The 68,118-nt window shown below is 33.1% G+C and overlaps 7 protein-coding genes and 1 long non-coding RNA gene across 11 annotated transcripts; 6 read left to right on the forward strand and 2 right to left on the reverse strand.

Annotated features, from left to right (window-relative positions):
• The first annotated feature begins 4,093 nt into the window (after positions 1-4,093).
• Positions 4,094-4,921, forward strand: LOC112804052 (uncharacterized). The gene has a single exon (XM_025847486.1). The coding sequence runs from the start codon at positions 4,094-4,096 to the stop codon at positions 4,919-4,921; it is 828 nt and encodes a 275-aa protein (XP_025703271.1).
• An 8,170-nt stretch (positions 4,922-13,091) lies between these two features.
• LOC140173288 (uncharacterized) lies at positions 13,092-13,655 on the reverse strand. The gene has a single exon (XM_072196140.1). It carries the CDS (start codon positions 13,653-13,655, stop codon positions 13,092-13,094), a length of 564 nt encoding a protein of 187 aa, XP_072052241.1.
• Positions 13,656-14,961: 1,306 nt separating this feature from the next.
• On the reverse strand, positions 14,962-18,180 carry LOC140173289 (uncharacterized). Its single transcript, XM_072196141.1, has one exon. It carries the CDS (start codon positions 18,178-18,180, stop codon positions 14,962-14,964), a length of 3,219 nt encoding a protein of 1,072 aa, XP_072052242.1.
• Positions 18,181-20,839: 2,659 nt separating this feature from the next.
• Positions 20,840-26,155, forward strand: LOC112803008 (uncharacterized). 3 transcript variants are annotated; one of them, XM_072236475.1, is made up of 5 exons: positions 20,840-21,157; positions 21,305-21,485; positions 23,443-24,922; positions 25,031-25,427; positions 25,531-26,155. In XM_072236475.1, the coding sequence occupies exons 4-5, from the start codon at positions 25,182-25,184 to the stop codon at positions 25,930-25,932; spliced, it is 648 nt and encodes a 215-aa protein (XP_072092576.1). In that variant the 5' UTR covers positions 20,840-21,157; positions 21,305-21,485; positions 23,443-24,922; positions 25,031-25,181; the 3' UTR covers positions 25,933-26,155. The 3 variants fall into 3 exon arrangements, 2 of the variants coding, with proteins under 2 accessions (XP_072092576.1, XP_072092575.1); XR_011881595.1 differs by having other exon boundaries at positions 20,855-21,157; XM_072236474.1 differs by lacking the exon at positions 25,531-26,155 and having other exon boundaries at positions 20,855-21,157; positions 23,443-25,130.
• Positions 26,156-26,896: 741 nt separating this feature from the next.
• Positions 26,897-29,608, forward strand: LOC140184774 (uncharacterized). The gene is made up of 6 exons (XR_011882464.1): positions 26,897-27,190; positions 27,573-28,071; positions 28,195-28,554; positions 28,652-28,789; positions 28,877-29,007; positions 29,337-29,608. It is a non-coding gene; the product is annotated as an uncharacterized lncRNA (long non-coding RNA).
• A 15,749-nt stretch (positions 29,609-45,357) lies between these two features.
• LOC112803010 (protein S-acyltransferase 8) lies at positions 45,358-49,925 on the forward strand. 2 transcript variants are annotated; one of them, XM_025846455.3, is made up of 5 exons: positions 45,358-45,921; positions 47,497-47,682; positions 48,204-48,503; positions 48,622-48,855; positions 49,065-49,925. In XM_025846455.3, the coding sequence occupies exons 1-5, from the start codon at positions 45,880-45,882 to the stop codon at positions 49,560-49,562; spliced, it is 1,260 nt and encodes a 419-aa protein (XP_025702240.1). In that variant the 5' UTR covers positions 45,358-45,879; the 3' UTR covers positions 49,563-49,925. The 2 variants fall into 2 exon arrangements, with proteins under 2 accessions (XP_025702240.1, XP_025702239.1); XM_025846454.2 differs by lacking the exon at positions 45,358-45,921 and having other exon boundaries at positions 47,425-47,682.
• An 833-nt stretch (positions 49,926-50,758) lies between these two features.
• LOC112803011 (uncharacterized) lies at positions 50,759-51,280 on the forward strand. The gene has a single exon (XM_025846456.3). It carries the CDS (start codon positions 50,759-50,761, stop codon positions 51,278-51,280), a length of 522 nt encoding a protein of 173 aa, XP_025702241.1.
• A 1,299-nt stretch (positions 51,281-52,579) lies between these two features.
• On the forward strand, positions 52,580-55,447 carry LOC112803012 (mitochondrial import inner membrane translocase subunit PAM16 like 2). Its single transcript, XM_025846457.2, has 4 exons — positions 52,580-52,916; positions 53,510-53,597; positions 54,792-54,925; positions 55,016-55,447. Exons 1-4 carry the CDS (start codon positions 52,914-52,916, stop codon positions 55,163-55,165), a joined length of 375 nt encoding a protein of 124 aa, XP_025702242.1. The 5' UTR covers positions 52,580-52,913; the 3' UTR covers positions 55,166-55,447.
• Positions 55,448-68,118: the final 12,671 nt, after the last annotated feature.

The raw sequence follows: 68,118 nt of genomic DNA on the forward strand, positions 1-68,118 counted from the left end.
GAGGGGAGGAATGGTATAACGTTAGTGAAATAGGAAGTGGTGCAGGCCTATAAGAAGCTTGGGGGGTTGGGAGTGGGAGATGCTATGATTCGTAACACTGCACTTCTGTTCAAGTGGTAGTGGCGGTTTGCAAAGGAAGAGTGCCCGTTGTGGAAAAAAGTGGTCTGCTCCTGTAATAACATGAATCTGAATGAGCTGATATCCACTCAAGTGCTACCTAATAGAGGAGGCCCATGGAAGGACATTTGCCAGATCCTTATTAAGGAGCAACATGTAAGGGATAAGATGATTACAGGATTGTCCATGGAAGTTGGCAATGGGAGGCGGACTCGGTTTTGGGAGGACGTATGGTTACATTGTGGACCTTTGAAAGATCGGTTCTCCAGGCTGTTCTCTGTTTCAAACCAGTGTGGATCGGTTATAGGAGATTGTAGGTTTTGGGATGGGATACAATGGATTTGGAACTTCCAATGGAGGAGAGAACTTTTTCAGTGGGAGATGGACCTTCTGGGTCAGTTACATGAGGCTCTGCGACCCGTGAAACTCGTAAATAACATAGAGGACAGAGTAGTGTGAAAATATGATAGGCAAGAAGTTTTTTCGACTAACTCTTTTGTGCAAGTCTTGTAGATGAAATTACTGCCGGAGGATATATCCAGTTATAACTTTACCAGGACCATCTGAAAAGGTGTAGTGCCCCCCAAGAGTGGAGCTTTTTACATGGTTTGCCTTTGTAGGGAGGGTGAATACTAAGGATCGACTGAGCCGCTTCGGGATTATTAGGCAGGAAGATACTGTGTGCGTTCTATGTAACAATGATGTGGAAAGGGTCCATCACTTGTTTCAGGGTTGTGAGTTCTCTTGGCAGGTGTAGTGTGCGTGGATAGCTGCGTTTGGCCGCCAGTGGTCGTTTCCGGGTTCAATGAAGGATTATTTTCTGAGCTGGACAGAAGAACCGTGTAGAAAAGAGATCGTGAACAGTGTATTGAGGTGTTTCTGTGCAATAGTTTGGCACATTTGGCTGGAAAGAAATAGAAGGCTTTTTCGGAATCAAAGCAAAGGTGTACAATAAATTATCAACAAGACCTCGCTTAGCTGTAACGAGTGGAAAGGTATGGATCCCTTCTGTTGTTAATGGCGCTGCAGCAATGACTTGGGATTTGTCTTGTGTTATTTGATGGTTTGTTTTTTATTGTGTTTCATTCTGTTTGCTTCACTTTAGTGTGTTGAGCTCCTTTGTTTCAAAAAAAAAAAACTTTCTTTTACTGATGCCTTTAATAGACGAAATTCAAACTTTACTTTTAGTAATAGATCAGATTCGATCTTTTTATATTCCCTTAAAATAAATATAAGATTTAGTTTTCATGTATAATTGATCAATAAAAAAATATTTTGTACCTAATTGATTACGTATTTTTAGATTATTAAAAATAGTTATTTTTAATCATGCAATGATTGTTTAAAATAGGAGATATAATTGAACGGGTAAAATATTTTATACAAAAATTAATACTATCAATTTTGTTATCCTGAAAAATAAATTAAAAATTTTTTGAACTAGATTCAATCTTATATTGCCTCAGAATGAGCATAAGTTTTAAGATCAACAATCTAACAGTATTTTATAAATATGTTAATAAAAGTAATTATTATTTTAAATTTATTATATAAATAAAATTTTTGGTAACACGTGTCTTTAAGTTACTATTAAATATTAATAGAAGCTTTTGATGCTAATGAGTTATAATTCAAATGGCATAATCTCTCTATACTCAATTAAGAGGTTGCGGATTTAAATCTCGTATTTTTTGCCAAAAAATAAAAGTTTTTTTATTTTTTTTAATAAATACAAAATAAATATATTTAAAATTTAATTTTTTTTGTATTTTTAATAACAAAATTTTCAATTTATAATCTTAACATATATTTTTTTATATAAGATAAATAAATCCTATAAATAATCATCTAAACTAGCGAATATTATTTAATGAATATATTAAATATTTATATAGTCGATATATTAAAAATAACCTAAAAATAATTACTATCTTTGTTATCTAAAACATTAACTAATTTGAACAACAAACACTTAATGATGTAAATCCTAATATTATCATGTGAGGTATTCATTATCGATTATAGATTAGATAGAATCTAAACTCATCTCAATATCATCCCTAAGAAAAATTAGTTTTCCTCTTCAATTTATTTTATTTTCAATAAATTTTAAAATTTAAAGACAAATAAACGGGATAGAATATGCTAATGAATTATAGCTCAAATGACATAATCTCCCCATACTCAATTAAGAGATTGTGAATTCGAGTTTTTTATCTTTGGTTAAAAAAAAAAGGATAGAATATACCCAAAATAAAAAGAAACAGAGATATGTAAAAAACACAACAAAATAAAAATAAAAAACCAAAGGGAGATTAATAAAATTATGAAAAAATAAGAAAAAAAAAGATAAAAAATTTTTATTGTTATGTTGTTGTACGGAGAACAATATTATTTATTTATATAATTACTAAACTAATTTTAAATTTTAAAATAAGCTAAAATATAAAATAACTAGAATCTCTAGATGATTTGTTAAAAAAAATAAGTATAACAAACTTTCTTTTTAAAAGAAAAAGATAAAATAACAAATAAAAATAACACAAAAATTTAATAGAAATAGCTAATATGTGTATTTATTTAGGTACTATTAAGTTTATAAAAAATAACGTATTTGATAAATTTTTAAAAATAAAAATAAAAGTACTAAAAAAACAAAATATTTTTTTTGAAAAGTTATAATTTAATTTATTTTAAAAGATTTATTTTCTTTAAAAAAATTTACATAATAAATAAATAAATAAATATTTTTATATTATTATATCCAAACATAATTAATAAATAAAAAAACATAAAATATCAAAATATAAAATTATTTTTGATTTTTTATAACTAAAATAAACTAAAAAAAATTTACCCAAACAAACCCTCTATATATATTTATATAAAGGTTAGGCATCCAAATGTTTTTTACCAATCAAGTCCTAAGCTTGCTTCTGCAGTTTGCGTCTCTTTTAAAGTTATTAATTTATTATGTAAATGATCATTCAAACTAATAAATATAACTAAATAAATATATAAAATATTTTATACAAAATACAATCAGTGAAATAAAATTAACTACAATTAATTTTGTTACCCTAAAAGTTAAATAAAAATTTTGAACAATAAATAATGATACAGATTCCAAATTTCCAATATGACCATGTGAGGTATTACTGTATTAAATAGATAGATTCTAAAGTCAATTAGTCATATTTGACTTTATAGTATTCTCAAGAAAGATTAGTTATCTATCAATAAGTTATAATTCAAATGACATAGTTTTTCTATATTCAATTAAGAAGTTGTGAGTTTGAGTCTCCTATTTTTAATTAAAAAAAAAAACTAATTATCCTCTTCAATTTAATTTTAAATTTTCAATAAAATTTGAAATTTAAAGTCAAATAAAACGGGGCAGATCTACCCAAAACAAAAAAAGAAACAGAAATATGTGGATATGTATCAAAATCACAACAAAATAAAAATAAAAGAGTAAAGCTAGAGAACCAAAAGCATATCAGCCATTCAACCAAATACCTTTGGATGAATTCAAAATTTTTATGAGTTAATATATATGGATGTTTCTTCTACTAAGTATTAGAATGTTTCTTTTTCATATTAAATAGATGTTCTTTTATATATTTTTCGAATTTGTGATTGTTAGAAGTGGATAGATTAATGTGAGAAAAAAGAGAAAAGTTTTTATAGGTTTTAATTAGGTTTACTTAATCAATTTAAAATTTTTTAAATTTTAAATTTAAAAAATTTAAAATTAATTAATTATTGATATAAATTAATATAGTTTTGTTTAGTTTTTGTCTCATAAACTTTTGGTTCCTTGTACTTTTCCAAAATAAAAAACCAAACGGAGATAGACTTTCTCTATATATAATGTTAAGCCGTGCAAGTTTTTTTTATCAATCCAAGTCCTTAAGCTTCTGTGCAGTTTGCGTCTCTCTTGATATCTGAGAATAACATAGCTTGAGTCTTAGATATGGGTGACATTGATGGATGGGCAAACATTCACCATGACATCTTTTTGGAAATTTCGAAGCACTTCTATTCATACGATGATTTCATCCAACTACGTTTGGTTTGCAAGCAATGGAGCTTGAAACTTCCAGAGATCTCCAGCAAGATTTTGTGGCTGCTGGTACCTGAATCTTTCAGTGATTATTTTTGTGAGGACAAGAAGGAAGGCTACCATTCCAGGCAACCTATTGCTGATGAAGTACCAGTTGATATTCAGTCTCTTGATGAAGACAAGATCCACCATCTCAAGCTACCAGAGATGCAGACCAAATTGATCCGTGGTTCTTTTGGTGGATGGTTGATCGTCGTAGATATATACCAAGGTTCGATGTATATGTTAGATGCATTTACAAAGGTCCGTTTAGATCTTCCTCCAATATCAACTTTTCCGGATATAATTGACTACAATCCTAACAATCGTGGCTTTGAATATACTATTCGGGATTTCGGTGATGTCTATTTAGATGATTACGGGCCGCAGGAATCGAGCGGTTTCGTAAATTGTACCCATGTTTGGAAGGTTATTATAAATTCATGTCCTAGTAATGACAATGAAGATTTTATGGCAGTGGCTATATATGGACCTTGTCTTACATTAGCCTTTTACAAACCAAATGATAAGAGATGGTTAGATCTTTCAACTAGAAAACCATTGTTTCATGATGTCATATTTTTTGGAGAGAAGATATATGCAGTGGACGATCGTGGCCAGCTATACGAATTTGATACAAACACAAAGTCAGGGCCTGTAGGTGGTTTAGGGTTGGGTGTGCTAATGGAAGTTTATTGATGTTGGTGAGACATTCTACCTTTCATCGTGGATTTCCTCGTGTTTACAAATTTGATATCTATGAATTGAAGAAGAATGCAAAAGAATGGTGCAGACTAGATAGTTTGAAAAATTGCGTAGCGATCGTTGGACTCAACTCTTCTGTTCAAATGCTGCCTCCGAGTATTCAAACCAAAGGAAATCAAATCTACTTTACTGATGAAAACCTACTAGATTGTAAAACATGGAACTGGGCCGAACATCAAGATATTGGCATCTTCGACTTGGACGATGGAAGTTGTCAAAGACTATTATCCGATGTAAAGTTCATGTGTTCTCCTGTCTGGTGTTATTCTAGCTCATTACTTTAGTTTTTTTTTTTTTTTAAAGATTATTTGCAAAGTGTTTGTTCGTGTTTATCTCCATTTTGTTATTATTCAGTACTGCTATTTGGATGAATATTATTCAAATCAACAATGCTAGACTCTATATAAGCCAAGAATCAGACTGGTAAACCAGAGTCACGGGTGACTTTAACTGGATGTTACTACTAATAGGCATATCGGATGTTTTTTTTCTTGTAAATTAGATAGTTTTAGATATGATTTCTATGTTTCATCATTAATAAAACATAATTAATTACTAATCAATTATCAAAACATCTGTTCCGTGATTCTCTCTTATCACTAGCGTATCTTTCCTCATGTTTTGAATGTGATCAACAATAATTTAAAAAATAAATTAAATTATAAATTAATAAAACTAATTATAATTAATTATATTGTTCTATTTTTGACTGATTATTAGTTGGTTCCATATATTTTTCCTATTCAAATTTATTTATAGATGAATATTCAAATTTATTTATAATAAAATATTAAAATTTTTTTTGGTCAGATATCAAATGCATATTTCTCTCCGTGACGGGCGGTTTATAAAATTTGTGTCTACGTAATATAATTCATACTATTTTATTAGTGAAGTCCATGGTAAAATTTGGGAATTGAAATCACTAATAATAACACAATAGATTCACATATAAATTAATCAAACTATTGAAAAAATTCAAGAAATTACTACTATATATACAAATAATATATTATAAATAGCAATGTTAAAAACTTTATTCATAACGATAATGGAGAATTAAGGAATATGAGCACACAAATTTTTAAATAGGGTCTTGCATGATGTAAATAATCATTTAAAAGAAATAATATAGTAGAATAAATATATAATGTAGCTCATGATAGATTATAAATTATAAATAGATGGATAGTGAATAGATAGTTGTTTTCTCGTGAATTTAATTTAAATTTTTTATCAAAAATTGAAATTTAAAATAAAATAAAACTAAAGTAATCTACTCATAAGATAAAATAAAACATAAGATAATTTTAATTGGATTAGATTTTTTATATTTTTAATAAACTAATTTAAAGTATTTTAAGTTTTTTTGAATCAAATTTATCGTATAAAATTAACTATGTCTGATATCAGTCTTTTATTTTTCTTTTAATTGATCTAATGTAATTTTAAATGATTCTAAACTATTATTTAACTTAAATACCAATTCTCTAGCTACTATTTTTAAATGTAACAGCTAAAATCTCAACATATTCTTATTTTAAATGAATTTTATCAACATAATATCACCAAAAAATGGTAATTTACCTTAGGTAGTTAACCATGACAATGATAATGCTACTCATGTGAAGTGCTTTAGTTGTTGTTGTAACATGTAGGTTTGATACAATCTAATTCAGGTGAGACTTGTTATCTTACATGTTTGACTTAGAGGCCGTTTAGGAAGTAGCAGAAACTAATTTTTTTTAATTTATAAATTATGAAGTCATAATTTATGTGTTTGGTACTATTTTAAAAAAAAACTTTTAATTTCTCGAAAAGTTAATTTATAGTTTTTTGAAGAAGTAAAAATATATGACTTCTTGTTTTTCGAGAAGTCATTCTACCAATTACTTAAAAAAAATTAATTTTAAAACAAAAAAATCTACTTTCCTTATTGACTCTATGAAAAATAATGACCCTTCATCACCATTTTCACACAAGGTCGGCTAGAAGCATTGGCCTTCCACCATCATTCTCACGCAATGTTCCAAGTCTCATCATTTTTACGTAATGAAACATCTGATGGAAGTATTGGTCCTCCACCACATTTTCAGACAATATTACATCTGAACAACTTATTGCATATATTTCTTATAAATAATTTTTTTTATCATTTTATCACTATTTTTTATTATTAAATTTGTATTCAAGTGTGGTATGAAATTTCAGTTTTAATTTTTTTTTCATATGTAATTTTATAGCTTATTATTATTTTCATAGTTAAATTATAACAAGTTCTTGATCTCAATAAAGGAGAAGAGAGTTCTAATAGGAGTAAAAATAAAAAATAAAAAACAGCAATAAAATATATATTGACACACATTTTATATTTATTTTTTATTTTTACTTACCATATCATACACAATATTAGTGATTAGGTTATGTAAAATCAACATTCAATATTGGAAAGTATTTGTTATCATCGTTATTTTAATATTCATTCTTTTTTGTAAAAAAAAAATTATCTTTTGAGTTATTTATCCAAACGCTACAACTTTAAAATAAGTACTTTTATAACTAAAAATTCAAATACAAAATAACTTATTTATAAACTGCTATTAATAAAAATTCTTATATTTTAAGTTTCTTTTTCAAAAAAATTTATTTAAGTTATTTACCCAAACCGGACCTTAATCCATCAATTAGTTAGTTATACTCTGTTGTTGGTAATTTGGTAGTTAGTTTCCTTTTTCTTTCCTTCTCTTCATTACATGTATATATATCTAAACTGTACTTGATAGATGATGAATGAGAATTATTTTTCACCTCTTCTCTCTAATCTAATAAGAGTTTGCTTAACTCCAGTAAAATATACTTTGATAATGGATGTCATTTTTCAAGAATTTTGTAAAATAATATTAATGTTTAAAAATTACACAAGGCAGAAAAATAAAATTAAAAGTTTTATTTTTTATTAATGATCATTATAAAAATGTCTAAGATATCCACCATGTTGACATTACATGTTGTTTTATCTTCTATCATTTCATCATTTAATTTTATTTGCAACTATATATTCTTCTTCCTTTCTCTTCCTTTCAATTTTTAATAATCTATTATATATCTCTAATTTTAAGGCTAAAATGTGTCACATGTCACTCTTTCGTTACAATTGAAATCAAATATTTCCTTCCAAAATTAAAGAACTCTCCCATCTTCTCTCTTTCTTTCTCTATCTCTTTCATTCCTTCACCCACTCTATCTTACTTAAATATCATTATCAATGACTAATTATGAATTTGACAATCAAAATATACAATATAACATTCTCTAATTGTATTTAAATTAAATTAAAATTAAAATTGAAATATAACTATATTATATATTATATTTATATATTACTAACTAATTTAATAACTAAAATGTGTCACATGACACTCTCTTATTAAAATTTAGAGAAAATATTTTCCTCTAAAATTAGTAAACATCCTTCTTATATTTTTGTATCTATCTCTCTCTTTTTTTTCTATTTCTCTTTATTCTTCCTACTCTATGTATAATTTATAATTCATATTTTATATTAGTAATTTGACAAATCAAAATATGTTACAAGATATTTTTATTATAATTAAAATAAAAAATTTTCTTGCTTTCAAAATTAACAAACTCCATATCTCATTCTTCTTCTTTATCTTTGTCTCTCTTTTCTCTCATTCTTTGTTTTTCTATACATTTATGTTCTACAAAAAATAAAATTAACAACATAATATAATTTAAATAAAAAAAATTATATACATATTTTTATTTAATTTTAAATTTTTACTGCTTATCTCTTTAATATATATTTTCATTTCTTTTCTTTTAAATATTTATTACATAAAATTTTAAAAATACTAATATTTGTTTTAAATATTTATTACATAAAATTTAAAAAAATACTAATATTGTGATTAAAAGTTAAAATTAAGATTCAATTGTTTAAAAAAAATGAGTTAACTTTATAACTATCAATATAAATTTTTTTATGTTAATATCTAATTATATTTTTATATATATAAAAAATATTATTTTTAAATAGCAAATATAAAAATTAATTATTTTTATTTGTACAACAAACTTAATATCTAATCAAATATAAAAATATACACGTTAAATTCTTTTAAACTTTAGATAAGGAATGTTAAAATTAAGTAAAAAAATTAAACTCTTTTATTTGAAAATAATAACTAAAAAATTTATTATTTGATTTTGTTTAAGACTTTGGTCTTTTTAGTCGATGAAGACTTTTGTCCCTTATGACCATTTGATAAAAGTAGTTTAATGTTATAAATTTTTTGTGTCATAATTTATAATACCAAGATCGACGTAATTTTAAAAGATTTATATTCCCGTAAAAGTATTACGGGTAAAAATACTAATTTCAGGGCATAATAATATATATGAATTCAAGTTTGCTATATATATTGAATGATGAATTAATATATAGTAAGCAATTCATTTATATATAGTATTATTTGCATCATTTTATATGTTTATGAAATATATGTTGAAATAATATAAATACACGTAAAAAAAAAACATCACATATTTATATATAAATACATGAATAGTTAGTTTTAATATACAAATAACGTTTTTATTATAAATATATACGAATAATCTCATAGTGCATGAAATCATCTTGATCTGTTTATTTATATTTTTTAATTTATCCAATACCTAAATCAGATTTAATCTCAATGCTTCAAATATATCGAACTCGATGCATAATAATAAATTCGTGCATGATCGTCTAATTCATTATATTTTTTAGGTCCAATAATATTGGATCATCGCTCATGCTTACAGTTCAGTCTGTATAATACTGTTCGGTTGTCGGTTACCGGACGGTTCGAGTAGGTGTTTAAGGTGGTGAGAACGCTTCAATCGTGACCGTGCTGGGTTTGGATCTGTCAGGTAGTCGAGCTCTCGTTACAGGAAGAGAGGGGGTGCCACCTGCAAAAACACTCCGACGCTCTAGTCAGCTAGTGTGCAGGCGGGGAAATGGTTAGGTGGAAAAGTGTGACATACCTCGAGGGAAGGGCGAATCCTTCCCTATTTATACCGTGTCAGAGGTGGACCCTGGGGGGACAGGCCCATTTTCCCCGAAGCTTCCTTGACTGTGTTGGTGGGATGATGAGGACGCGTGTCCTGGCACCGTGGCGAGCGCTGAGGACTCGATTGCTTGGGTCGGGTTCTCGACGGGTCGGACCGACCCAATGTTCGTGGTCTAGGCCGGACCGTAACAGTGCCCCCACGCGCCGACAATCAGCCGTATAGGCTGTTGGCTGCGAGTTCTTTCCGTCCTTGTCGTCGCTAGGTCGGTCGTTCGTGTGGGAGACGCGCTACCCGCATGCGTGCCCGTTCGCGATTCGGGGTGTTCATTTGTCGCCTCGTTTCTCGCGCGGGACATTAAATGCTCATAAAAAGATTGAAAAAATCCGGTGTGTAAAGACTATTTTGCCCCCAGGCCTTTCGCGCTTCCCTTTAAGCAGTTTTAAACAGTTTCGCACTTTTCTCTTCCCTACTTGCTTCTTCTGATCATATTGCTTTTCCTTCAACTTGCATTCCCCATCGTCCAGAAGTTCTTTCTATCGCTCCAGCGTGTTTCGTTCCTGCTCGAATTTTCCTGATAATCCAGGTAACCACTGTTTTCTTTCTGCCTCAATGGTTCTTTTGCATGTTCACTGTAGGCATTTTTCGTGCTTGTTTTTGCTTATTGTGTATAGACGCACTTTCTTTTCATCGATTATGGTGTGCCATGGGGGGGTTACTGTTATTGTTCTGGCCTTGGTTTTGTTTAGTCCCCCTTTTAGCTATGGCGTGTGGGTTTTTGGGTTTTTCCTGGCTTCCGACCTCATGGACTAACCGCGTGGTGCCCCCACTGTAGGTATGCCTCGTGTTGTTAGCCGGGCTTCTAGTTCCGCCGTGGGTTACGACCCATATGCTTGGGTTGTTTCCGACCTCAGGCACTCCCCCAATCAGATGGGTGATGAGGAGCTCACGGAATTTCGTCAGGCTGAGTACCTTTGTGGGGGTACCGACGAGGAGGCTAATTACGACGTTTATGTCCCTGCCCCTCACGAGCGGCTGTATGAGATTAATTTCAACGCCCACCGGGTTGCCGATTGGATATGGTTTTACAAAGCCATGTTCATCCAGGTTGGGGTTCACATCCCTTTTTCCCCCTTTCAAATGAGCCTCCTTAATCGGATATCGGTAGCGCCATCTCAGTTGCATCCGAACAGTTGGGCTTCCATCCGCTGCTTCGAGATGGTATGCGAGTACCTAGAGTTGTCGGTGTCTGTTGATGTTTTCCTCTACTTTTTTAATCTAACAAACCCTTCGAAGGAGGGGAAACACAAGAAAGGGTTCATGTCCTTCCGGTCTGCCCAAGGCGGGAGGATTTTCGGCTTGTTCGAGGACTCCTACCATGGGTTTAAGGACAAGTATTTTAAGGTTCTTCCAGTTAAAGGTCGTCACCCTTTTTGGTTGTCCTTAGAAAAGGAGCGCCTCATCCCGACATATTGGAGCTTCGGGGCGGGGTCTAACCCTTTTATCAAGGTTACCTATAAGGGGATGTCGGCTGTGGATCGGCGGATAGCCGACATATTGTGGGCAGTTCTTGGGAGAAATAATGTGAATCCTCATCTCCTAATGGGTAACCGGGAGGCCGCCCGAGATTATATTCGTGAGTTTCTCTTGTCGTGTAGCCGTTCGTCTGACTGTTTACTCTTGCTTTCACTAACTTGTTCATTTTCCATTTTTGTTTGTAGTGAGACTTTCTGCCGAAGTAATCGGCATGGATAACTTGTTCCACACCTTCCTTCAAGAGGACGATGGTGGGGAGACTGGAGGACAGACGGCAGCGGTTTCTGCTGGCGGAGCGGCCCAGACGGCACCCCATCCTCCCGACGATGTCGTGACCACGAATGTCGCCACTCCGACGTCTGCGTCCCCAATTCCTCCGGAAGTGCCTATTCCTGGACACTCGTCTTCTTCACGTCGGGAGGAGGAGGAAGAGCTGTCTGTTATCCCTACTCCCAAAAGACAGAGATCGCAGTCTAGTCCCGAGGGGGTCCTGACTGTTATCGAAAGAAACTTTGATGCCGGGGCGTTCATAGATGCCCAGTTGCTTCCGGGCACAGAGGAGCATTTCCATGGCACTGACCTTTCGGGGCAGGCTCGGTGGATGTACCGCACCCTCCTTCGCGGTGCGGCCATAGCCCGGAAGGTTGAGTTTGAGCTTTCGGGTATGGCCTCGCTTCGTCGGAAGCTTGAGTCTGCAGTTGCTGCCAATAATAAGTACAAAACCCAAGTTGAAACGCTTCAAGGGCGGTTGGTCGAGGCGGAGAATAAACTCGAGGCCGCCGAGAAAAAGACTGCTTCGGCAGAGGAGAAGTTAAAAACCGCCGACGCATCTGTGTCTCGTCTGACGGAGCAAGAGATGACATTGAAGAGCCAGCTGAGTGCCGCGCAAGGTCGGGTGTCCGCTTTGGAGAGAGAGCGGGATAAAGCGGTTGCGACCACTAAGGCTGCTCGGGATGGGGCTGAGATATTCAAGCAGAGGCATAAGGAGGTCAAAGAGCAGGGCAAGAATGCGATTTTCATGACTGAAGATGCCCTCAAAGCTCAAGTGAAGATTGTTGCTCCGGACTTCGATGTGTCGGCAATTGGCGTTTTCAAAACCATCAAGGATGGGAAGATTGTCGACATACCGAAGAAATGATATTTGTAATGCCGAATTCTTCTTTTTTTGTTGAACCGTTGTATCGCAACTTTTGGTACTCGTAAATGGGTTTGTTGGATCGTTTGCATGCTTGTTTAATTGCTTGTTTTATTTGTCTGTTGGTTTACTTGCTTTTGCCGTCATGGCGTTTTTTCTTGTTATGGCCGTTTATTGTGCTTTTGGCCTGAAGGGCTCCCGGGGTGATCAGTCCCGGGGCCGTGTATCCTCGTTTGCATAGTGGTCGTTCAAAAAGTTAAATACATCAAGAAAACATAGGCAAATATGGCATGTGACAATTGAACAGGTCTAATTACTGTAACAAGGACATCGAGGTGCTATTACAAAGTAAGTAGCTTAGGAATAAAACCTTCTTAAGTTATCTGCGTTCCATGTCCTCGGGATTTCCTTACCGTTGAGTCTTTCTAGCTTGTATGCGCCTTTACCAATCACCTCTTTGACTCGGTATGGTCCTTCCCAATTTGCCGCTAGTTTGCCTTCTCCAGGGGTAACCGGGCCGACGTCATTACGCCTCAAGACGAGGTCGTTTTCTTCGAACTTTCTTTTGAGTGCTTTGGCGTTGTAGCGCAAAGCCATTCTTTGCTTTAGCGCTGTCTCAGCCAGGTGGGCCATTTTCCTGGCTTCATCTATCTGGTCCTTCTCCACAGCTTCCTCTACTCCCTTCAAGAGTAGTCGCGGGCTGGGCTCCCCGATTTCTACGGGTATCACCGCGTCTAACCCATACGTTAATCGGAAGGGGGTCTCTTTAGTGGAGGATTGCTCGGTTGTACGGTAGGACCAGAGAACCGAGGCGAGCTCATCGGCCCAAGCGCCCTTCTTATTGTCCAGCCGCTTCTTGAGTCCTAGCAGGATGATATTATTTGCGGACTCGACCTGCCCGTTTGTTTGTGGGTGTTCCATCGAGGAGAACCTCTATTTTATGCCCAGGCCGATGAGGAACTTTGTGAATTTTTTATCGGTGAACTGTGTCCCGTTATCCGAGATAACGGTTTCCGGGATACCGAATCGCGTTATGACCTGCCTCCACATAAATTTCCTGCAATTGGACGAGGATATGCTGGCCAGTGGCTCAGCCTCTATCCATTTTGTGTAGTAGTCAATAGCGACTATGAGATACTTGACTTGTCCGGGGCCGACGGGGAAAGGTCCCAAGAGGTCGACTCCCCATTGTGAGAATGGCTGGGAGGACGTTAGTAAGCTGCGCTCAGAGGCTGGCGTCCGGTGGAAGTGGCGTTTTCTTGGCACTTGACACACTTCCTAACAAATTCCTTGGAGTCAGCCATCATCGTTGGCCAATAGTATCCAGCTCGGATTAATTTTCTTGCTAGGGCTTTGCCTCCTATATGGTGACCGCATCACCCCTCATGGATTTCCCCGAGGACGTAATCCGTCTGGTCGGGGTGCAGACACTTCAGCAGGGGATGGTTAAAACCTTTCCTGAACAACTGACCCTGGATGATGGCATATCTGGTTGCTTCCCTTCTCAGCTTTTTAGCATCCTTTTCGTTGCCAGGAAGTTTGCCGTTTTCTAGGAAGTCGGTGATAGGGTCCATCCATTAGGGGTTTAGTTTCGAGAGGTGTAGGGTGATTGCCGGTTCCTTCATCATTCCTTGGATTAGAGATCGGTTGCCTTCTCCCGGTTTGGTGCTAGCTAATTTCGACAAGAGGTCCGCTCGTGTATTCCTCTCTCTCGGAACATGGTGGATCGTGACTTCTTCAAACTTTCGGCTCAAATCCTTGACTTTTTCCAAGTATTTTTGTAACAGCGAGTCCCTGGCTTGGTAGCTCCCGTTCACTTGGGAGGTGACGACTTGTGAATCGCTGCATATCTCCAACCTTGTTGCCCCGACTTCTGCCGCTAGGGTTAGGCCTCCTATAAGGGCTTCATATTCCACTTGGTTGTTTGAAACGGGGAATTCGAACTTAATCGACTGTTCGTACACGACCCCGACCGGGCTCTCTAGGATGATCCCGGCGCCCCCGGACGTTTGGTTAGAGGCCCCGTCCACATGGAGCCTCCACCGTGTACTCGTTTCTTCGGCTGGTTCTCCCGTCACCTCTACTAGGAAGTCCGCCATCGCTTGCGCCTTGATTGCTTGTCGAGGCTCGTACCGTATGTCGTATTGGGAGAGTTCAATGGACCACGTCATCATCCTTCCGGCCAGATCCGGTTTCTGGAGTACTTGCCGGATTCCTTGGTCCGTCCTTACGACAATCTTAGTTCTGCCCCTTGTAGCGCCCTGCTCACGAAATAGATTGGCTGTTGAGCTCTTCCTTCCTCTCGTACTAGAACCCCGGCCAGGGCTTCTCCTGTTATGGCGAGGTACAAGTATAGTAGCTCACCGTTCTTTGGCTTTCCGAGAACAAGGGGTGCGGCTAGAACTTCTTTGAAGTGTTTAAAGGCTTCTTCACATGCTGGCGTCCATTCGAACGTTGTTCCTTTCTTCATGAGGTTAAAGAAGGGCAGGGCCTTTGCTGCCGATGCTCCGAGAAACCTGGATAACGAGGTCAGCCGTCCCGCCAACCTCTGGACGTCCTTGATGCAAACCGGGCTCTTCATCTGGAGTATCGCTTGGCATTTCTCCAGGTTGGCTTCTACCCCCCTCTGGGTTATCATGAATCCCAGGAATTTTCCAGCTTCCATGGCGAAGGCACACTTCATGGGATTGAGCCTCATGCCGTATCGTCGGAGAGACTCGAATACACTTCTCAAGTCATTCAGAAGGTCCCCGGGTTGCGCAGTTTTCGCGAGTATGTCATCTACATAAACTTCCACTGTTTTGCCTATGAGGTCGCCGAATATTTTGCTCATCAGCCTTTGGTATGTTGCTCCTGCATTTTTTAGGCCGAATGGCATTACCCTGTAGCAGAAGGTTCCTCCCAACGTTATAAACGCTGTTTTAGCTTCGTCAGGCCGGTGCATCGGTATTTGGTTGTAGCCAGAGTAGGCATCCATGAAGCTCAGATACCGATAGCCCGCTACCGCGTCGACGAGCGCATCTATGTTTGGAAGGGGGAAGCAGTCTTTAGGGCATGCCTTGTTGAGGTTGGAGTAGTCCACGCACATTCTCCATTTACCGTTGTGCTTTTTAACTAGCACTACATTCGAGAGCCAGGTCGAATAGTCTAGTTCCCGTATGAAGCCGGCCTCAAGGAGGCTGGCTGTCTGCCTGGCTACCTCATCCGCCCTTTCACACGACATCTTTCTCCTCCTCTGAGCTACCGAATGGGCTTCTGCTTTGACGGCTAGGTGATGTGACATGACTTCGGGGTCTATGCCCGGCATGTCGGCCGGTGTCCAGGCGAACAAGTCGGCATTGGCCTTAATCATTTCTACCAGGGGTTCCTTCAGTTCTTGTGGAAGATTTCTATTGACAAAGGTGAACTTGTCTTCCGTGTCGCCGATCCTGCACTTCTCCAAATCCCCCTCTGGTTCTGGTCTGGGTTTGTCGTCCACCCTGGCATCCAAGTCGGCCAGGAACACTCCTGATGCTTCTTTGGATTTCTTCCTTAAGGAGAGGCTGGCGTTGTCGCAAGCGACCGCCGTCTCTAGGTCTCCCCTTATGGACCCTACAGATCCGTCGTCGGCGACAAACTTCATGATTAGTAGCTTTATGTTGATTATTGCCTCAATATCGTTAATCGTCTTTCTCCCCAAGATGATGTTGTAGGCCGTTGAATCTCGGAGAACCACGAATTCCGCCATTGCCGATCTTCGGCCGTGGGCCTGTCCCACGGAGATCGGCAGGGATATTGTTCCATCTGGCTTGATGAAGTGGTCGCCCAATCCGATGACCCCGTGTTGGTGAGTTGATAGGTCGGCATCCTTCAATCCCAGGGCGTCGAACACGTTGCGGAACATGATGTTGGAGTCTGCCCCCGTGTCAACGAGGATCCGCTTTACGAGCCCTGTTCCTACCCTGGCCGTAATGACCATTGGTGGGTTTTCAGGGGCTTCGTCGAACCACTGATCTTCCGGGCCGAATGAGATAGACGGGGGCTTTTTGGAGTTTCGCATTGGCACGACGGAAAACGCCAGGATCTTGGCGTCTTTCTTGTATGCCGACCTTGACCTTGGTGCCGCGTTCTTGGCAGTCACTACGTTTATCACGGTGAGCCCGTGGTCTTTTTCTTCTGGCTCTTGTCGTCGCTTTGTCGACCGGGACTTCCCCTCTTCGTCCTGATCCTGAAGCCGCCTTCTCGGCTCCCTTATAAGATGGGAGAATTCCGAAAGTTTACCGTCCCTAATGGCTTCTTCCAATGCATCCCTCAGGTCAAAACAGTCCTGTGTTTGGTGGCCATAGCCCTTGTGGTAGTCACAGTAGAGGCTCTTGTTTCCCCCCGTACGGTCCTTGAGTGGTCGAGGCTTCGACAAGATCCCTCTCTCGGCTATTTGTTGGTAAACTTCAACGATGGGGAGGGAGAGCGGGGTGTAGTTTGTGAACTTCCCGATTCGGGGAAATGGTCTGGGTGCTTTGCCCGGCCCTCCCTCTTTGGCCTGTTCTTTCTGCCTCTCCCCACTGCCCTGCTGCCTCGGTTGGTTGTAGCCGTAGTGCCGTTTGTTGGCGGCTACAACCTGACTGACTTCCTCGTCATTTATATATTCCTTAGCCACCGTTTGGATTTCGTGCATCGTCCAGACCGGTTTCGTGGTTAGATGTTTTCGGAAGTCTTCGTTGAGGAGGCCGTTCGTCAGACAGAGGCTGGCCACGGAGTCGGTTAGGCCGTCAATTTCCAGGCATTCGTCGTTAAATCGGTCAAGGTATTTTCTGGTCGGCTCTCCTTGTCTCTGGGTTATCCCCAGAAGTTTGATTGGGTGCTTTGCCTTCGCTATTCGTGTTGTGAATTGGGCTAGGAAAGCACGGCTGATGTCCGAAAATCTATGGATGGACTCCTGCGGGAGGCCGTTAAACCATCTAATCGCGGGTCCTGCCAGAGTTACCGGGAAGGCTCGGCATCTCACCTCGTCCCTTACTCCCTCCAGATTCATCCTGGCTTCGAAGGCCGTTAGATGTTCCAGGGGGTCTTGAGTTCCATCGTACCTCATGTCCGTTGGTTTGTCGAAGTGCTTCGGCAACCGGACTTCGAGGATAGATCGGTGGAATGGGGTGGCGCCCATTATCACGGGTTGCCGTGTCCTCTCGGACCTCTCTTCTCCATCTTCGCGACCTCGTCCCGAGCGGCGCGTTTCCTTGCCCCGGGAGTAGATGATTGTGTCATTTCGTCTTCTCGGAATGGGTGATTCTTCACGAGTACTCTCCACTTCCGTTCGGGATGCTGGGGCGCGTCGTAGGCGGCTTCGATGAGAATCTCTCTCTTGGCTTTCAGGGGATGGGGAGTAGCTGGGATCGGTGGTCCGGCGGTCGTGCTCTTGGTCGGCCAGTTGCCGTTCCAGGTTCTGGACCCTGTGGCGTAGCTCCTGCATTATTATGGCGTCGTCGGCGCCTGTTCCCCCAAAAGGTCGAGTCCTTGTGCGTGGTTCGATGCGTTGTCGGGGGACCCTCGCCGTCCCCTTAGTGAGGCGACGGAGGCTGCCCCTTCTGCTCCGGCTCCTCGGCCTTGGTCTCCGGGACCCGGCACGACGTCCATTTAAGCGATTTCCCCACAGACGGCGCCAATGTTCGGTTGTCGGTTACCGGACGGTTCGAGTAGGTGTTTGAGGTGGTGAGAACGCTTCAATCATGACCGTGCTGGGTTTGGATCTGCCGGGTAGTCGAGCTCTCGTTGCGGGAGGAGAGGGGGTGCCACCTGCAAAGACACTCCGACGCTCTAGTCAGCTAGTGTGCAGGCGGGGAAATGGTTAGGTGGAAAAGTGTGACATACCTCGAGGGAAGGGCGAATCCTTCCCTATTTATACCGTGTCAGAGGTGGGCCCTGGGGAGACAGGCCCATTTTCCCCGAAGCTTCCTTGACTGTGTTGGTGGGATGATGAGGACGCGTGTCTTGGCACCGTGGCGAGCGCTGAGGACTCGATTGCTCGGGTCGGGTTCTCGACGGGTCGGGCCGACCCAATGTTCGTGGTCTGGGCCGGACCGTAACAAATACTTTAGTTTACAGATTGTTAACATACATATGTTGAATATTTGAATAAAAAAAGCTTTATGCATGTTAAGGTATATTATGTAAATTAAATAATTTGTTATTGATAAACTCACTAGAAATATAATTAAATTACCCATTATTATTTACATGTGTGATTAATTTCTCAAATATATAATAATACATTTGCATATATCAAAATAAAAATATACAAAATATCAAATCAGAATTATCATGTATTTATATATATAAATACATATATGTAATTTAATTAATTTATTTTTAATATATATTTTATATTTTAATATAACTGAATAATTAATTTTTGTATATACATAATATGGTTAATACATAAATGAAATAATATTCAATATGCAAGAAGATTTAGGATTATATAAAAATATGAATGCTAAATATAACATAGTACTCAGATTAATATTAAGGTTATTAATCAATATGATATATAATATATGTACCTGAGAAAAGCAATCATGGAAGAAGAGACGAAGAATTCCAGGAGCTTGGCCAGGTTCCTTTTCAAAGACATCTTCAAGATGCTTCCTTATAATTCTTTCAACCCTAGGGCATGATATCCAATAGAAATCATAGGATTGTCCCTTTGCAGTTATGGAAGCCCTTCCTAATTTCCTGTTTGAGGACATGGACCCATTGATTTGGGAAACAAATAGTAATAATAAGGAAAACAACAAAACAATCAAGAGGCTATTTGCACTACTAATAATAATAACCCTACCCATATTTTGTTTTTGTATATATGCTACTCAATTGTGATTTTAGCAAAAGTTGCAACACTTATTTATATAAACACATTGGATTATTAGAGGGGCTTGTGGCTTATAGTTGCCTTCTACACATTTCCAATTATTATCCGAGTATAATTTTTATGTACTTATGATAATGTAAAATATTTTATACAGTCGTACAATTATATTCGTTCTTTTAGATAATTATTTACATGATTAATGTGAAAAATAATTATTTTTATAAATACAACGTTATATAATTAAATGTATTTATAAACTTATTTTACAGTGACAGTATATCAAAACTAAATTTTTATTATATTTTATAATAAATTAATTAATGTTGGTAGATGTGTAATTTTAAGAATTAGAATTGAATAATTATTTTTCGTATTTTGAAACAAATGTAAATATATATATATATATATATATATATATCCAAACTCCAAAAAACAATTTGGTATAAAATTATTATTATTATTATTATTATTATTATTATTATTATTATTATTAGATATAAAATCCCACTATATTATTTGAGCAATAATACTTTATGTTATTTATAGGTCGATTCGGTTCGATTAAAATTTTTATGGTTAAAATAAAAAATCAAACTGAACCATAAAAAGAATTACAAAACATATTTTTTTTAATTTTTTAATTTTTGATTTTTTCGGTTCAGTTAGTTAATTTAATTCAGTCCGAATCGATTTTAAACGATTTTAAACAGCTCTATCTGTGGATATTCCGTATCTTAGAGGTATGGAGTGAAAAAAAAATAACGTGTATTGTTTAGAGGAAAGGTCATCATGAACCCAATAACGTTGAATATTGTGTATGAATTGATAATAATAGAATAGTAACTTTTCAAAATTATATTTTTAAAGGATAATATATAATAACTTTTATGTTACTCAGATTAATGTTCTAGATCTCTAAATTTTTGTGTCTTTAATATCGTTCTCTCTCACTCTCTCTTTTTTTTTTTTTTGTCTTTATGTTTAATAATTAGCACTGTTATCATAATTTGCAATAAATTAATTCGTGAAAGGCCATGCATGTGGCGAACACATGCTATTATTGAGATTAACATATCCATCTATTTATTTTTAATTCGTCCTCGCACTACAAGAAAAAACATATTTTTCGACGCAAAAAATCGACGATTATCTCTTCTGTCGATAATTTTCGACAGCTTGATGTCGATATTTAAAAAAAAGATAATTAGAAATAAAATAATAAAGTCGACGACTTAGTCGTCGATATTTTTATTACTGTATTAACCACCTTTCTATTATCGTCGCTAAGGTAGTCAAAATCGCGTGTAAACTCGTGGAAACGCACGATTATACGCTTCTACTTCATTTTCTCGTTGCGCTTCTGCTTCTCGTCCAGAACCAGGCTGCTCCCTGTGAAATCGCCGTTGAAGACCGCAGAGTCGCCGAAATCGTCGCTTCTGCTGCGTGGTTGCGTTTCAGGTTGAAGAAGTTCTTTTTCTTGGCCCTGAGCCCCTGAGCCCCTGATTGCAGCCCAACCCAACCCAACTCAATGACCCAATCTAAATTGAAGACCATGGAAGAGGAGCCCTAGCAGAGTAACGTAACAGTCTCTAATCTCTTAATCTCCCTCACTTTTACAGTTTATCTCCAATTCTCCATGTCCAAAATTTCAAATTTTTCACCTCTCTGAACTCTGAAGTCTCAATCTCTGACTCTATCTCTCTTTCCTTCTGAAATTTGAATTTAGCGCGACTGGAAACCCCAATTTGGAGCATCGCCCACTCGCCGTGAGGTTTGCTGCTTGTGTTATCGACTCGGACTGGTGGTGGTTGGACTGCATGAGGCCGTGAGCATCACTTTGTGATTGCAACTTGCGAGACTCTCTGGCTCTGCCTCCCTGTCTTTGGCTCTTGCTGCTAGTTCATCAGGTAAGTTAAGAGTTAAGACATCTTTAATCTTTATCCTCTTCAATCTTATTTTAATTAGGAAAAAAGATAAATGATATAGAGGCATAGGGATAGAGTTGATTACAGGGTATGGTAGTGTCAAACATTTGTTCAAGAGCTTTAACCAATTCATGGTAACCATCATGATCTTAAAGATTGAGTTTAATCTCTGAGCATTGTGTCTTAATTTATTATGCCCAATAATGTTTAACACAAAATGTATTGAGATAGTAGTTCTCAAATTATGAATAATAATTATCTTGATTCTTGACACTTTAATTAAGCTAACTAGCTAAGTGTTCCTCTGCTATATATATGAGTTTAATTACCTTGAGACTTGAGTGACTTTATTAGAAATTCAGAAAAGCTGTAGTAGAATCTGTAAACAACATGGACTTCTCTATTCACAGAAAAAGAAGCTGCAATTGGTGGCATGTGCATCAATATATTATCCTTTATCTGAAACCAGCCATTAATCTTCTTTAGCAAACCTTATAGGCTTTCCTAAAAGGTAGATATAACAAATATGATATATAGAAGAAGCATATCACTTCCTCACTAATTAGAAGTACAAGCAATGTACCTAGCTAATTAGATTAATTAGGCCAATTTCTGTATTTTCTAAAAAAGATTGAAAAGAAAGTAACTGCCACTAGGAATCTGACCTACATGCTACATGATTGTAAAATTATATGGACATATATTATATTATAGGAAACAGCACCTACCAACCAACCAATAACAGGAATGTCCATTTTCAATTCAAGGGATTTATAGCTACCAATTTCACACCAAAGAATTCTGCATAATTAAAGACATTACTCTTTAAAGTAATATCAGGTAAGTGAAATGTTAGAAGTCACAAATTCAGTTAGAGACTATAAATTTCACAGCATTGGTTCAGTGCATTATGGAGGACAAGACAAAGAATTTTGCATATCTCAACTCTCAACCAACTTAATCTATTAACTTATTTTTTATAGGATTTGTTAACCATTAATTAATCTTGTTTACTGTCCTGTACTTTTGAATTTCTTTTCTCTCTTATTTTGGTGTATATATATTTGTATAAATAAGGGACATTAGATCATGTGCCTGTTATATAATAATTAACCATATAGATAAATGTTTAAATTTGATTTGATTCAGGATTTTAAATTCATCAACCATTAGCACATACATATATTATGATTGGTTGAATTAGATATCCAAGTGATGCTTATATAATCTTTGTTCTCTATCAGATAAAATAAACTATAACAATAATTAAATAAGTGCTGAATTATAAAATTCTATCACGATTAATTAAACCTTTGGCCTTATGTTGATTTACCTCAAGATCTAAGGCATATATGTGGTGGTGTTCTCACTTGAATAAACCCTGACAAGAACAAGATGGCTGGCCTTATTACTTTTCACAACTCAGAAGCCTTGCTTGTGTTATTATTGTACTTCCATTCCAACTGATGCATTTCAATGATTTGCTTATACTAAGTTGCTGAATTGTAATGTGTTCGATCTTCAATTCTTCACCATAAGCAAATTATGACAGTACTAATAGTTGTATAGCAATAAGCACTACTACACTATATTGGTGTGGGGTTTGTATGTAATAATATTGATTGAAAAAGACTATCTATCTATGTTTCTATATAACGCATAAAATTAAATTGTATGTGTACATTCATTATTTGAGCTTTATGGTTTTGTTGCAATAATATTTATTTTATGCATGTTATAACTATCTATATCTTAATCAATTCATTATTTGTCACCTATATTATCCCAATAATTTTATAACTATCTATATCTCTGAATTGTTATTGTGGACTTGTGGCATTGAATGTAATTCTTGAATTTTTGTTAAATTGTTGAATTTTTGCTATGATATTGAATTGATTCATTGAATATTTACTGTTTTTATTTTTTTTCTGAACAGGAATGGCATCGACTCAAGCTAATGCAAGTGAAAATCCGACTAACATTCCAGTTTCTCAATCAGGAAGTACAGCTGGAATTGCTAGTAAAAGAAAAGTTTCTAAGAATGCTCTTGGAAGTAGAACTGATGTAGGATGGGAGCACGGGATATCTGTTGGAGAAGATGGAAAGAAGATACAATGTAAATACTGTCATAAAATTTTTTCAGGGGGAGTTTATAGATTGAAACACCACTTAGCAGGAACTCAAAAAGATGTTGGGGCCTGTACAGCTGTTAGTGATGAAATTAAGAAGCAAATGTGGGATGTTGTGAGTGGGTTGCAAGTGAATTTGATGAAGAAAACAAGCGTGGGTGGAGCAAGCCCAGGGGAAGCTACTAAAGAAGTTGACACTACCGGTGAAAAAAGAAAGGGAAAAGAACTAGATGGCAACATATTCAAGAAAACACGCATTAGTACTCAAACAACAATCAACAATATATTTAAGAAGAATTTGAGAGAGGAAGTATGTTTAGAGATTAGTGCTTTTTTCTACAACAATGGCATCCCCTTTAATGTTTCAAGGAGCGAGGAATACAGTAGAATGTTTGAGAAAGCTATAAGATATGGACAAGGATTCAAGCCACCATCCTACCATGAATTAAGGGTGCCTCTTTTGAAGAAACACGTGGAGCTTGTTCAACAATCACTAGAGGGACATAGAGCATATTGGAAGCAGGTTGGTTGCACAATAATGACTGATGGTTGGACAGATAAGAGAAGACGGACCATCCTAAATTTTTTGGTTAATAGTCCTAAAGGGACTGTTTTTCTAAAATCTATTGATGCCTCTCATATTACTAAGACAGCTGATAAAATCTTTAAAATGATAGATGATGTGGTTGAAGAGGTTGGTGAAGAAAATGTCATCCAAGTTGTCACCGACAATGCGGCTAACTACAAAGCTGCAGGAGAAATGCTAATGAAAAAGAGAAAAAAGTTGTTTTGGACGCCTTGTGCAGCACATTGCATTGATTTAATGTTAGAAGACTTGGAAAAAAAAGTAACACTTCACAAGGACACAATTTACAAAGGTAGAAAGATTACTACTTATATATCTGCTAGAACTGCTCTTATTGCACTACTACACATCCACACTAAGGGGAAAGATTTGGTGAGGCCGGGTATGACCCGTTTTGCAACTTCTTACCTTACTTTGGGATGTCTCAATGACAACAAAGGTTCCTTAATAAGAATGTTTCTTTCTGATCAATGGACTTCTAGTAAATTTGCAAAGACAAAAGATGGAAAGATAATTGCAAGTGTGGTGTTAGATAAGGTGTTTTGGAAAGAAGTGGTAATTTGCTTGAGGGCTGCCTACCCTCTTCTTCATGTGCTTCGTATGGTGGATTCAGAAGAAAAGCCGGCAATGGGATTTATTTATGAAGAAATGACAAGTGCAAAAGAGAAAATATGAGATGCATTTCAAGGAGTTGAGACAAAGTAAAGTGTCTAATTATTTTATTTTTTAATTATTTTATTTTTTAATTAATGCAATTCTAAAAATATTGTTTATTTTGTAAATAATTTATTAATTTTTTTATGTTTTAGTTATATACCTATTTGGGATATTATTGATGCAAGATGGGGAAACCAACTTCATAGGCCATTGCATGCTGCAGGCTATTATTTGAATCCTCAAATTCATTATAGCTCTGGTTTTAAAATTGCTTATGAGCTTAAGAAGCAGTTTTATGCTTGTATGGAAAGGATGACAGGAAATCCAGATTTAATCACTAAGATGGATGTTCAACTTGAAGATTTTAAGACTCAAAAAGAGTTTTTTGGTAGTAAAGTAGCTCAAAATGCAATTTATACTAAAACTCCAGCTCAATGGTGGGATTCTTATGGAGATCAGTATCCAGAGCTCCAACAATTTGCAATTCGTGTCTTGAATTTGACATGTAGTTCATCTGGATGTGAACGTAATTGGAGTGCTTTTGAGATGGTTAGTAATTAAAATAAGTTGCATTTTACTTTTATAAATTTGGTTGTTAATTCCTCAATTCTATCTTGTTGTTTGACTAATATTTTTTATCTACTTTTGAAAGGTTCACACAAAAAGGAGAAACCGTTTAAAAGCTAAAACCATGAATGATGTTGTCTTTGTGATGACAAACTCAAGATTAGCAACGAAAAAACAAACTAGAAGAAGTCTTGATTATGACTATAGTCTTGATGAGTTGGACTCTGATGAAGAGTGGATTGTTGCTGACGAAGATGGAGAAGAAGAAGATTTAGATGCTCTAATTCCAGATCCTGATTTAAATGATGAAGCAAGTGGTAATAGAGTTGTTGGTGCCTCTAAGGATCCTTTGACAATTCCTTATCTTGATGATGATGAGTTTGAAGAACTTCTTCAAGGACCTCTTCCTCCTGCTCCTGATAATGATGAAGATGGTAATGCAGAAGTTTGTGAAACTCGTGAAGATTTTATGACTGATGAAGAATAAAATGATTATTAAATAACTTGTTTAGATTTTAGTTAATTAGTTATTTATTCTAGTAGTTTGGTTGGTTTATTTGCTACTTGAATTTATTTTAGTGTGTATGAACTTGTGAGTTGTGAATTTGTGTTTTGATTTGTGAATTTGTGTTGAATTGTGACTTTTGACTTGTTATGGTATATATATATATTAGTTATAATTCTATGGGTAATTTAATTTATTTGAGATTTATTTTATTTTTTGTAAAATTAGTTTTTGCTATTAAATTTTTATAATTTACGAGTCATATTTACGTTCCGTCTTACGATTCAACGAATTACGATTTTGAGTTAGCTTAACGAGTCGAGATAAAAACTACGAGTTCACTACCTTGATCGTCGCATTGTCGACGAACCTGGGATGAAAAAATACTTTTATTTTAAAATCGACGAATATGGTGTGTATTTTATTATTTAAAATATCGACAACGTTACTGTCGATAAATTTGAATGGTCAAGATTGCTTTCTAAAATCAAGTGAACAATATGAATTTAATATATAAAATAGACGTTCGGGGTGTTTTTTTTTTAAATTAAAATTGACGAACATGAGTACATGACGTCTATTTTATTATTTAAAATATCGACAACAACACCGTCGATAAATTTGAACAGTCTTAATTGTTTTGTAAAATAAAATTAACGATGTAGATTTAATGTATAAAATAGACGCTTAGAGTGTTACTTTTTTAAAATTAAAATCGACGAAAATGCCATCTATTTTATTATTTAAAATATCAATAATATTACCGTCGATAAATTTAAACGATCTAGATCCCTTCCTAAAATCAAGTAAATGATATATATTTAATGTATAAAATAAACGTTTAAAAGGTTACTTTCTTTTCAAATTAAAATCGACGAATTTGCCGCCGAATTTTATTACTAAAAAGTAAAAACACATATACCGGCTTTCACTTCCCGCCTACAAAGTTCTGAAACACAAATCCCCCCAATCCCATCACCAACCCTTGTTTTACCCCAAATTCACCCAATTTTCAACCGTCATTATCCGTTGCCGTCATCGCTCCGTCACCGTTGCGCCCCCGTCGCGCTCTATTGCTGCCGCAACCCTCGCCGACTTCGATTCCGACCCCAACCTCATTGTACAGCTTGCCGCGGTGCTTGGCAACTTTGCCTGTGGCCTTGACGCCGGTGTCCGTGCTGTCCTCGACGCCGGAGCTTTCCCTCAGTTGATCAGGCTCCTCTCTGCCTCCGATGAGAAGGTCAATTTCTCTCTCTCTTCTTTCCTTACCATTTGTTTTGCCAGATATTGTAGATTGCGATGAAATTGCAATGCTCTGAATTGTTAAATTGATCGTTAGGTTGCGATTAGTGATGGTACCTGCTTGGTTACGTTGATTTGGACCATTATTTTTTTATCATGATAATGCATTGATAGCAGGAATGAAATAGCTCGTGTGAGAATAATGAATTGCATATTTTGAACTCAATTTAGTTTCTGGAGTGTTCTTATGGTATTTAGTAATTTAGTTTCTCCTTTAATTGTTCTTGCTACTTCTATAGCTATTAGAAATATTTCGAGTGCAATTATTAATATTTTAATCTCCAATGCCATCTGATTGGCCTTTGTACACTTGATTTCAGGTTGTGGATGCAGCTGCACGTTCTCTACAAATGATTTATCAATCAAAATTGGCCCCAAAATATGACTTTTTCAAGGAAGAGAACTTGGAGTTCCTGCTTTTACTATTGAAAAGCGAGAATGAAAATCTTTCTGTACTGGGTGCGAGCATTATTATTCATTCATGCGAGGCAGGTGAAGAACAGAATATCTTATGCTTTGTTGGTGTGTTGGACAAACTCATCAGCCTTTTGTATGGTTCTCTAAGCCAGTGAGATGCTAGTTTGGAGTCCATAGCTGCGATTGTTAAAAACAATTCTGAAGCTGTCTCTAAATTTGTCGACCTTAGAGGTGGAAGAGCATTGAGCCCTGTAATTGAATTAAGTAAAGACAAATATTCTCGGACAAGATTACTAGCTTGCTTGTGCCTTATTTGTGTTAAGAATGCTTCTTCTTGCCATCTTTAAGACACGGGAATCAAAACCAAACTGATAAATAATCTGCTTGAAGCTCCATTTCCAGGTATGTAATAATTTACTTTTGGTTGGGATTTACATAGCTGTGACTGAAGATTAGTTGAATTTAGATTAGCCTATTTTATTTTGGTAGATGAATGTGCAAATCCATATTGGTGTGCTTGTATAGGTACTCATTTTGTTACATTTGGGCAAATTGGACTCACTTCCTTCAATGTTTACATGGTGCTTAGTCTCATTTCTTATAGTATACAGAGGTTTATCAGATGGTTGTGTAAGAAGCATTGGATTGTTATGGAAATGGATTTTTGAAGTATTCAGGGCTGAAATTGCCAGATACAGAAAAATCATGGTATAGTAGAAATATCAGCATTGAAGATTGTAAGATGTTGTGCTTGAAGAATTGTTTATGTATGGCTTATGCAGCTTTGGATATAAGTGAAGCGGCAAGTGGTTGTTTGATATTAAAGCCCTGAATCCAAATTCTCTTGAAGATATTTACTTAAGAATGGCTGCTACAAAATTAGGTGTAAGTATCTTCTATTTTTATTCTTTTTATCAATTTTCTGTTATTTATTAATTAATTATTTATTTTCGTTTAACGGGTGCATTTTTTCTTCTTATAGAAACTATTCAGAAAAATAAATCACAAAAATCAAATGTCCGAAAGAAAAAGACTATCATCATAATTTGTGCGTTATCTTCTAGTGTTCTAATCATATGTTTGGCTTTCATCGTCTTTAGATGGAAGATACGAAGGAAAGGTAGTTAAGTAACTATTATATTATTTAAGTGATGTGGAAAACAGAGCATGTATTGCATTTACATATTAAATGATGCTACTTATGTAGGTGTAATAAGTGACCAACAAGAGGAAGATCCACAATTGCCTTTGTTTGATATGTCCACAATTTTTTCTGCAACAAATAAGTTTTCAACCAATAGCATTTTGGGAAAAGGTGGCTTTGGTTCGGTATATAAGGTAGGGAAACCATTTGCCTTTTGTTTTACAAAGCTAGAGAGAATCAGAATCTTTTGCCTATGAGTTATATTTGGGGTATTATGGAGCTGGAAAATTATACCCCCGAAAAAAAAAAACACTATATGAAAATGTTACATTATATATTACTTAAATCTCAAGGATGTCATAGTGTACCTTTTGAATTGAAATGGTGTTGATTCAACCAATTGTAAAGGACAAAAAACTTGTTTTATCCTGTCTCAAGGTTTGGTTATTGAGGATGAAATTAACATTATAAGTTATAGTTCTATAAGCTAATGGATGTTGTTATGTTGTTTCTTTGTTTGCAGAGCAAGTGGATAGTAGCTGTTTCTGTTGGTGGTTTCATTCTTTGGAGCCACGATATCGAAAAAGCCTTGTGGATTTTTGCTTTATTTTAAATATTTTGTGTTATTAGTGGATTGCAATTTAAATAAATATAAGTCGAATTTAGTTATTTATTTTGTCTTGAGTCTTTATGTTAGAGGATTATTTATTATTTTGATAAGTTTGTAAACTCATTATCTAATATTTAGTATAAATTTTATTTTTATATTTATAAATTTATTTGTCTTGTTATCTATATTCTGTATAAATTTTATTTTTATATTTATTTGCATTAATTGTTTACTATTTTTCAAATTGAAAAAATAATTAAAACGTATTTATTAAAATTGACGGAAGAGTTGTTGTTTTTTAATTTTAAAATAGACAAGAAAACCCAAATATAGACATAGAATTTGTTGGTATATGAATAATAAAATCGATGGTAACTGTGTCGATTTTATTGGATTCAATATCGACGGCAACGTTGTCGATTTTAGTAAGTATATTGTAGACAAAGTTGTTGTCGATTTTATTGGATCAAATATCGACAAAAATGACGTCGATTTTATATAATAATATCGATGGCCTTGTCGTCGATTTTAATAAGAATGTAAAATTTTTAAACTCATACTATAGACACAAGCGCTCTTGATTTTATTAAATTATTATCGACGGTCAGGCAAACCGTCGATTTTATTAGCATTTTAAAAAATCGACAAGTTTAATAGCGACCAATTTCACCGTCTATTTTGCCGTCGAATTTTAATATTATGGACAGTTTAACCGTCGATTTTAATGATATTTCTTGTAATGTCGTGAAAGTAATTGAGGTTTATAAAATTATAACAAGCTCAGAATATGAGAATAATCTTAATGAAAAAGAAAGAAAACAAGAATATAATCTTTTACAGGTGATTGGTATATATACTCCTGTCTATTGATATATATTTGAATATTATTTGTATTTTAATTATAAGTAGTTATTGATTTTGAACTTAAAATAAAGTAACAATAATACATAATTAAAATTTTATAACATACATTATTATTGTGTAGAAATTATATATTAGTGGTTGATGTATATTTATTTGTACATTATATTATTATACTTTTATAAAAGGAAATCTTATTTTATATATTATATTGAATATTATGCCAGTTTTGTATATACTCACTAGAAATATAATTGAAAACTAATGCGCGCTGCCATATCTGTTGAAATTTATTTTTTTTAATTATATTTTTTAACTCGACAAGTTAAAAACTAATTTGTTACGGACTAAAATTTAAGGTTTGTCACTAACTTATAATTTTTTTTTTACGGTATTCTCTAACTCGACAGTTGGTCAAATACTAATCTATTACAAATATAAATTTTCTTTAAGAGTTTGTTGTTGACTAATAGGTTGTTTCATGTATAAAACGGAATTTGGACTTCTAACATTGGTTTTAGCGACTCATGAGCTAATCACTAGATCAACCCAATTTAATTCACTGACCAATAAATTATTGCATATATAAAATAGAATTCGAACTTCTAATACTTACTTGAGCATATAAGTAAACTAAGTAGCTAATTACTTCAACAACTCAAATTGATTTTTTTTTTTTTTTGGTGTACAACTCAAATTGATTTTTATCAAACTTGAAAATGAGATGTTCACGTTTTATCTTTTTTATAAAAAAAAATGATCTGATCCTAACCATGGGCCAAAGATAAAGAATAAGCCCAACGGTTTCAACTTTCAAGTGGGCTATTATCCACCCACATGAAAACCGAGCCAAATTTCTTCTTCTATATTGAGGTCTGCACTGTAAGGTTTGATACTTTGATTTAGTGACATCTATCATCTCTGTCTTATTTGAAAAATGGGACCTGATAAAATATCCGGAGTATCGAATGGGAGCTCACTTGTCTGCTTAAATAAGTGTCGGAAATTCAAATTTCACCTTGTGTATGCAGCAACTTATTGGTTAGTAGCAAACCCTTAAATAAAACTTCAATCTGCGATGTATTAGTTTTTAGTCCGTCGGATTTGGAAATACCGTACACAACCAAAAAAAAGTAAGTAACAAAGTTATATTTTATTTGTTTTTATCATTATTATTACATTTATTTTTGTGTTGGCTAATAACTAAAAACAAACGAATTTGGGCTAAGAACTTTTCTTGTTTTTTTGCTATCAAAAAATTTGGGCATTGTGCCAATGAACCTTAACTTACACGGCATTCCGCTCCCTCCTTATCTCAAAGATTTCGGGCTCAACTCCTACCGACTGCATCCGAGGAAAAAAAATTAGTAAATTTATGAAGAGTATGTGGCTATGTGTACTTGTACCTAGAATTGGAAGTTGTCCAATCCACCTGACCAAACATTATTTTATTTTGAATTTATATTAGATTATCATAAAATTACTAAAAAAAAAAATAAAAAAGTTAAAAAATGAAAAGACAATAATACTTTTTTAGAATTAATATGAAAAGATTAAATATCTTTTAAAAGTAACTGAAAAATTAATTTGATTTAAAAAAGAATAAAATAAGTTTGTAATAAATTTTAAAAAGACAAAAATACTCTTTTAAAATTAGACTTATTTATTTTAAAGATTAAAAATTTGTATTAAATTTAAAAAGATAAAAGTACTCTTTTTGAAAAATAACGTTAAAATTTAAAAGTTTAAAATATTTATTTAGTATTAATGGTCTTTTTAAATGCTTTAAAAATTAAAAATTTGTCCTAGATATTATAAAATGAAAATATACTATTTAAGATTAATTTTAAAAAGACCAAAATATTTTTTTAAGATTATTGTTGTTTAATTAAATTATAATGTTAAAATTTAAATTTGATTTTAAAAAGATTACGATACACTTTTAGATAATTTTAAAATGAAAAAAATACTAGTTATCTAATCAATGTTGTTTTATTAATTTAAAAGAAGAAATTTGTATTTGGTTTTAATAGATCCAAATATATTATTTAGTATTTGTTTTAAGGTTAAATTACTTTATTAGTTTTATAATTTCTCTAAATTTATAGTTAAGTATTTATAGTTTAAAATTTTTTAATTGAATTCTTACACTATTTTAAATTTATCTTATAATTAGGTTCTTTCTGTATCAAACTCAATAAAGTTAAAATTTAATCGATTTGATCTAATTATATTAAATTTTGTATCTAATGAGTAAACATGTCAAATGAGATTTTACTGATTATACCCCATCTTAATTAGTTTAGATATCAAATTTAAGGTCCTGCAAATTCAAACTGACCGAATTATTTTACATATTAAAAAATAAAAATATAAAATTTATATAATTTTATTCTAATCCTAATATCACTTTAACCATCATTTACCTATTTTTTTTCTTTTTATTCTTTTTTTTTGTTGTAGAATTTTTTTTATAAAAATTTAATTTTAATTCGTTATTTAAGAGTATTCACATGTATGGGTAATGTGATTACCCATCCAAAATCAATCCAATCTGATTATATTAGTTTTGGACCCAAAAAATAATCAAGTCAAACCACTCTAAATTTTTGTCAACTTTTTGTCAATCCAATTATATTCGTATCAAACACTTAAATACTTCTGTAATCGTTTTTAAATATCAAAATATCTTTTATCAAAAAGTTAGTGACTCATTTATAAATGAATAACTAGTCAAATAACAAATGATATCATAATTAGTAATAAAATTTAATATTTAGAGTAATTTTATTGGATTGAAGTCTAAACTTAATAACTTCTTGGATTAATGTCTAACTAACAAACTTCATCTCAAATTACTTGTTAATTGACAAAAAAAAATTGTTAACTACTTCTAACTATTTGATATGTTATAATATGGTAAATTAGTAAAAAGTACTTCGGATTTTTGTTGTGACTAAACAAAAAAAAAACAAAAAAAAAAGAGATTATCCTAAATCAACAAGTATAAGATGCTGAAGCTTGTCACAAGGTTCCGACCAAATAACATTAGTTGGATTGGTCTTGACCGCATATCTCGCCAGCCAATCTGCCACATCGTTAGCATCACGGGTAATCCATTCAAAATCCACAACCCAAGGTCTTGATAGAAGCTCCTGTATCTTTTAAAGAATATCAACCACATCACAATTTAGCCCATTTGCCGGATTTTTTAAAATGTGCAAAATGTCAAGAGAATCTGTTTCGCACACAATATATCTCAAGTCATAATCCCAAGCTAAAATCAAACCCCTCCAAACAGTAAAAAGCTCACATCTGACGATAGGCCTTGGAGGATAGCTACTAGAACAACCCGAAATCCAACGCCCATTAGAATCTCTAATAACACAACCAATTCCTGCTAGGTTCCAATCAGAAAACAGACTCGCATCACAATTAACTTTAAAAGTGTCACCTGTTGGAGGTTTCCACCTCCTTTGATTTTTGAAAGTTATACACTTGGTACTGACAGACTTTCTTAAATCATTAGCAGTAATCCGAGCCATAGCAACAACCTTATAGTTTGACCACTGATCTCTATTATTGAAAATATCATTGTAACGATGCCTCCACACCCACTAAAGACCCGCCCCTACAATTGCCTCATTGCCCGGCATGACCTTCCGAATCCAAAATTCCAAGGGAGTACCTTCAAATGAATCAATAAGTAAAGGATCCAACATTTGCCAAATGCATCTTGATTTCTCACAATCCCTAAGACAATGCTCCATTGTTTTCAGATTTGCATTGCATCTCGAACATCTGTCCGAATCAGTTAAATGACGCTTGAACCGGAAGGCATTTGTCGAAAGTGCATTTTGTAGATCCAACCACATCATCATCTTTATCTTCTCTGGCAAATTAAGGCGCCAAATCCACCCACAGTTGCTATTTTCGATCGAATTCACTTTCTTTGTCAAGAGCCAACGATAACCTTCTCGAGTCCAAACAGTAAAAAGCTCACATCTGACGATAGGCCTTGGAGGATAGCTACTAGAACAACCCGAAATCCAACGCCCATTAGAATCTCTAATAACACAACCAATTCCTGCTAGGTTCCAATCAGAAAACAGACTCGCATCACAATTAACTTTAAAAGTGTCACCTGTTGGAGGTTTCCACCTCCTTTGATCTTTGAAAGTTATACACTTGGTACTGACAGACTTTCTTAAATCATTAGCAGTAATCCGAGCCATAGCTACAACCTTATAGTTTGGCCACTGATCTCTATTATTGAAAATATCATTGCAACGATGCCTCCACACCCACTAAAGACCCGCCCCTACAATTGCCTCATTGCCCGGCATGACCTTCCGAATCCAAAATTCCAAGGGAGTACCTTCAAATGAATCAATAAGTAAAGGATCCAACATTTGCCAAATGCATCTTGATTTCTCACAATCCCTAAGACAATGCTCCATTGTTTTCAGATTTGCATTGCATCTCGAACATCTGTCCGAATCAGTTAAATGACGCTTGAACCGGAAGGTATTTGTCGAAAGTGCATTTTGTAGATCCAACCACATCATTATCTTTATCTTCTCTGGCAAATTAAGGCGCCAAATCCACCCACAGTTGCTATTTTCGATCGAATTCACTTTCTTTGTCAAGAGCCAACGATAACCTTCTCGAGAGCTATAGAAAAAGCACTTCAGATTAAAATTAATATGATAAATAGATAAAATAAAAAATGTTAGCAATAATATATTCGACAAAAAATATAATTATTTATGCAGCCAAATTTATTTATTATAATTTATCAAATTAATCAAAATATAATTTTAGTTATTATGCTAACGTTATTATAGGCATGTTGGATAATTTTTTATTTTATATTTTAGATATTCATATTTTAAAATTAAATTATAAAGTAAAGTTAGAAAAATTAAAATAAAGCGTGATGCATAAATTATGTGTACAATTATACAAATATAAATTTTATGTTGATGCATAAATTATTAAAGTAAATGCACCATATAAAGAGCTTAATTTGTGTTGCACAGAAGATAAAATACGGAAATAAATTTATTTTGTTAGTATGTATTAATTGTTTAACTTATATAATAATAAAACATATTAAATTTTCAATAATAATCATAATTATTATTTAATATTTATTAAAAATATAAATTAAATGTTATAATTAATGTATTTGTAATTTTATAAAAAAAGATATTTTTTTAGTATATATTAATTGCTTAACGACCTCACCAATACATTTGTGATTTATGTTTAACTAAATTAATATAGGATTAAATGAATTTTTAATGAAGTTTTAAAACTCCATACAATAAGAAAATATTGTAACAGCCACCATGTTAGCTAGGGTTTAACTTAATATATATTTGGGGATCTTTTCCACTAAAACATAAAAAGGAAGGAGAGGTTCGTTTAGCCCCGTTTTTATTTTTTAAAAAAAAAGAAAATAAATGATATTTTTCTCCAAATAAATAAATAAAGTTAATTTGTGTTTTAAAAATATATTTTAAAAATATAATATTAGAATTTTTAAAATTTTTGATATATTTAATACTTTAAATATATAAAAATTTTTATATTTTTAATAACTTTTAGTAAAAAAATATTTTTATAATATTTTTAACATGTGTCTTTAAATCATATGTTAGCAAAATCAATCCTAAGAGGCTAAGACATTTATTTTAATTAAGAATACTAATGTAGTACATTTTGTAGAAGTGATAAGATTTTGAATCTTTTCATGAATATAAATATAATTTTTTTCAATAAAAAGTTCCACATTAATAAAAACTAAAAAGTATACAACCTAAAAAAGAAAATACCATAATATAATACCTGTACTTTATTTGACGTTATAATTATTCTTTTATGACAATTAATGCACAAAATATAGTCTTTGTCCCTTTGATTTGCTATTGAATTGGGTTTCAGTGGATTACTTATTGGCTTTCATTGTTGTTCATAAATGATTTCTAGCCGTTCATAGGATAATTATGAATTATCCATCCATTTAAATATTCCAACATCAAACTTTACCAGCTTTGGCACAAGTTTTTTTACCCTGCGTTTTTTTAGTAACGTTTAAAAAAATAAATAAAAAATACTATTTACATTAAATTTAGTCATTAATATATATATTTGTATATAAAAAAAATTCAAGATCAGTATAATTTATTAATTTTTGTTATTAGTATCTTTAGTCATCAATTTAATTTTTTTAGTCTAATAATCTAAACACATCTTTTTAGTCCATATTTTTAATATTATTAATTAAAAAGTAGCAAAAAACAATAAATTTTGATAATTTTATAATATTTATTTATTAAATATATGTATTATCTAATTTAAAATTTATATTTAAATATGTATTTTATATTAATAATTAATTTTTATAACTGATTTTAATGTATACCTAATATGATCGAAAAAAATGATAATTTTTATTTGTATAATAATTTTTTAAATAATCAATTTTAGGGAAATCAATTTATGTTTTGATATTTTAAACAAGTATATACTCTCTTTTTTTTTATACGGGAATGTATTTTAGACCTACATTTTCATGTAATCTTTTACCTAGAAAAATTACTAAGCAAGTGTTGGGCCAACCGTGGGGAGCTCTCGACAACCGGGGAGAATTCGGGGAGGAATCGAGTGAGAAAACATAAGATGAGATGACACCACATCCAACTCAAAACCTTAAGGTGTCAAGTTAATGGGTCTCTCATCTTATAAACTCCTCACTCTTCCATGCTTTCTTTGATGTGGGACTAACTTTAACACTCCTCACACTTGCAATACTAACAATCTCCCCCTCAAGTGTGAGCCTCCACATCAAGCACTAACTCCCCCTCTTTCTAACTCCTCCACCACCACGAGTATTCGTCCATCACACCGCCGCAAAACACCGCGGGACACGCCGCCCGGACCACCTTTGCCGGGAAGACTTTCGATGCTTCACCTTGAATACTCCTTAAACCAGACCGATTAAACCATCGGCTCTGATACCACTTTTTGGGCCAACCGTGGGGAGCTCTCGACAACCGGGGAGAATTCGGGGAGGAATCGAGTGAGAAAACATAAGATGAGATGACACCACATCCAACTCAAAACCTTAAGGTGTCAAGTTAATGGGTCTCTCATCTTATAAACTCCTCACTCTTCCATGCTTTCTTTGATGTGGGACTAACTTTAACACTCCTCACACTTGCAATACTAACAATATTGTATGAAAGAGCCTAGCAGCGGAAACGACAACAATGTCCAACACAAGAACAATATGGAAGCACTCACAACACAATATGGCAGCAACTATAACAAGCAAATATAGCAAGTAAAGCAATAACAAGAACACACCGAGATTTTAACGTGGAAAACCCCCTCAAGGTAAGAGGTAAAAACCACGAGTCGTCCAGACCAATGAAATAGCTCCACTATAATCAAATGAGGTACAAGAGAGTCTCAAACAAAGCACAAAAATGTGCATATAACCAGCCAAAACATCAAAGCACCAAAGCTCACAAATGAAAAGCAAGAAGATGAAATATACCCAAAAAACAGAGCTGCTGTCGAAGCCAATTTCTCCCTCTGTAGACCTCCAATTAAAATCTCCACCGTCCAGAATGAAGAACAAGATGTGAAGAATCTACAGTTCAAATTTCACGTCGATCCAACGGTGAAAGAATGAGAAACTGCCGTTCCAAAATTGCTGCTCTGTGTAAAAACGGGAAACCTAATTTCTCTCTTGCGAAGCCAATTTCTCTCACTGCAAATCTCCAATCAACATCTCCACCGACCAGAATGAAGAACAAGATGATAAGAACATGCAGTTTAAATTTCAAGCCGATCCAACGGTGAACAACTGAGAAACTGATATTTGAAATTTACTGCTTTGGGCAAAAACGGGAATTTTGTTTTTCCCCTTCTCTCTCACTTGGTGGCTACTCTCACTCACTCTCAATGACCCCAAAAATCTGAACTAGGGTTGTGGCACAATGGGTGCAAGAGACACCCTCAAAATGTTGGGCTTGGGCCTCACAAAGGAGAGAAAAACCCAACAAATCTCCCCCTTCTCGACTAGGTGGAGGCTCTCGCCATTCCGGCGATCAAACAACATGTTTCAAACTTTTCTCTTGACAATGCTTTTGTCATCATATCAGCACCATTGTCATCAGTGTGAACTTTCTCAAGTTCCAACAACTTAGAATCTAACACATCCCGTATCCAGTGATACCTAACATCGATATGTTTAGATCTTGGATGAAAAGTAGAATTCTTGGCAAGATGAATAGCACTTTGGCTATCACACAACAAGACATAACGGTCTTGCTTAAAACCAAGTGCTGCAAGAAACTTCTTCATCCACAACAACTCTTTACATGCTTCAGTTGCTGCAATAAACTCTGCCTCTGTGGTAGAAAGTGCAACACACTTTTGTAGCCTTGACTGCCATGAAATAGCTCCCCCTGCAAACTTGACCAAATAACCTGAAGTAGACTTTCGAGAATCAATATCTCCTGCCATGTCTGCATCAGTAAAGCCAACTAGCAAAGGTTTCTCACCACCAAAACTCAAACTCAAGTTAGTTGTACCTTTGAGATATCTCATAATCCATTTAACAGCATTCCAATGTTCTTTACCTGGATTAGAGAGAAAACGACTCACTGTACCAACCGCATGAGCAATGTCTGGTCTAGTACACACCATAGCATACATCAAGCTTCCAACAGCTGAGGCATAAGGAATTTCATCCATTGCTTGTTTTTCCTCATCAGTGGTTGGACACTGCTTGGTACTTAACTTAAAATGAGGAGCAAAAGAACTAGCAACACATTTGGCATCATTCATGCCAAACCTTTGAAGCACCTTCTTTATGTACTTCTCCTGTGACAAATAAAGCTTCTTGGAATCTCTATAACGAGTAATAGTCATGCCCAAAATTTGTTTGGCAGGACCCAAGTCCTTCATAGCAAAGAACTTACTCAACTGTTTCTTCAACTCATTAATCCTCAAAGCATTCTTGCCCACAATCAAAATATCATCCACATAAAGCAAAAGAATGATAAAATCATCATCAGAAAATTTTTGCACAAATACACAATGATCTGAAGTTGTCTTACGGTAACCATGCTTCCCCATAACAGATTCAAACTTCTTGTACCACTGTCTTGGAGCTTGCTTCAACCCATAAAGACTCTTCTTAAGCTTGCACACAAAATCTTCCTTTCCTTTAACAACAAAGCCCTCCGGTTGCTCCATGTAGATCTCCTTGTCTAAATCACCATGAAGAAAAGCTGTCTTCACATCCATTTGCTCAATCTCCAAATCAAGAGATGCTGCTAATCCAAGCACAGCACGAATGGATGACATCCTCACAACAGGAGAAAAGATCTCCTCATAATCAACACCTTTTCTCTGGCTAAAACCTCTAACAACCAATCTAGCCTTATACCGAGGCTTAGAATTGTGTTCTTCATTCTTGATTCTGAATACCCATTTGTTCTTCAAAACTCGCATACCCTTCGATAGCTTCACCAACTCATAGGTATCATTCTCAAGCAAGGACTTCATTTCTTCTTGCATAGCTTCAAGCCATTGAGCTTTGCTTTCATCTTCAACAGCCTCTCCAAAGCATTCAGGTTCTCCCCCATCAGTCAACAAAACAAACTCATGTGGAGAATACCTTGACGAAGGCTTTCTCTCTCTTGTAGACCTTCTAAGTGCATTTGCAGGAATTTCTAAAGCTGGTTCTTCATCTTGATCATCATCACCAACTTCATCAAGTATTGGATCAACTGTTCCATCTTCACCTGCACTTGTATCATGCTCATTATTTTGAGCTTCAACTCTACCATCTTCTACCATAGGCATAGAGGGAGTAATATCCAAGTCAGAAAAATCATCACTAGGCTGAACCATTGGCTTTTCCGCATTATCAACATCCTTCAATGTTTGGTCTTCAACAAAGACAACATCTCTACTCCGAATCACCTTCTTGTTAACAGGATCATAAAACCTGTAACCAAACTCATCCATGCCATAGCCAATAAAAATACATTGCCAAGTCTTTACATCAAGCTTAGATCTCTCATCTTTAGGAATATGAACAAAAGCTTTACATCCAAAGACTCTTAAATGATCATAAAAAACATCTTTACCTGACCATACCTTCTCTGGCACTTCAAATTGCAAGGGAACACATGGTGTTCGGTTCAAGACATGAACAACAGTGCTCAAAGCTTCACCCCAAAAGGATTTTGCCAATCCAGACTGTGACAATAAGCACCTAACTCTTTCAACCAATGTTCTGTTCATCCTTTCAGCCAAGCCATTCAACTGAGGAGTCTTCGGAGGAGTCTTCTGATGTCTTATACCATGCTCTTTACAATAAGCATCAAATGGACCTGAGTACTCACCACCATTGTCAGTACGAATGCATTTCAACTTCTTCCCAGTTTCTCTTTCAACAGAAGCTTGAAATTGCTTGAACACATTCAAAACTTGATCTTTGGTCTTCAAAGTGTAAACCCATAATTTCCTAGAATGATCATCAATAAAGGTTACAAAATAGATAGACCCTCCAAGTGTTCTTGTCTTCATCGGCCCACATACATCAGAATGCACCAAGTCAAGTATCTCTGACTTCCTTGAAGGTGGGTGGCTCTTGAAAGAAACCCTGTTCTGTTTCCCAGCAAAGCAATGGTTGCACTTTTGCAAAGCAACCTTACAACCAGATAAAAGATTCCTCTTGGATAACATATTCATGCCCTTCTCACTCATATGACATAATCTCTTATGCCATAAATCAGTTTCATCAACAAACTCAGCAGCATTAACAACATCTTTCACAATCTTTGCTTGAGTTAAATAAAGAGTAGAGTGTCGAGTACCTCTAGCAACAACCATGGAACCCTTGGTGAGCTTCCAACTATCACGAGAGAATGAGCTATCCAAGTCTTCATCACACAACTTACCAACAGAAAGTAAGTTCAACCGAATATCTGGAACATGCTTCACACGCTTCAAAGTCAACTTGGTACCGTTGGAGGTTTCCAAGCAAACCTGTCCAACACCGACACATTTTGCAACACCTTGATGAGCCATTTTTACATCACCAAAATCACCAGGAGTATAGGACGTAAACAAATCCCTCCTAGATGTAACATGAATAGAAGCACCGCTATCAATCACCCAACTAGTGCTATTATCAACAAGGTTAACAGATTCAAACTCTTCAACAACAAGAAAATCATCATGAGTTACATTAACCTTGTCTTCCTTGCTACCATCATCTTTATTTGTGCTCTTATCTTTACTTGCCTTGGCTTTCTCCTTCTTTAGCTGCCAACAAAATTTCTTCACATGTCCCTTTTGACCACAATGATGACACTCAATATTCTTATACTTTCCTCGAGACTTGCTTCTACTTTGATCTCTACCTTTAGGACCTCGACTTTTGCTTCTCCCCCTAGACTCAGAAACAAGAACATCTGAATGTGTAGTCGATGTACCTTGTGACTTTCTTCTCATCTCTTCATTCAAAACACTGCTCTTGGCAAGATCCATAGAGATTACACCATCAGGAGCAGAATTGGACAATGACATTCTGAGAATTTCCCACGAGTCTGGTAAGGAGCCAAGAAGTAACAATCCTTGAACCTCTTCATCAAACTTGATACCCATGGAAGATAACTGATTCATAATTCCTTGGAAATTATTCAAGTGATCTGTCATTGATGTCCCATCTGTATACTTCAAAGCCAACAACTGCTTAATCAAAAACATCTTGTTATTCCCAGTTTTTCGAGCATACAACTGTTCAAGCTTAATCCAAAGAGTCCGAGCATGTGTCTCTCCAATAATATGGTTCAACACATTATCGTCAACCCACTGCCTAATATATCCACAGACTTGTCTATGCAACAAAGTCCAATCATCATCAGATTTATCATTAGGCTTCTCTGTACCAAAAACTGGTTGATAAAAATTCTTGACATAAAGCAAATCTTCCATTTTTGACTTCCACAAATCATAATTAGGACCATTAAGAGTGATCATCCTACTAGTATTAGTATTAGCTTCCATTGTTCACAAACTCACAAGCCCAGAAAAATACCAACAAGCTCTGATGCCAGTATGAAAGAGCCTAGCAGCGGAAACGACAACAATGTCCAACACAAGAACAATATGGAAGCACTCACAACACAATATGGCAGCAACTATAACAAGCAAATATAGCAAGTAAAGCAATAACAAGAACACACCGAGATTTTAACGTGGAAAACCCCCTCAAGGTAAGAGGTAAAAACCACGAGTCGTCCAGACCAATGAAATAGCTCCACTATAATCAAATGAGGTACAAGAGAGTCTCAAACAAAGCACAAAAATGTGCATATAACCAGCCAAAACATCAAAGCACCAAAGCTCACAAATGAAAAGCAAGAAGATGAAATATACCCAAAAAACAGAGCTGCTGTCGAAGCCAATTTCTCCCTCTGTAGACCTCCAATTAAAATCTCCACCGTCCAGAATGAAGAACAAGATGTGAAGAATCTACAGTTCAAATTTCACGTCGATCCAACGGTGAAAGAATGAGAAACTGCCGTTCCAAAATTGCTGCTCTGTGTAAAAACGGGAAACCTAATTTCTCTCTTGCGAAGCCAATTTCTCTCACTGCAAATCTCCAATCAACATCTCCACCGACCAGAATGAAGAACAAGATGATAAGAACATGCAGTTTAAATTTCAAGCCGATCCAACGGTGAACAACTGAGAAACTGATATTTGAAATTTACTGCTTTGGGCAAAAACGGGAATTTTGTTTTTCCCCTTCTCTCTCACTTGGTGGCTACTCTCACTCACTCTCAATGACCCCAAAAATCTGAACTAGGGTTGTGGCACAATGGGTGCAAGAGACACCCTCAAAATGTTGGGCTTGGGCCTCACAAAGGAGAGAAAAACCCAACAGCAAGAGCAAAATTCATTATTAAATCAATGCAATTATAATTATGTAATTATAATAATCTATGCATGTTTTTTGCATGGTGGCTTAAGAGAAAGGAAGAGTGTCTATGCTTTTTTGGTCCCAAATTTTCTTAGTTGGTCCAAGCACACATGAAATGAAAGTGAAAGACACAATTTAAGAATCATAGATCTCCCAAGCAAATAAAAAAGCTGACTTTGTTACTTAAGAGAATACCTAGTTCTTGCCAAATGCTTTAATTAAATTGAACAACCTTGGAAAGGAATATCTAGTTAGCTATTATTATTTAAACAATTTGTTTATTTGAATATGTTAATATATTCACTTTTAATAAGTTTATGATTTTTTTTTTTGTTTTCCACTATATCTTCGGCTCGACAAATTAAGAACTAATCAGTTGCGGTACTGAACTTTATTTAAGAATTTGTTGCTGGCAAATAAATTACTGCATGTAAAAGACGAAATTCAAACCTGATACTCATTTAAGCGGACTAGTAAGCTAACCACTAGACCAATCCAATTTAATTATAAGTTTATGAATTAAAAAAGTTACTTATTTTGAGAAAGATCATCAAAATTCAAAAGCTCAATTATTTGCAACATCTGTATTTGGAGAGAAATGGTATGGAGTCAAAGTATGTTTGAAAACCTACAAAGTAAGAAAAAAGTCTTTTACCAATGAATAGTCATGTTTGATAAAAACTTAAAATTAGATTATAATTAAAGATAGTAATTTCAAGTTAAAAAAGTAGCATATAAACGAAAATAATATTTTGAAGCTTATGAATATAAGCAAAAAACTATTATTTTTGAGTTATAATGATTTTTCGATTTGATATCAAATATCAAATATTAATTCACATAAACAATCATTTCATATTCATTTATGTGATTATACCACTTAAAAATAGTTTTTTTTTAAAGCATTCTAAATATAATAAATTATTTAAATCACTTTTCACCTAAAGTATATATGGAACATAAATCATTTTAAAAATATGATAAAAATAAAAATATTGAATAAGTTAATTTTTTAATATTTTAAAACACAATTTTAGTGAAAGTATATATATTCGTCTCATTCTCATGGTCAAGGCAAAAGGAAAGCCAGGTTGGCACTTGAGACTTCTCTTTTGGCCAATTCACTAATTTCTTTTTGTATTATTTATGCTAACATGTTACTATTACAACTACTTTTTTCCTTTTTCCAATTTGAATTTTTCTATTGAATGAGGTGTCAAGGTGAATAATGGTGGATGAATTATAGACAGAGAAAGAATGAATGAAAGAGAGAGAGTGTGAATGGACTATCTCTATCATAAGTCATAACCCTTTCAAAGCAGGTCCACCCTTGTAATTAATTAAATAAATGGACATAAACATTATAAAAAAAAAGAAATTAAAAACCATAATAAATCAATAAAGAAATGTGCAACTCCAAAACTAGGATGGAAATGTTTTAATGGTAAAGCTAATACTTTCATATTTATGAAATGAATAACAATCACACAGTTTATATAGTAATAATTAATGGCATAATCTCACCTACGTCGCGAATTCGAATTTTCTTATCTTTAATAATATATATATATAGCAACAATTAACAATTAAATTATTTTTATAAAATATATATTAATATATAAAATATATATTAAAAATAAATAAATTCATATGCATTTGAATTATATCTTAGTGAATTTTTTTAACTATTTTATTGTTCCAATGAAAATATATTTTCTTATAAAAAACATGTATATTTATATATAAATATATAATAACTAATTTAATAATTTATTTTTATTACATATAATATTTTTGTATAAATAATAAAAAGATTTATCAAAAAAGTATCCTGTCTTAAAATTTAAATTTTGAAACAGAGAAACATAAAAATTAAATAAATTGAGTTAAACAAAAGTTAAACTAATTTAGTGATTAAAATTTGTTAAAAATTAAGTATTTTATTAATTTTTTTTATTACAGTTATGTTTTTGAGTGGAGAAAAGAGGGTTGAGATCATAAGTTTACAACTAATAACATAACACAAAACAAAACACAACACACCTCACAATTTTTTTTTAATTCATAACACCTCACATTTTAACAACACTACCTTCCTCTTCTCATCATTCTTCATTCTTCAATCTTCTTCTTCAATTACTGCTCCTCACTTTTCTTTTTTAATTATATTTTATTTGTTTCCTCTTCTTTTCAATTTTATTCTTCTTAAAAATATTAATTAGGGAGAAAAAAATATTTAAAAAAAAAGAAGAAAAGAAAAGTGAGCTTGCAAATTGGAAACACATAAATCGCTATCTCTGAATCTCGCACCCTTTCTTCATTTTCTTTCTTCTTCTTCTTCTTCTTTCTCTCTCCTAATTCTCTCTCTGTGTGTCTCTGGTTGAAGAAAGTTGCTATTTTTTTGGGGGTTTTTCAATCACATTCGAAGAAGGAGGCGTAGCATCGTTTTATCCCCAATGAATCGCTGAATCGAGGGATTCGATTCAGTGGTGAGAGACATGAGAAGAAGAAGTTGCATGTTCTAGGTGTGAGAAGCTTCTTCTTCTTCTTCCTCTTTCGTATTCCTTTTTCTTCATGGCAGCGAAACGCGTCTACGAAGCATGGAAAGGAAGTAATGTAATGTTCTTCTTCAAATTTCTCTCTGCTGTTTTCTTCATTAATTTTCAGCTTCTAATGCTTAAATTTGTTGTTTTTTTATTGTTTGTGAAAGTGTGATTTGCTTGGTTTTCTATATTCAAGGGGTTTTAATGCTGTTTATAATTGTTGATGCTTCAGAGTGAAAAGTTAGGAGTAAAGAGAAAAAATGTTATGAATTTCAAAATTTTGGAAGAGTGTTTATGGTGCGTTAGTTCAGCTGGTAGAATAATGTGAAGTTCTTTGAGATGTGTTAGATGTGAAACTTGTAAATGAGCAATTTCGTGCGGCTTCTGTAACAGTTTATGTCCATTTGTCTAAGGTTTTGTGCAAGAGTTTGTCAGTTTCAAACTGATACTAGCTCGTTTAGTGCTGCTGGATTTATTTTTCATTTTTTTTTCTAGTTATATAGTGGGAAAGATGATTGTAGAAGCAATAGTTTAGTTTTGTTTCTCTTAACAGTCTTAATTGATTTGGAGCGTTACTCTCAAGTTAGCAAATTGCTCTGAAAGATGCATAATTCGACGGTTCTTTTTTCATGTTTTGGGTTATGGAATTAAGCAAGATAGGAAGATGTATCGCAAGATTTGAGCTGGGATTTATGTTATGATAGTTTCCATGTTCAAATAATAAATTGTGTTGATGGTTTCACAATCATTGCCTTGCTTCTTTTCTATGTTCTAGATGTATGGTGAATTGGGATGACATTCAATTCTGATAAAATTTTTCTAATTATGTGCTTGAATGGAGCTACCATGGTTGGAAAATAAAATATAAAAGAAAGGCAAGCATAGGCTTAGGGTGCATTAATAGGTCAGAGCATGGGGAATCTTGCGCACAGCAATTGTTAATGATATGCTGTAGTATCTGCAGTTTAAATGATAACTTTCCTGAATTTTTCTGAATACCCCCCCCCCCCCCCCCCCAAACTTTTTTTTTTTTTTTTCCTTGTGTTTTATACACCAGGACATGCATTACCTTCTCCCTGGCTGTACATTTCATTGTTATTTTTGTTATAGAGTAGCTTGTGTTGATTTTGGGCTTAGTTTGCAATGTGATCTGACCCAAAAATCCTTCGGGGCAACCAAACTGGGGATTTTGCTGGAGCCTAGTAGTAGAAGCCGCAGGACTAGGTCAATAGGCCTGGGACCAGTTGCTACATTTCATTGAGAGGTCGCTGTCCTTTAAATTCAATACCCTTGTCTTTTATATTTTGTCCCTCACACTATCTTTAGTCACCAGAAGTTATCCTTGCTTAATGTGACAAGTAGCTGATCCATCTTGTATGACAAAAGCTAGTTGCAATTGTGGACAAGTAGACTGATTGAGACCCTAGTGAGAAAGTGAATCAAACCGAAAAATAATACAATTTTGAAGCTCCTCTTGATTTTTATTGTTTATTTTATTATTTTTAAAATTTTTTTTTGTTGTAATTGTTGATGGCAGCCACTTGAATGATGTGGCATCTTCCTAATTTCTTTTTATGGTTTTGGCTAGTTTATGATATTTTCACTTCTATTGAGTTTCACTTCAAACATCTCTCTTATGTTTATGCAGAAATTCTTTTGTGGAGGAAGGTTGATATTTGGACCTGATGCTAGATCTCTGCTTGTCACCTTATTACTGATTATTGGTCCAGTTGTCCTCTTTTGTGTATTTGTAGCAAGGCATCTTCGGCATGAATTTCCTTCATACGATATTGGATATGCTATTTTGGTGCTCGCAGTTCTCTTTAATATTTATGTAAGTTGCATTTTTTTTCATTCAACTTTGTTTTCCATATGATGTTTTCATGCATATATGCATTATGCATAGTTGAAACTTATTATGCTGTAGCTCATATCCCATAATCCAATTTTAAAAATAGGTGAATGGATATTAGACAGAACTTGCTTTTCACTGTCTCATCAAAATATTGTTTTTGGTTCTTTGTTCATTTATCCATTTATTGTCCTTCCTTATCTGCCTTTAACCTAAAAAATTGGCAAGAATTTACTGAGAACATCAATGTGATGGTGAATCAGCAAATATATAGCTTTCCCCTTAATTATTTTTATATTGAGTATATCTGGATTTATCCCCCTCTGTTCTTTATCTCACTTTCTGCTTCTTTACCAATTCGTTTTGCTTTTATCATAGTACATAGTAGAAGAAATCAAATATTTGATGGAATAAAACTTTACTGTGTGATTACAAAACTTTAGTTTGGTGCTTTGAGGAGATGATATAAGGTACCAAAAGAAACTCCTTATGAATGTATGTAGGTGCTGATTCTTCTATTTCTAACTTCCTCGCGTGATCCGGGCATTGTTCCAAGGAATTCCCATCCACCAGAAGAAGAGTTTCGTTATGACTCTTCTGTTGATATTGGGGGACGTCAAACGCCGAGCCTTCAGTTCCCTCGAACAAAAGAAATAATGGTCAATGGCCTCCCTGTAAGGGTGAAGTATTGCGATACTTGCATGTTATATCGTCCCCCTCGTTGCTCACATTGCTCCATTTGCAACAATTGTGTAGAACGTTTTGATCACCATTGCCCCTGGGTGGGCCAATGCATTGGACTGGTATGAAAGTTGATATTCACAAATGTTCTTGGCTTGTTACTTCTTTCCTTTTCTCTTTATTTAAAAGAAAAACTATGTTTTTGGTCATTTATTTATTTTGGGCTTTTGCAATGTGCAGAGGAACTACCGTTTCTTCTTTCTGTTTGTGTCTTCCGCAACCATTCTGTGTATCTATGTGTTTTCCTTCTCGGCTTTTTACATCAAGGTTCTAATGAATCATTACGACGGGACAGTTTGGAAGGCAATGAAAGAATCCCCTGCATCTGTGATACTAATGGCATATTGTTTTATCTCTTTATGGTTTGTTGGTGGACTAACTGGCTTTCATTTGTACCTTATTGGCACAAATCAGGTCAGTAAATCCCTTCTGTATATCTGAATCTAATATCTTGCTATTTATTGTATCTGTTGATAGCTCGTTACTATGTTGATAACGATCATTTGTAGAATTATTCTCCATGTAATGAACAATAAGGACTTTGAAAATGCAGAAATTGTTCATAATTGTTCCTTTGTTTAAAGAATGTCTTCACTGGAGGTTATTGTACCTTGTTTTTGCAGACTACCTATGAAAACTTCCGGTATAGAGCTGATAACAGGATGAATGTTTACAATCGGGGTTGTCTTAATAACTTCCTAGAAGTATTCTGTACAAAAGTAAGTCCCTCAAGGAACAATTTCCGGGCTCTCGTTCAAGAGGAGGTACAGAGGCCAACCATTCAAGTCATTTCCCGGGACCCCGAACCAGATTTGAGTGGAGATCGGCGACCCAAGGTTGAAGATGATCTAGATATTGGTGAAGACCTATTAAAGATATCACAGCGTCGGAACATTGAAGAGATTGTTGATGAGGATATCCGAAGCAGAGGGAGCAATGGACCCCCTCACAATACATCCGAAGTTGATTCAGCTATGGGCTCGGATCGAGCTCCCACAATTCGATCCGAGGCAAGGCACTCAAGTTGGGGAAGAAGTGAAAACTGGGAAATCGCATCCGAGGTCCTTGCCAATAATGCCCCTGAAAGCAGAAGTACTGTTGCTTCAGAGGCACGCCAATGACCAAACCTTGGGGGTTGCCTGTCTGATATTTGCATAGCAACAACATAGATGATGTGGGGAATTCTCCTTGACTAGAGCTTACCATTGTAGGAATGGAAATTGAATTGAATTCAGGATAAAAAACTTGTTTCATCTTTTTGTGGTAATCTTAGCTCTTTCGGAAGGAATAGAACTATAGAAGTGTGTGCATTGTTTGAGAGAATGGAATAGTGTCTTTTTTTTCTCTCCTTTTATTTTTATTTTTCCCTTTTTACTATAGTCCAATATGTACTCTGCATCTTTACTTGGGTTTATTCTTTGTGTAAATAACCAGTTGTGATGCTCAAAAGTTTCATCGTATATTGTGATTAGGCATTGTAAAAACTGGTTCATCTGTGAAGTTGCTTCTATCCATGCTATTGATACAATGACATCTCAAGGTGTTGACCACTTAGAACGCTTTGAAGAAAGATTTTGGTTTTAATTCATGATTATGGATATCTTAAGGTGTTGATGACCTACACTTTTTGCATACTGGAAAATTCCCCCGTTCATTTTGTATTGGTTTCGGTTTATTTTTCATCAAGCAAACGAAACTTACCATTTACTCATGTACCATCTACCATTTGATGAAATGACTTCCCTTCTAAGTTATGTTCACATTTTATTCAACATAAAATCTAGGTGAACAATGGTAAATAAATTATGAGTCCACATAATATTTTAAGAAAATTTAAGGTGGAAATGTATGATAAAAAAATCGTTTTAAAAAACTAAAATATGTGATGGACAACTAGAAATCACCAATAATAAAAAAAAACTATTGCTTTGCATAAAAATAACTCTAATTCTTATCACTACCTTAAGAGGCTGATGGTGATTATTCTAAATGATTTCTTGGATACTCAAATGTTGCTTTCTTGCAACTACATAAATATTTTGATGCCAAAGCCTCAGAAAAAAGTGAAAAAAAATAAAATAAAAAATAGCAAAGACATGATAGAGATGCACCTAAACCAATCATTATATAGCTACATTGCTAAAATTACACTCACCATCCTAAAATTAACAAACTTTCCAATGACTATAAAGAAACTCAAACACATTTCAAGAATCCAACCCTCTCCACAAAAACCAATAAGAGAGAGACCTTGAATCCATCATTCTTTGTCTCCACAAAAATAAAAAAAACAAAAAATTACCAAAAAAAATAAAAAATGAATGCCTCAAAGTCCTTGTTGCTCACCCTTTCATTGATCCTTCTGTCTCATGCAGCAACAAGCAGCATCAATTTGTATGAATCTGTGTGCAAAGATGCTGGTGAGGACAGTCAGAAGTGCCTAGCATTTCTTAAAGATGATCCTAAGATTTTAGCAGCAAGGAGCTATAAGAAACTTGCAAAGGTTATATTGGAAATGGGATTGAAGAAGGGAGTGGAAGGACAAAACTTCCTTAAGGAATTGGCCAAGTCAAATCCTAATTCAAAAGCCATTGCACAATGTGCAAATGAACTCTATGATGGTGTGGTTGGATCATTCAAATCCTCATTGGGTGAGTTGGAACAAGATGCGCTCACGGCTAGCTACGACGCCAAGGTGGCCAGCGACGGACCAACCACTTGTGATAGAGCCTTGGCAGCTGAAAACATCAACAATCCTTCCATTGCTAATCTCAACAAAGATGTCTTGTTCCTTAGCAGCCTCTCTTTCTTTGCCGTCAGCAAACTCCCTGTGCCATAAAGTACTTTCTTTAGGCTGTGTTTGCGAGCTGGAATTTCAGATACTGAAATCAAAACTCGCAAACACAACCTTGATATGATGTGGTAACTGTGATTGTGGGATGGGAAAGCCTTTTAGAGTAGTTAACAAAGTTTGTGTGCAATATGAAGTGACACAAAATAAAGAACAATAGTCATATGTATATATAAACATGGTTTTTATGTAGCCATTGAGTTTTATATTTCATTTACTCTTTTCTTTTGTCTGTTTTTGTTGAATTGCAGAGGAAATCGTTATTGCTTTCATGATTAGTTAAGGCAAACATAAACGTTAATATCATAATAAGGTGATTAAGAAAATAATGGATTTTATGACTTAACAAGGTAACAAAGGAAAGGATGAATTCTTTAGCTTATATTAATGCAGATTGTTAAAAGGTGGAAAAATCATAGAGGAGAAATTGAATAATTAAAATGATCATTTTTTTATTTTATTTTAATAGAATTATATAATCTATTAAGGATTAACTTCAAATTTAGAAATATCATTCAAGTTGTGAATGAGAGTATTGTGTAAACACTAAAAAATGTTCAGGTCAAATTTTGTATTGAGAATTCTTTTTTATTATATTTTAGTTAAAAGTAGGATATACCTAAATAAGGGTAGCAAGTTACCACTTTACCACCATCTTCAGCTTTTCACATAAACAATCACTCGCTTCTCTCAGTTATTGACTTTTTTTTTTCATAGTTTTTTTTTTATTTAATACACATTAAAATTAACCTTAATATCATTTCATAATATATTTTAAGATATTTAAAGATTATACTTTTCCTTCATAAGTAATAGTAGCCAATAATAATAATGAAATAAATAATAATATTATTTACTTATTTTTCCAAAGATCTATGTTATTAAAAAAATACAAAAAGAATACATATTAGTTGTTATTAAAATATTTGTGTAAAAATAATTTCTTCACAAAATTAGTATTTAAAGAAGTAGGATGATATCCATGAGCCAAACCCTTTTATTATGTTTAAAAAAAAACACTTTTTATTAGCATATGTAATTTTTAAGGATTTGATAATTTTTATGTGAAATTTTTTATTTTAATAAATAAATTAATTATAATAATTATTAAAATAAATATTTTAAAAAATTATTATTGAAATAAATATTATTTTTTTCTTATTTCGTTTACATGGTAAACGAGATAAAAGAAGTAGAATATTTATTTCGATAATTATTTTTTAAAATATTTATTTCAATAATTATTATAATTAATTTATTTATTAAAATAAAAAATCTTTTTTATGTGTGTCTATAGTAGTAATTACACCATTTCTGGAATATTCTAAAACCAATTTGTTTGTGAATGGTGAGGGACTAGTTCCACAGAACTCATTTTGGAGCCCTAGTTTCCGCCATTGTAGCCGTCGTCGTTTCTTTCTCTACACGTTTCCTTCTTTTACTTGCAAAATATCGTGCCTTTCCTTGTGGCACTGCATTCATTATTTCTTCTTTGATAAACCCACAATCCAATTTCACCTCCCTCTTAGCTCAATTAGGGGTCACGTAACCCTAAAATTCCCATTACCTCTGACGAAAAATCGAAGCTCTTGCGGTTCATCGCGTCGTTGGTTATTAAGCTATGGTAACTTCATCTTCTTTCCTCTTCCATTCGATTTTATTGTCTGATTTTCTATTGGAATAGAGCAGTAAGGGAATTTTTTATTTTCCATGGTGTTAAATTTGATTTTTTTTTTGTTTTTGTTTTGTTCTCTATTTTAGAACGTTCTAGGATTTCCCGTAGGTTTTTGCTGTATAATTTCAATCGGGTATGCATATTTTAAGAGGATGTTTCTGATGTATTGTTGGCCAACCTAGAATGATTCTAAAGGAACAACTTGGTGATAGGAGATTTTTCATTGATCGTTGTGTTTGTTGGTATTATATAGCCTTGAACATTTGATGTCTTTAATATGGTGTGATTTGCCTTTAGGTTTAGCTCAGTTTGTTTTGGGTATCTAGGTTTTAAGATTTAGCAATAACTTTGTGATGTATCATGTATGTGCCAAAAAGATGAACTAAAAGGTGAATGAGAAATACATTGATGATGAGGATGGATCTTGGAAAGTAGTTATAGTCTGCTATCCGTAAATGGCTTTCAAAAATTCAATTTTTCTGTATGCATTGTTTCCGGCTTCTCGCCTTAGGGTTTTAACGTTACCTGAGCTGTTTATGCAGGCAGCAAAGATTCTCGCAAACTTGATTGTGATGGGAGGGGGTATCTTGGCAAGAGCAGTTGTTCAGGCATATCGCCAAGCGCTTACTAGTATGTTTTATAAGTTTGTGATTGATAGATTTGTGACTTGTGTGAACAGCATATCTGCATTTAGTTTACCATTCAATTCCTGTAATCCTGTGATTTTGTCATATTCTTTATTTATAAATATTGTTTGTTCCCCTGATATTTACCATATGCTAATATTGCTCAATTATCATCCATCAGAGAAATTATTTTATCATTCAATTGCTACTCATTCAGTTTCTAACTAGCATTTAAGGGGTACTGGTTGGTGTCGGATGATTTATAGTGTTATACCCCCCTCCCCCTTATGAGCTTCAGTGGGCTATATTGGTGTTCATTGCATTGGAACCTAGTTTTTGTTTCTACACTCTTCCAGGGTTCAGTTCAGATTTTTCTTTTCGAAGTTCCATGTTTGGAGATTGATGACCTAGTTGTGTTACTGTGCAATATGATTCCTTTTATCTCTCTTTTTAGCTTCCAGATAGATGGATTTTGTTGTTAGACTGATATTGGTTGCCCCAACACTAGTTTTAGGGTGAGGTGCTAGCCATTGGAGCACCACAGGTTGTCTAGAGCATCTGGGGTTGCCCATTCCCCCGCCCCGTGTTTGTCCCATGGGTGTTGGGTGTGCAACTGTGCATTTCATAAAGTAACGGGCACCAAGTTTTCTTGTCAATCAAAAACTACCTAGAGAGAAATGCATGTACCAAAATTTAATCTTGAACATTACCTAGCGAGCTCATCTATAATGAATATAAAAGTGATGGCCTTCTTGTTGAACCCGGATACAAATGTGTCAGAAAGCTGAATTAAATGGCAAAATGCTGAATCGCTTATCTGTTCCATAAACGTTACGAGTTTCAATGCATATTACATGCCCCTTGTTTTGCAATAGTCACCAGAGAATGTAAATGCTGCAAGATCTTTCTACAATGGCAACGCTGAATATACGACTCTTGACCTATGTCCCCCTCCCTAATTCTATGTTATTTCTTTTGTATTCATGGTGTGAACTATATTAACTTTGTAGATGGAAAATGTTGGTAAACCGTATGCAGACACAGTTTTCTTTTCCTCTATTTGTTATCTTTTTTATTTGACTGAAATGGTTAGAAGGCTATTGTTCCTTCTTGTCCTTTGCGTTCTATGATATATGAATCAATGGGGCCCTAAATGCCCTTTTTCTACGACCTAATCTTTGTTATTGTCATGTTCCAGATGCCTCGAAAAACGGTGTGGCGCAAGAGGCAATACAAAATACGATCCGCAGGGCCAGCAAAGCCATGAGCGAGCAAGAGGCTCGGCAGATACTTGGCGTGACCGAAGAAACTCCCTGGGAGGAGATCGTGAGGGTTAGTCATCATTTCTATATCTTCCAAACTATTACTCATTTCTTTTAGTAGATTTGGTTGCTTCAACATTGTTTCTTGCCTTGATCGCAGAAATACGACACATTGTTTGAGAATAACGCGAAGAATGGGAGTTTCTACCTGCAATCAAAAGTTCATCGCGCCAAGGAATGTTTAGAAGCTGTTCATCAAAGCAAGGGTCAGGGTCCCCAGGGTAGTAGTAGTAGTAGTACTCCTAGTTGAGTGACATATTCAGTTTTGTTCCATACACTTTATATATTAGTTTTTGGCTACTTTGAGATGTGCAAATTCATCAGAGTTGTATACAATTTGTGGAATTGAAGAGGTTTTCTGGAAGCTTAGATTTCTTGCCGTCAAAACTAATCTGTAAATGATTAATTAGATTGGGATTGGCTACAAATAATCAAAGGCTAGCTACATCATGAAGCACTGAAGATATCTTGTTACTTTATTATGAAGTGTGCACAAAATTATCATATTGATAATAAATATATGTTCCTAACATGTTATTTTGCTGATCATGTTCATCATGGGACTTTTTTTTTCCCAATATAAATAAGTAGAAACATTACACAAGGAGCAAAATCACAATACAAAAGAGGTAGTAGCATTTGAAATTAGTAGTTGCAAGTCCTGGGTTCTTTTTTCCCACGGTATTTTCTTATATGGTTTGTTAAGAATTAATTCGTAGTGAATCAGAGTTTTTTAGTTAAGGGTAGAAAATGTAGGATTTAAATTTTTGACACTTGTTTAAAGTTTAAACAAACAAGTTATTCGACCAACTCAAATTGGTTTAAGGTTAGGGAATTAATGAATTCGGGTAATTTGAGATTTTTGTAAATCACCATATGGTTTTTGAACATTGTTTTTGATATATTTTTTTTGTAATGTAATTATCCAAAACAGAAGATTCCTTTGGACACTTTTTTTTTGTAATGTAATTATCCAAAACAGAAGGTTACTATTGGACGATGGAAATCATAAGACAAACAAATACCACGTTTTTTCAATTTATGCTATCATTGAACGATAACATTTAAATCATCGTCACACAACAACTGATAAAAGAAACATCATATTCATGCTTATCCGTTAACTATTCACATGTTTTCAACTTCTTATGACCATTAAAAAAAAAAAAAAACTACATTGGTGGAAGTTATATTATCAAAGAATGATCAAGTTGCATATGGTTGATGATGACATTACATTAATGTGACATACAATTTTTAACGAAGAAATAATTTGTACCACATATATCAACTTTAAAATAGATACAAAACACTTGTCTTTCATAGCTTCATTCCTTACCCAAAATGGTACCCAATCATCCTCATTCCTCAATCCTCATCTCTAATCTCAAAACCAATTATCCAAATCAACCCATCCAATTTCTTCCTTTATTTATTTATTTTTTTTACACATTACTCTTATTTTATTTTTGGGGAGGTAATTGTGCTATGAGTCTATAACATACCTTAGGATAAAGAATTGAATTTGGTTATATTTATAAAGGTGAAATAATGTACATTTTAATTATATTATGTATATATTAAAAAATAGCCGCTAAATCAGTCACACGTATAAAATATATGTTATATAAAATATATATTAAAAATAAATTAACAGCTAATTTAATAGTTAGTTTTTTGTGTTTAGATAGTATTTTCTTAAAACTTAGGTGAATTTTGTTTGCACTTAGATAGTTAAATTTGATATTTTATCTTAGGGATACTTTTACAAAACTATCTAAAAGGAAAAAATAATTAAAATAAAAATGATATATTTCTGATTGCAATTGTGGCAAACCTAACAATTATTCATTAGTTAACGCCAAAGATTGTGAATTTGGGTTTGATTTCTGAATTGAATAATGAATATAAGTTGAAAGGACAAATTCCAATATATTTTATGTAACATCTAGAGTTTAAAATTATTTTAATGTACTTCAAAGTTAGGTATAGAGTATATTCCACGTGTAAAATATTTTCGTTTTGATCTCATTCTCTAAGCAGCACATATGCTACGTCTTTGTTCTATCTGTGCTTTACGAATCCTAACGTCACTGTCCTTTTCTTATTGTATGATTATTTTTCTATTTTTAATTAAAACAATAACTCTCATTTATTTTTTTTTCCAATTCAAGCAAGTTTTAAACCCTGAAATTTACTCAATAAAAGTTCTTTTATTTTTTATACATTAATGAAACAAAATTATTTCATAAAATTTAATAATCAATTAATTAAAGTAGATGAAAATACATATTTAATATTTAATAAAATTCATTATTAAATAAATTTGATTATTTTTTATAAAAATTTGATAGTTCTATATTTATTCTGATGGTAAATTTAGTTAAAAAATATATAAAAAATTATATAAATATATAATAATTAATGTAATAATAAATTTTAAATATATATTAAATATTTTTTAGTTATATTTAAAATCTAATTTATCTAATAAACATCAACTCATCATGATAAAAAGGTTTCTTTCAGAAATAAAAAAAATTCATATTTTTTCAAAAATTATTTTTGAACTTAATTTTTTAAATACGATTTTTTTTTGCGACGAACTTACTTTAAAAAACAATCATATTTAAAAAATTAAAGTTTTAAAATAATTTTTGTAAAAATATGAAATTTTTTTTATTTCTGAAAAAAATGCCATGGTAAAATTGCCAAGTAGTAAGTGGCCTACGTTATGGACCACGTCATCTATCTTTCACAATACACGTGGAATCAACTTTGGAAAATTCAATAAAAAAATTGTTAGACGTGAAGATATGAAATAATAATATTAAATTAAATCCAAAATGGACAAAAAAAATATCATAAAACAATGTTTTATGTAATTTTCCGGGAAAAGTACCTTTGAGATGAGAAAAAAGAAAATGAAGTTTGGTACTTTTAAGAGGGAAGACGTGAACCTTAATGACACGAAATCTCATCTCGTTATCATTATGATCTTGTAATCAAAGATTAGATAAAGATAAATATGAAGACAAACACAAAGCAAAATTAAAATTTTACAGCAACTTGTTTTTCTTGTTACATGTATCATATCTTGGTAAGAGAAGTTCTTGTCTTTTTCAATAAGGAGCGAAAATCAATAATTTTGTACAAATGAAAAGTGTGCTTTAACTATGATACTTATTAGTGTAAAAATAATTTGTGGTGAGCTGATTAATTTGAATGGTGAGGTATGTTAGGTATGCAATGTTTGAGTAAATATTTTACAATTATATTTGATAACATGTCACTATATATATTAGTTGACAAATATGAAATTTAATTTTGTCAAAATTGTTAGATAGTATAACAACATATAATTATTTAAAGAAAAATGTTATTTGTACACCAAAATTAGCCACCAATATATTTGTGTATAAATATATGTATAGTTTAATTTATTTTTAATGTGTATTTGTATTTCAGCATATATTTTATACTGGTAGCTGATTTTGGTAAAACTTTTTATTTTAATATTAGAATGGTAGTGGTATTTTTTTAAAATGTGAATTATTAGGTGTGATACTCAAATGTAGAATCGTTTAATTAGAGAAGAAGAAATTGGACCGTCCGATTTATTAGAAGTACAAAAATCGGACCGTCCAATTTCTAGAGGTACACAAATCGGACCGTTCAATTTATGTTAAAAAATAAAAAATTTGAAGTACAGAAATCGGACCTACCGATTTATGTACTTTTCACAATTTTAAAAAATACAAAAAATTACAATGTTAAAATATATCACCATTTCTACTTTTATAACAAAAAAACTAACCGATTTTAATATACACGTATAGCATAACCTTTATTTAAAACGAACTTAGTCTTCAATGAAATTTAAAAAAATGAAATGATGAGTTGGCGGCTTTTTATTACTTCCTTGATAAATTTACGTTTTAGACATCACTTTGATTTTAATATCATAAATATTTTGGGTTGTATCAGCATCAATAATTTATAAAAAAAAAACATTTTTTTGTTCTTCCATCATTTTATTCATTTTACCAGCATATATAAGTAATTATATTGTTTCTTGCATCTAAATCAAAATAATACTTTTACCAATAATAATTTTACCAAGTTCAATGAATATTAAAAGTTTAAAACCAGTGATGTTTTTGCACCTAATCCTAGTCCCTTTTCCACAGTCAAAGTGTTTTATTTAAAGAAATGACGAAAACATTAATTATTTTATACATTTTTCGTGCCAAAGGCAATAATAATGTCTCTCCTTTTATTATTATTTTAAAATTGCATATATAGCTCTAAAATAAAAACAAAGAAAGCTTTTGTTAGTTAAATGATAATTTTTTAGGAGCTTTAAGAATAAATTAGAATTTTATTTTACTCTATTATATTAATATTGTGATATATTGATAGTGTAAATCATTTTTATCATTTAAAATTAAATTTCAAAAACCACTTAAAAATATATTAGTCGTAATTAATTTAAAAAATAATAATTCAAAGGTGGGTGGGATCAACAATGTACACCGTACATGGACCAACACATGGTACTTTAAATAGAAAAAATATTAACTAAATGACATAAAACAATTAACATGTATATGCATGATACTAGCTATAACTACCGACCAAAAATAAAGATGCATAATACATAATTGATGATGAAATGAGTGACACAACATGGATTCATTTTTGTTCTGTATATTATAGGCATAGCTCACCGAAAACGAAAATAATGTTTCAAACAAATTTTAATATTATATCATTTTGCACGTTTTTTTATGCACAACAAATCTTTTTTATTCTATATATCTATATATTTAAAGTAAAATAGAAACAAAGTTAGGTTTGTTAGGAATGGGAGTAAACCGGAGAATGTGGCTCCAATATGAAACATTGCAGGTTTTAATTGGACTAATGAATATATATATATATATATATATATATATATATATATATATATATATATATATATATAGTTTCCACTAATATGTAATAGGTGCCTTTTATGATACCTATTATCTTATTGTACCTATAATGACTACAAAGGAGTTTACCAATTAGTTGTGGACATTTGGTAACTGAGCGTATCACTAAAAGTATTGCTTAAAGAGAAAGTGTTACCCTTAATCGTTAACTTGGCTCTGATACCAAATTTTTAATTTGGATTTTTCTTTTAATTTCTTTTTCGAAATTTCTATCTGTATAGGTGCTTTATAAAAAGTATTGACCATAATTTTTTAATCTTGTTTTAGTTTATAATATTCTTTTTTACATGGATTATTGTATATAAAATCTTTTATCTGTTTGTCTTTTTCTTTAATATAATTTCTCAAATCTTCAGTAACTTCTTTTATTTCTTCACTTTCTCCTGTTTCTAAATATCTGTTTAATTTTTCAATTTCATTCTCCATTTTTTCTTTTAACAGCTTTAATTCTTTTAAATCATAATATGGTGTTCCAGGCATTTATAAAATTTTTAGGTTTAGCTCTAACTTGTTTATATTTGTTCTTATTTCTATCCTTTTTATTATAAGGTCATTAATTTCGAATTGAAGATTATTTAATTCTCTTTTATATTCCTTTATTTTACTTTTTAATTTTTTCGTCCTTTTTCTTTTTATTTTATTTTCTGGTCTTTCAATCTTTGTATACTTCATTAGTTATCTTAGAATTTCTGCAAATTCTATCATCGATTTATCATTATTTTCTAGAGATTCTATTAATTTTTCTAACTCTTCAACTTCTCCTTTCAATTTGTCATAGATTATTTTTAGAGTTTCAAATGCTCTTTGATTTATTTCAGAAAACTGTAAATAATTCAACCGATTTTTTCTTTCAAAGAGATCTTGTTTCTTGTCTTGATAGGTTACATATATTTTCTCTTTATTTATTGTTATAACTTAGTGTTTAGGGTTTTATTTAATTTTTCGACCTTTTTTGTTAATTCTTTTATTTCAGAATTTTCTTCTTTAATCTTTAACTTAGATAAACTTAAAGGGCTATTAATTTTGGATTCTCTTATTTGAAAATTCGATGAAACTAATTTTCCTGATGATTCTTTTAGTAAAAGAACTGGGTTTTCAATAGCTTTATATTTTGGTATTTCTGTTTTTACAATTTTCTGAAATAATTCATCGACATAAATTCTTTCTCTGTTTTTAAATATTATACTATGATGGCTATTTGTTAAAGCATAATTTATTGCATATGTAATTGAAAATGGTTCATCGTCTTGTTCCATTAGATTCTTTCTGTGAAATTTATAAGCCAAACTTATAGATCTTCCAAGATTTTCAGTTGATAAAGGTATAGCATATCCAAGATGGGTATTGAATTTAACATTTACGTTTGCCAAGTTTCCATGAACAATTCAAATTATTTGATCTATTGGGTCATCAGTAATTCTTTTGTCACAGATTGCTAAGCTTATTGGTGAATTAATTCCTTTCATATATGTAGATTTGATTAAGACTTGTATAGTACTAATATGAATCCATCCAATTTTAGATCTTTTTTGTTGATCCTTAATTTTCTCAAACTGTTTACTCAATTCTTCATCATTTATCAGAGCTATTTCAAGTTCTCCATTAGCAGATTTTATCTTTATAGGGGCTTCAAGTTGAATTTTTTCATAGTATATTATATTTTTTCTATTAAAAACTTCTTTTAAAAGATTTTGTTTATTAAAATTTTCATTTGATTTGAGATTTAATTCTGTTTTTAGAACAGCCTGTTTTTCATTATCTAGTAAGACAGATAGTCTATAATAATCAGATTCTTCCGTTAATTCTAAACTTTCTAAATAATTCATAACTATGAGATTAAGATAAAGGCGTACCTTTCTGGAGAAAAACTTCCTTTATTTAGAATATTTTACATAAGATGTTTTTATCTCCAGAGGGGAGATTGTAGATACTAACTCCAGAGGGGAGTTTAGAATTGGTTTTTCCTAAGGGAATTCTTCTTCAAACTATAGAATCGCCTTGGCCGCTTCCTTCTTGCTCTTCTAGCATATGAGTACTCTTAGCCTTCTGCTTTCTATTGTTTGATGCCTTTTACAATTGCCTAAGCAACCTATTTATAATGGTTGGGTCTGATGGACAATTCCCATCCTTACCCTTCTTATGACGTCATTGCTTACGTCATTGTTTATTATCTTGCACCAACTACATCGTTGGTGCTCTATGACCTAAGCGCTTACGTCACTATGCAATAATGTTGAGAGATGCTTCAGATGTGCTGTCCTCCTCTTTCATCATGTGACCTTCAGATGCGTTGTCTTCTTCCTTTATCATGTGGGTTGATTCCGTTTTATTATTGCTTTCTTCAGATAATTCTGAGACACATAGCTGGCACTTGTGGTCTTCTCTGTCTTTTATCAGATAGCATAGATTCCTCTTTATCCCTTCGGGGAGCTTTTCTAAGAGTTCAGATAAGTTGTAGAATGCTGATTCAAATTCCACTAAGAGTCTCATCTCTCTTTCTTCAATTTCATTCCTTTTACTGGATACAAGTAAAGTATTTCTGCTTTTATAATTGATTCTTGTGTGAGATTCCCTTGTTATCTTTTGAGTTCTTTCGAAGACCCTTGCTAGTGTGCTGGCTAGTCTTCCTTCATGACTGTAGATTGTTAAATCTTGAACTTGATCAATTGGTTAAAAATTTCCTGGGAAGACGGACATGAAGATCACTTGATGTGCTGGAACCAAGCATTCTTCTTCTTCATTAAAAATAGGTTGACTATTCGTAAATTTTAGGGATATATCCCTTGGATTTACGTTGTCAATCATATTTTTAAATCCTTTTACTGCATCAATAAATCCTGCAGGAAACTCACTAATAATTTTTAAATCATTAAAAATTAAGATTGTATCAATTAATCCATACTGGAAAAACTAATAGGTGTCAGATGGGGAAGCCTCTGGAAATATAACAAGCTTTGTTAGCTGTTCTTTGGCAATAGGATAATATCCCAAGATCGCCCTCTTTTCTGCAGTCCAATTCAAGACTATGTTAAGGGTTTCTCTGAGATTTGATCTACAAACCCTTTTCTTTTCCTTGATTTCAGCCCTTGTAGGAATGTTTCTTATTATCCCTGTTCTCTGGGTTTGAATTTGAGCTTTTTCTGCTCTTTTTAGGGTTTGCTCTGGATGAAGAGTTTCATATTCTCTAAAAGATTCCTTTGCCTCTTCCAGTGTTAAAAACCCTCCTTTATGAATTATCCTTGATTGCTGTGTAAATGGTGCTGCTTTTTCCCAGGCATCATATACTCCTTTCATGGGGCCATTATAAATTACATAATATTTTTTATCTTGGGTGGATTTTTTGATAATTTCAGCAATTGTTTTATTTTCTGGAATTTTTTCCTCACCTGATTTGTCCACCACGCTTAGCTGGCTGAACTCTGATGGTTTTGGTTGTTGTGTTGATTTCATTGCTTCGATGGCCTTCTTGAGGGATTGGATCTGTGTCCTTATTTGCTGACAATGCTTGCATTTTTCGAGTTCTTGTTCGTATTTTTGAATTTCTTGATTTAATGCGTTGTAGACGAACTCCATTCTCTTGTTAATGTATCTGCAATAACATTTTTGTCACCCTTAATATATTCAATTTTTATTGGATATTGTAACAAAAATAATTGCCATCTTACCAATCGTCCATGATTATAATCAACTTTCAAATTATATCGTATGAAACCTGTTAAATAACTTGAATCTGTCCTTAATGTAAATTCTTTGGGTAGTAAATCAATTTTCCATTTCTTAAGAGATTTAATTGCTGCTAGAGTTTCCCTTTCATGAGTAGTATATCTCTGTTCTGTTGGAGTAAAAGTCCCTGAAATATACCTGCAAAGTAGTTCCTTTGGGGGATATTTAGAATCTAGTGATTCTTTTTCTTGTTCCAAACTTTTTATAGCTTTCTTAGCTTTTAGACATCCTGACCAGGTTATGTCTGAAGCATCTGTTTCTACTATTAAGTAGTCATCTTCTTCTGGAATATAAAGTTCTGGAAGTTTTTCACATAATTCTTTAATTTTTTGAATTTGTATGCTATCTTTTTCATCCCATTTTCATACTTTTTTAGTACTTATTTTTGCAAATAAGCTTTTAGTGTATTCTGTTATATTCTTTAAAAATCCCTGATCAGAAATATAATTTATACACCCTAAAAATCTTTGTAATTGTTTTCTATCTTCTATTTTATTAGGAAATAAATTTACCTTTTCTAGAACATTTGATTGAAGTTTTAGCTTTTCTTGAGTAGATAGAATTAATCCAAGGAACTCTATTTCTTGTTTTGCTATTCTTGCTTTCTTTTTACTAAGAACTAATCCTTTTTCCTTGCATCTTTCTAAAACTATTAATAATTTTTTAAGATGATCTTCTTTATCCTGTTTTGTAAAAATTAGTATATCATCAATGTATACTAAAACAAATTCATTTAACTCTTTTAGATTTTCTTCCATAAATCTTTGATAAATACCTGGGGCTTGCTTTAATCCGAATGGTAATACATTCCATTCATAAAGCAACACACTTGTTGATTCCTTTGTTGGGCAAGTAAAAGCAGTTAATTTCTTTGTTTCTTCGTCTAAACGAAGTTGCCAATATCCTGATTTTGCATCAAGAGATGAAAATCAAGTTGCTCCTTTGATTTTTTCTAAAATAGAATATTTTCTTGGAAGTTTATGAGCATCACCAATAGTTGCTTCATTCATTTTCTTATAGTTTATTACCATTCTTCGTTTTCCCCTTTTAATTTCATTATTGTTTTCAACGTAAAAAGCTGGCGCCGCATGAGGACTTTTACTTAATCTTATAATTCCTTTTTTCAAAAGGTCTTTACATTCTAATGAGAACTCTTCTCTATCTCTCGCGGAATAAGGAATTTTATTTGGAACATTTATCTCTTTTGTGGGATCTTTTAATTTAATGCTTACCAATTTGTTATTTGTATTTTTAATATCTAAAGGATTTTCAGCACAAATTTCATCCAAGAGTTCTTCTATCTTTATTTCAAGATTATTTTTTGGAATATTTATCTGAAAGTATAGATTTAAATAACATGTTTCTAATATAGAAAATATTTTAAACTTTAAGATCTTATCTATAGTAGTAGTTGGTATTTTTATACGTTTTGATTTTTGATTTATTAAAGAATCGTGTGGAGCTTTTAAAACTATATATGTTAATTCTTGAATGAATGGATGATATAGCTTTAAAAAGTTATTTCCTATGATAAAATCTATTCCAGAATCTAACATATATATAGATGGAACAATGAACCTATAATTTTGAATAAAAATTTCAACCATCTTTGCTTTTTGGTCAATTTTATGTATTGATTTGTCAGCTATTCTAACTTTTAATGGTTTCTTTAATTTTTTCCAATCAAGTTTTATACTTGAACTAGCAAAGCATTGTGTTGCCCCAGAATCTATGAAAGCATTTATAAACTTTTCTGTTATTTTTATAGTAATAAATGTAGCATTATTACTCAGTCTCTGAGTCTGTTTCCGAGACATATTCAAAAATATAGTCTAAGTTATCATCAGATTCTTCTAATGGTTCCATGAAACAAGACTTAGCAATTTCTATTTGTTTAGTAAGATCCTTTTTATCCTTCTTTTTCGGGCATTCATTTGCGTAGTGTCCTTCTTCTTGGCAATACCAACATTTACAATTTTCTTTTTTATTCGGGCAATAGTTATTTCTTTGTCTTTTATTTTTATTGTTATTTTCTTTTTCTTTGAAGATTTTTATTAAGACCATATTTTTGAGGTATCTCCTCATTATCCTGACAACAAATTCTGATTATATTTGCAAATCTTTTTTGAGTTGCTTCTTGCATACAACGTTCTTTTATTTCCTCTCTTATAGTAGAGGTTGCTCCACCAAAATTATTTTCAATTGTTCCTCTATTTATTTCTCTTATAAATCTTCCCATTATAAATTCATTAGCAGGATATGGAAGTTTTGTTATGTACATACTAAGATAATGATTTTTATCTTCTTCTTTTAATTTGTAATAATGTATTCTATATTCACATATATAGGACTCCACATTACATAAATCATATATCTGAATATTAGTTAAATGGTTTTTTGCTTCTTGATATTCTTTATTATAGACTTCTTGTCTATGATCTATAATGTTTTTTTCCAAAAAATTCGTTATATAGAATCATTATATATAATATCTTATCATAAGCTGTTGTTTTTGTTTCTAATTCTTCTATTACTTGGTTTTCTATTGATGTCATATAATCTCTTATAGTTCCTTTAGTATGAAACCCTATGTAATTCCAAATGTCCCTTCCAGACAATTCACCAAGTTTTGGATTAGTAAAGGCTTCTAATAAGAAGGAATTCAACCAGTTTTCGAAAATTTCTTTTTCGTTCTTTTTGCAATCTAAATCGAGCATTCTTTCTCCTTCCATTTCCTGGATTTTAGGAACGTATTTTGATGGTATTTTTGCATATTTTGAATCTTTATTTATAAACCCTTTTTTAAAAGCATAATTATCAAAACCTGTTTCCCATTTAAATTGAGATTGATTATCCTTAGATGTTCCAGCTTCATTCTTTACTTGTATTGAAATAGCTGGTTCTTCGTCACTTGAATAATCTAGAATGTGTTCTTCATTTTCTATATTTTCAGAATTTACTAATTCTTCCTCTATTTGAAAACCATGTTCCATAATATTATTTTCTTGAGCCATTTTTAATTGTTTAAAAAGCATTGTAACTTCTTCTAATTTTTCTTCAATATTCATAATTTTAGTGGTGGTTTTACTTTTAAATCTGTTATGTTAATTATGTTTTGAAATTTTTCTTCCTTGGGATTCTCTTTTTCCTTATTTCTTTGAAATTTTATGGATGTTAATATTTCTTCAAGCATATCTACTATAGAATTTAATTGTGGGTTAAAAGTATGATATAGATGTGGGGAATCATTTCCATGGTAACATTTTTTAGAAATTCCGTGTGAAAAATAAGTTTTTTCAGGTTTTTGAAGCCCTTCAATAAAACTTATAGTAAAATAAAGATTTTGAAAAAAATCATTTTGTATTGATTTTAAGAATTCGGTGTCATTACAGTTGACATTAGTTAAAATCATTAATTTTTGATCTATTAATTTTGATAACTTAATTATTTCTTCTCTTAAATCTTTTAATTTATTTTTTTTCATTAGGTGACACTTTTTTTTGTGAAAGGTTACACTTTTAAGTTAAAAGTGTAACCTTAGCCACCACTAGTTACCACAGAGATAGCCACCAGAGACTTAGCTTATGTAATATACACAATGAAATAAAATAAATAGAGAACACAATAGTTTTAAATAATTGATAATTATTGCGTTTTTTTTAAATTGAAAGACGGGATTAAACTCACTAAAGTCCAGACAAAAGAAAACTAAGCTACAAGACAAAAGAGAAATTCCTCTTGAACTTAACACGAGTTAAGAGAATTTTAATTTGAGTAAAACCCATCTAATTTTTTTATTTAGACAACTCGCAATTTATCAATTAAAAAGGACAATAAAAATATTATTCTTTTGTTAGACGCATAAATTTTTTTATGAAAATATCCAATAAAAAATAACAGAAAAATACTTACGTGTGACGTTAGTTTATATAATCTGATTTTTATCTATTTTACATAAATAATTACTATTTAATTTAAACTATGTATTATTTATATAATCATTAAAATAATATTGCAGAGAGATAATAACTATTTGATTGGAATATTACTTATTTATAGAAGATAGATCATACAAATTATGTCATACCATAAGCATTTTTTTATCATTTTTTATTAAAAATTCTCATAGAATGACTCATACGAATTTTGAGACGAAATTGAGATCAATTTCGCATAAATTAGAGACAAATTTTTTGTTTTGAACAAAATTGAGATGAATTTTTTTGTCCAAAAAATTCTTGTTGCTAATTTACATTTTGTCTGAAATTTCGTCCGAAATTTTTTTAAACAATTTTGTGATGAATTTCGAATAAGCATTTATCTGTTATATTTCTAACTATTATGACGTATCTTAGATAGATTAACTAACATAAAGACAATGTATTTCGGATAAATTTCAAACCTAAAAATATTTTATTTTAGACAAATTTCAAACAAAAGATACACTTCATTTCAGACAAATTTCTAACGAATTTAGTCAACT

This window comes from Arachis hypogaea, chromosome 5 (assembly GCF_003086295.3).
Source record: "Arachis hypogaea cultivar Tifrunner chromosome 5, arahy.Tifrunner.gnm2.J5K5, whole genome shotgun sequence".
In the NCBI taxonomy this organism is placed as follows: Eukaryota; Viridiplantae; Streptophyta; class Magnoliopsida; order Fabales; family Fabaceae; genus Arachis; species Arachis hypogaea.

What these genes read in the sequence shown, in the direction of transcription:
- LOC112804052 (XM_025847486.1), top strand. Translation starts at nt 4,094, where the DNA reads ATGGGTGACATTGATGGATGGGCAAACATTCACCATGACATCTTTTTG.
- LOC140173288 (XM_072196140.1), bottom strand. Translation starts at nt 13,655, where the DNA reads ATGGAACACCCACAAACAAACGGGCAGGTCGAGTCCGCAAATAATATC.
- LOC140173289 (XM_072196141.1), bottom strand. Translation starts at nt 18,180, where the DNA reads ATGCAGGAGCTACGCCACAGGGTCCAGAACCTGGAACGGCAACTGGCC.
- LOC112803008 (XM_072236474.1), top strand. Translation starts at nt 23,445, where the DNA reads ATGGCATCGACTCAAGCTAATGCAAGTGAAAATCCGACTAACATTCCA.
- LOC112803010 (XM_025846454.2), top strand. Translation starts at nt 47,440, where the DNA reads ATGATATTTTCACTTCTATTGAGTTTCACTTCAAACATCTCTCTTATG. An exon ending in TGGGCCAATGCATTGGACTG is followed by an intron (nt 48,504 to 48,621) that starts GTATGAAAGTTG and finishes TGCAATGTGCAG; the next exon opens with AGGAACTACCGTTTCTTCTT. An exon ending in ACCTTATTGGCACAAATCAG is followed by an intron (nt 48,856 to 49,064) that starts GTCAGTAAATCC and finishes TTGTTTTTGCAG; the next exon opens with ACTACCTATGAAAACTTCCG.
- LOC112803011 (XM_025846456.3), top strand. Translation starts at nt 50,759, where the DNA reads ATGAATGCCTCAAAGTCCTTGTTGCTCACCCTTTCATTGATCCTTCTG.
- LOC112803012 (XM_025846457.2), top strand. An exon ending in ATATCGCCAAGCGCTTACTA is followed by an intron (nt 53,598 to 54,791) that starts GTATGTTTTATA and finishes GTCATGTTCCAG; the next exon opens with ATGCCTCGAAAAACGGTGTG. An exon ending in CCTGGGAGGAGATCGTGAGG is followed by an intron (nt 54,926 to 55,015) that starts GTTAGTCATCAT and finishes CCTTGATCGCAG; the next exon opens with AAATACGACACATTGTTTGA.